General features: G+C 46.6%; 1 gene segment (V, D, J or C); it reads right to left on the bottom strand.

The window, feature by feature from the left end:
* Positions 1-25,643: 25,643 nt before the first annotated feature.
* Positions 25,644-48,761, bottom strand: LOC119959567. The segment is given in 5 exon segments: positions 25,644-26,096; positions 31,867-32,175; positions 32,807-33,115; positions 33,311-33,613; positions 48,671-48,761. Coding segments are annotated over 5 exon segments (1,332 nt in total).
* Positions 48,762-72,089: the final 23,328 nt, after the last annotated feature.

Genomic DNA, 72,089 nt, shown 5'->3' with positions numbered 1-72,089 from the left:
CCAGCTCCCTGCAACAGGCCTGAAGCCTGGCCCCACAAAACCCTCGCTGCCGCCGCCATGTCCGCGCGCGCCTGTTTCAAGGGCAATTAATGATGGGCAGTAAATGCCAGCGACACCACATCCCCATGAAATTATTTTATTAAACTTGAGGAAGGATGTGAAGGCATTGGAGTACAGAGTCCAGAGAAGCTTCCCAAGAATGATCCCAGGGAGAAATAACTGGAGCTATGAGGAGAGGTTGAGTCTGTTTTCCTTGGAGAAAAGAAGGCTGATTGGAGACTTGTAGAGGTAATCAAGATCCTGAGGGGTTTGGACAGGGTAAATAATGAAAAGCTATTTCCCCTCAGGAGTACATCAAGAACGAGAGAGCACAGATTCAAAATAATTAGCAAAAGGAGCAGAGGTGATGCGATGCCAAATGTTTCCACCCAGAGGGTGGATGGAGTCTGGAATGAACATATTAAGATGGAGATGGAGCTTCAATCAATGTATTTAAAAGGGAATTGGATTATTATCTGCAAAGAAAGAATGTGCAAGGTTAAGGGATAAGGCAGGGGAGTGGGATTAGGTAGAATGTTCTTTCAGTGAGCAGAGCAGGCTCGATGGGCTGATTGGCCTCCTCCTGAACTGTAATGATTCTGTGGTTCTGTCAGCACAGGCCCTCCATCATCAGCATTGGAACTGAAACTCCGATCATTACATCAACACAGAACCACACTGGAGTTTCAGAAAACTGGGAAATCGTCCGAGGGCAACTGACACCAACATCAGGTGAAACTCACCAACCGCCCAATGTCTCCAACAGATTGATAGGATTGATGAAAGCTCAGTGTTTAATCTGGGAGAAGGTGAACTAGAGAACAGAAATAATTCAGAGTACGATAAGATCAAAATAATGTCCCAGTCAACAGATCAATCAGTCTCCTCTTATCATTGAGGAAACCAAATATTCAAAACAGAGTGTCTGAATCAAAGCTGATTTAATCAATATTTATACAGAACATCAATACACACCCCAGTTTTCAGGCTTATTATCAGCAGCAACAAACTCCAGCTGTCAGAGTGAAGATGGTTCGGTCCGGATGTGATTAACAGCAGAATCCAAATCCAATCCCTTCAGTCACTTGTGAAATAGCTGGTGTCTCAGCCTGTGGGATGACTGAATGAATGCCTTCCCACACACTGAGCAGATGAATGGCCTCTCCCCAGTGTGAATCCGCTGGTGCTTAAGTAGGTTGGACTTCCAAGTAAAACTTTTCCCACAGAAAGAACAGATGAAAGATCTCTCCCTGGTGTGAGTGTGTTCATGTGTCAGATGATCCTTCCGGCTTTTAAAGCTCTTCTCACAGTCAGGATATTTAAACGGCCTCTGATCAGTATGAACAAGTTGGTGTGTCAGGAGCTCGGATGAACGGGCAAATCCTTTCCCACAAGCAGAGCAGGTGAACGGTTTCTCCCCGGTGTGAGTGAGTTTATGGCTCAACAGACCTGTTTTCCTTTTATAGTTTTTCTCACAGTCAGAACATTGGAAAGGTCTCTCCTCACTGTGGATACGATGGTGGGACAGGAGGCCATATGAGGTTGTGAAGCCTTTCCCACACACAGAGCAGGTGAACGGTCTCTCCCCAGTGTGAATTCGCTGGTGTCTCAGAAGGTCAGATGATTTAGTGAATCCTTTCTCACACACAGAACAGGTGAATGGTCTCTCCCCGGTGTGACTGCGTTGATGAATACGCAGCTCAGACGGACAATTGAATCCCTTCCCACAATCTCCACATTGCCACGGTTTCTCCCCCATGGGACAGCACTTGTGTTTTGACAAGTTTGATGATTGGCTGAAGCTTCGTCCACACACAGAACACGGAAACAATTTGCCAGACCCTAGCCCATTCACTTAACCTACCCAAATCCCTCTGCAGACTTCCAGTATCCTCTGTACTTTTCGCTTTACCACTCATCTTAGTGTCATCTGCAAACTTGGACACATTTCCCTTGGTCCCCAACTCCATCTCATCTATGTAGATTGTGAACAAGTGTGGGCCCAACACGGATCCCTGATGGACACCACTAGCTACTGACCGCTATACAGAGAAGCACCCATTAAACCTCACTCTTTGCTTTCTATTAATTAACCAATCCTCTATCCATGCTACTACTTCACCCTTAATGCCATGCATCTTTATCTTATGCAGCAAACTTTTGTGTTGCACCTTGCCAAAGGCTTTCTCGAAATCCAGATATACCACATCCATCGGCTCCCCATTATCTACTGCACTAGTAATGTCCTCAAAAAATTCCACTAAATTAGTTAGGCACGACATGCCCTTTATGAAACCATGCTGCGTCTGCCGAATGGGACAATTTCTATCCAGATGCCTGGCATCTGATGTAGCAGCCTTTTGTGTGGCATCCCATCCTGTCCGCCGCAGCCCTGGGGGGTGCACTGAGCCTGTCCGAGCAAAGTGAAACTGCGCATGCTCTATATATAACACTGCGCCTGCGTACTGGGCTCCTGGGGAGTGATCAGGGCAGTGATTCACAAACGCTGGGTATGTTGGGTAATAACAGCACCGTTGAAACTCCAAATACGCAGTAGAAAATATATTTTGTTACCTAGTTGAAATAAAACACAAATTCGTGCAAATGGGTGTTGTGTTATGTTCTATTTCCCAAAGTGATTTGCAAAAGCAAATTGCTGCGGATGCTGGAATCTGAAACTAAAAGAGAAAATGTTGGAAAATCTCAGCAGGTCTGGCAGCATCTGTAAGGAGAAAAAAAGAGCCCAGATGCTCCTTTGTCAAAGCTAAAAGCCGTTGAAAGTGGGAGATACTTATACTGTAGGGTGAGCGAATGAAAGATTAGTCATAGCCACAGAACCCAAGGGAAAAGAGAGCTAAAATGTGCAGGTTAGGTGGATTGGTTATGCTAAATTACCCCTTAGTGTCCAAAAGGTTAGTCAGGTATATTGTCACGTGTACCGAAGTACAGCGAAAAGTATTTTTCTGCGAGCAGCTCGACAGATCATTAAGTACATGAAAAGAAAAGGAAATAAAAGAAAATACATAACACGGTAACATAAGGTACACAATGTAACTACATAAACACCGGCATCAGATGAAGCATACAGGGGTATAGTGTTACTGAGGTCAGTCCATAAGAGGGTCGTTTAGGAGTCTGGTAACAGCGGGAAAGGGGGGATCAGGTAGTGGGACAGAGTGGGGGGAAATATATGTAAAGAAAGACAAAGAAATAAAAGGTAAAAGACAGTTCAAATGAAATGGAATAAAAATAAAGGGGTCAAGGTGGGCTCGAGCTAATCATCTGAAGTTGTTGAATTCAATGTTGAGACCGGAAGGCTGTAGCGTGCCCAACCGGAAGATGAGATGCTGTTCCGCCAGTTTGCTTTGAGCTTCACTGGAACATTGCAGCAGGCCAAGGACAGGCATGTGGGCATGGGAACACGGTCTTGTGTTAAAATGGCAATCAACGGAAAGGTCAGGGACCTGAATGCGCACAGACCGAAGATCTACATTTGATCTCTCTGACATAGAGGAGACCACATTGGGAGCAGTGAATGCAATAGACCAAATTGAAAGAGGTGCATGTGAAACGCCGCTTAAACCTGGAATTAATGTTTTGGGCCTGGGATGTTAAGCATGGAAGAGGTAAAAGGGCAGGTGTTGCATCTTCTGCGATTGCATGGGAAGGTGCCATAGGTGATGGGAGAGGTGTTGGGTATTGTGGAGGAGTGGACTAGATTATCTTGGAGGGAATGGTCTTTGTGGAATGCTGACAGAGGGAGTGAAGGGAATATGTGTTTGGTGGTGACATCATGTTGAATTTGGCGAAAATGGCAGAGGATTATGCTTTGCATACGGAGGCTGGTGGGGTGAAATGTGAGAATGAGGGGGATTCTATCCTTGTTCTTGGAGGGAGGGGACGGGGTGAGGGTAGTGGTGTGGGAGATGGACCGTGCACTGTTGAGGGCCCTGACTACAGCTGTAGGTGATGAATCATGGTTGAGGAAGAAGGAACACATTTGAAGCACCACTTTGGTAAGTGGCATCATCGGAACAAATGCGACAGAGGCGGAGGAGCTGAGAGAAAGGGAGGGAGTCCTTACAGGGTGTAGGGTACGAAGATAGCTGTGGGAGTCAGTGGGATTGTAATAGATATTAGTAGATAGTCTATTGCCAGAAATGGAGCTAGCAAGGTCAAGGAAGGGAAGGGAGGGGAGGAGTCTAAGATGGACCAGTTGAAAGTGATGAAGCGGTGGAAACTGGAAGCAAAGTTGATGAATTTTTCCAGTTCCGGACGACAGCATAAATCAGCACCAAAATAGTCATCAATGTACCGGTAAAGGGGTTATGGGAGGGGACCCGGGTAGGCCTGGAACAAGGAATGTTCCACATACCCCAATGCGCCAACTTGCCGCCCCGGAATTCAATTTAATAATAATCTTTATTATTGTCATAAGTAGGCTAACGCCAACAGTGCAATGAAGTGACTGTGAAAATCCCCTAGTCGCCACATTCTGGTGCCTGTTTAGGTACACAGATGGAGAGTTCAGAATGTCCAATTCACCTCACAAGCATGTCTTTCAGGAATTATGGGAGGAAACTGGAGCACCTGGAGGAAACCCAGACAGCTGCAGAGAGAATATGCAGACTCCGCACAGACCAGTGACCGAAGCTGGGAATCAAACCTGGGACCCTGGCGCTGTGAACAGTGATAATTGCGGTGCTGCAAACAGTGAGAGATAATGAATTTCAGTGAAAACAAGACAAGGGAATGAACTATAAATAGAATGATACTGAGAACATAGAGCAACAGAGAGGCATTGGAGTCCCTATCCACAGGTAGCTGGATAGATTGATCAGGCAGCCAAGAATCCTTTCTTAGACGAGGCCTGGAATATAAAAGCGAGGAGATTATGTGAGAAGCGTTCTGGTCACTGCATTAATGTACTGAGTCATGATTCATTAATTAGTATAAACCTGAATCAATGTGATTATTTATATAATTGCAGTTAGTGTTCTGTTGATCAAATCAAGAGGATAAAGTTGAAGCTGAATGACAAGTGATTGTAGCAGTGAAAAAGTCTGAATTCTTCAGTAAGTTAAAATCCAATCTGTTTAGGTAATAAGAATGGAGAAAATCATTTTAGTTAATTCCTAGATTATTAGATTATAAATAAATGTGACTTCAGGGAAATGGAACGAGCTGATTGGTGAGTGGCTGATGAATCTTTATTTATTTTAACCTCCAATTTATTGTTGCTTCAGTCAGTTAATAATGGAATAAATAAAGGCAATGACAGGCCATCCCAGTCCTGTGGCAATGACAGGCCATCCCAGTCCTGTGGCAATGACAGGCCATCCCAGTCCTGTGGCAATGACAGTGCATGCCAGTCCTGTGGCAATGACAGGCCATCCCAGTCCCTTGGCAATGACAGGCCATCCCAGTCCTGTGGCAATGACAGGCCATCCCAGTCCCTTGGCAATGACAGGCCATCCCAGTCCTGTGGCAATGACAGGCCACCTCAGTCCTGTGGCAATGACAGGGCATCCCAGTCCTGTGGCAATGGCAGGCCATCCCACTCCCTTGGCAATGACAGGGCATCTCAGTCCTGTGGCAATGACAGACCATCCCAGTCCTGTGGCAATGACAGACCATCCCAGTCCCGTGGCAATGACAGGCCATCCCAGTCCTGTGGCAATGACAGGCCATCCCAGTCCTGTGGCAGTGACAGGCCATCCCAGTCCTGTGGCAATGACAGACCATCCCAGTCCTGTGGCAGTGACAGGCCATCCCAGTCCTGTGGCAATGACAGACCATCCCAGTCCCTTGGCAATGACAGGCCATCCCAGTCCTGTGGCAATGACAGACCATCCCAGTCCCTTGGGAATGACAGACCATCCCAGTCCTGTGGCAGTGACAGGCCATTCCAGTCCTGTGGCAATGACAGGCCATCCCAGTCCTGTGGCAATGACAGACCATCCCAGTCCCTTGGGAATGACAGACCATCCCAGTCCTGTGGCAGTGACAGGCCATCCCAGTCCTGTGGCAATGACAGGCCATCCCAGTCCTGTCGCAATGACAGGCCATCCCAGTCCTGTGGCAATGACAGGCCATCCCAGTCCTGTGGCAATGACAGGCCATCCCAGTCCTGTGGCAATGACAGGCCATCCCAGTCCTGTGGCAATGACAGGGCATCCCAGTCCCTTGGCAATGACAGGGCATCCCAGTCCTGTGGCAATGACAGGCCATCCCAGTCCTGTGGCAATGACAGGGCCTCCCAGTCCTGTGGCAATGACAGGGCATGCCAGTCCTGTGGCAATGACAGGCCATCCCAGTCCCTTGGCAATGACAGGCCATCCCAGTCCTGTGGCAATGACAGGCCATCCCAGTCCTGTGGCAATGACAGGCCATCCCAGTCCTGTGGCAATGACAGGGCATGCCAGTCCTGTGGCAATGACAGGCCATCCCAGTCCCTTGGCAATGACAGGCCATCCCCGTCCTGTGGCAATGACAGGCCATCCCAGTCCCTTGGCAATGACAGGCCATCCCCGTCCTGTGGCAATGACAGGCCATCCCAGTCCCTTGGCAATGACAGACCATCCCAGTCCTGTGGCAATGACAGGGCATCCCAGTCCTGTGGCAATGGCAGGCCATCCCAATCCATTGGCAATGACAGGGCATCTCAGTCCTGTGGCAATGACAGACCATCCCAGTCCCGTGGCAATGACAGACCATCCCAGTCCCGTGGCAATGACAGGCCATCCCAGTCCTGTGGCAATGACAGACCATCCCAGTCCTGTGGCAATGACAGGCCATCCCAGTCCTGTGGCAATGACAGGCCATCCCAGCCCTGTGGCAATGACAGGCCATCCCAGTCCCTTGGCAATGACAGACCATCCCAGTCCTGTGGCAGTGACAGGCCATCCCAGTCCTGTGGCAATGACAGCCCATCCCAGTCCTGTGGCAATGACAGGCCATCCCAGTCCTGTGGCAATGACAGGCCATCCCAGTCCCTTGGCAATGACAGGGCATCCCAGTCCCGTGGCAATGACAGGCCATCCCAGTCCTGTGGCAATGACAGACCATCCCAGTCCCTTGGCAATGACAGACCATCCCAGTCCTGTGGCAATGACAGACCATCCCAGTCCTGTGGCAGTGACAGACCATCCCAGTCCTGTGGCAGTGACAGGCCATCCCAGTCCTGTGGCAATGACAGACCATCCCAGTCCCTTGGCAATGACAGACCATCCCAGTCCTGTGGCAATGACAGGGCATCCCAATCCTGTGGCAATGACAGGCCATCCCAGTCCTGTGGCAATGACAGGGCATCCCAGTCCTGTGGCAATGACAGGCCATCCCAGTCCTGTGGCAATGACAGGGCATCCCAGTCCCTTGGCAATGACAGGGCATCCCAGTCCTGTCGCAATGACAGGGAATCCCAGTCCTGTGGCAATGACAGGGCATCCCAGTCCTGTGGCAATGACAGACCATCCCAGTCCTGTGGCAGTGACAGGCCATCCCAGTCCTGTGGCAATGACAGGGCATCCCAATCCTGTGGCAATGACAGGCCATCCCAGTCCTGTGGCAATGACAGGCCATCCCAGTCCTGTGGCAATGACAGGCCATCTCAGTCCTGTGGCAATGACAGGCCATCCCAGTCCTGTGGCAATGACAGGCCATCCCAGTCCTGTGGCAATGACAGGCCATCCCAGTCCCGTGGCAATGACAGGCCATCCCAGTCCTGTGGCAATGACAGGCCATCCCAGTCCTGTGGCAATGACAGGCCATCCCAGTCCTGTGGCAATGACAGGCCATCCCAGTCCTGTGGCAATGACAGGGCCATCCCAGTCCTGTGGCAATGACAGGCCATCCCAGTCCCTGTGGCAATGACAGGCCATCCCAGTCCTGTGGCAATGACAGGCCATCCCAGTCCTGTGGCAATGACAGGGCATCCCAGTCCTGTGGCAATGACAGGCCATCCCAGTCCTGTGGCAATGACAGGCCATCCCAGTCCTGTGGCAATGACAGGGCCATCCCAGTCCTGTGGCAATGACAGGCCATCCCAGTCCTGTGGCAATGACAGGCCATCCCAGTCCTGTGGCAATGACAGGGCATCCCAGTCCTGTGGCAATGACAGGGCATCCCAATCCTGTGGCAATGACAGGCCATCCCAGTCCCTTGGCAATGACAGGCCATCCCAGTCCTGTGGCAATGACAGGGCATCCCAGTCCTGTGGCAATGACAGGCCATCCCAGTCCTGTGGCAATGACAGGCCATCCCAGTCCCTTGGCAATTACAGGCCATCCCAGTCCTGTGGCAATGACAGGCCATCCCAGTCCTGTGGCAATGACAGGCCATCCCAGTCCTGTGGCAATGACAGGCCATCCCAGTCCTGTGGCAATGACAGGCCATCCCAGTCCTGTGGCAATGACAGGCCATCCCAGTCCTGTGGCAATGACAGGCCATCCCAGTCCTGTGGCAATGACAGGGCATCCCAGTCCTGTGGCAATGACAGGCCATCCCAGTCCTGTGGCAATGACAGGCCATCCCAGTCCTGTGGCAATGACAGGGTATCCCAATCCTGTGGCAATGACAGGGCATCCCAGTCCTGTGGCAATGACAGGCCATCGCAGTCCCTTGGCAATGACAGGGCCTCCCAGTCCTGTGGCAGTGACAGGCCATCCCAGTCCTGTGGCAATGACAGGGAATCCCAGTCCTGTGGCAATGACAGGCCATCCCAGTCCTGTGGCAATGACAGGCCATCCCAGTCCTGTGGCAATGACAGGGCATCCCAGTCCTGTGGCAATGACAGGGAATCCCAGTCCTGTGGCAATGACAGGCCATCCCAGTCCTGTGGCAATGACAGGCCATCCCAGTCCTGTCGCAATGACAGGGAATCCCAGTCCTGTGGCAATGACAGGGCATCCCAGTCCTGTGGCAATGACAGGCCATCCCAGTCCTGTGGCAATGACAGGGCATCCCAGTCCTGTGGCAATGACAGGGCATCCCAGTCCTGTGGCAATGACAGGGCATCCCAGTCCTGTGGCAATGACAGGGCATCCCAGTCCTGTCGCAATGACAGGGAATCCCAGTCCTGTGGCAATGACAGGGCATCCCAGTCCTGTGGCAATGACAGGCCATCCCAGTCCTGTGGCAATGACAGGGCATCCCAGTCCTGTGGCAATGACAGGCCATCCCAGACCTGTGGCAATGACAGGGCATCCCAGTCCTGTGGCAATGACAGGCCATCCCAATCCTGTGGCAATGACAGGCCATCCCAGTCCTGTGGCAATGACAGGGCATCCCAGTCATGTGGTAATGACACGGCCTCCCAGTCCTGTGGCAATGACAGGGCATCCCAGTCCTGTGGCAATGACAGGCCATCCCAATCCTGTGGCAATGACAGGGAATCCCAGTCCTGTGGCAATGACAGGGCATCCCAGTCATGTGGTAATGACACGGCCTCCCAGTCCTGTGGCAATGACAGGGCATCCCAGTCCTGTGGCAATGACTGGGCATCCCAGTCCTGAGGAGAGCACATCCTGGTCACTGCATTCATCAATTATAAAGTGAGACGATTCATTAATTATCACAAAACTGAAATAATCTGATCATCGTTCAGAGAATTACAGTTTGCGGTCCGTTAATCAAATCCAGGGAATAAAGATGAAGTTGGCATTGTAAGAGTAAAGACGTCTGAATTTTTAGTCAATTAATCATTTGAGAGGTTTAGATATTAACAATTAACAAAAACGGGTGGCATGATGGCACACTGGTTAGCACTGCTGCCTGAAGGCGCTGAGGACCTGGTTTCGTTCCCGGCCCCGGATCACTGTCCGAGTGGAGTTTGCACATTCTCCCTGTGTCTGCGTGTGTCTTACCCTACAACCCAAAGATGAGCAGCGTCGGTGAATTGGTCATGCTAAATTGTCCCTTAATTTAAAAAAAAAAGAATTGGATACTTTAAATTTATTTTTAAAAAACAATTATCAAAACATTTCAGTTAATTCCGGATAAAAGGTGACTTCAGCTCAATGGAAGAAACTGATTGGTGAGAAGCTGATGAATCTTTATTTATTTTAATCTTAAATTTATTTTGCTTAAGTCAAATAATCAAATAATTAAAGACCTGGCCGGGGATTCCAGTCCTGCTCCACGTGGGAAAACCAGGATACTTCTCATGTCCAGAACAATCACAAGTGCAGGAAGTGACATCAGCTGGAGCAGCAGGAAGCAAAGGGCAGTGGTGGAGAGGTATGTTGGTGATTGGTGGAGTATTTCCAGTGGGATTCTAGATTTCCCAGGACATGATTCCATGCTTCTTATGTTCTATATCAATGCTTTAGACTTTAACATGGGGACAGGATTAACTTATTTGCGGTCTTCTTTTTGGCAGTGAGAAAGAAAGCTGCAGACTTTTATTATTCATTTATGGGATGTGGGCTTCACTGGTTAGGCCAGCATTTATTGCCCATCCCTAGATGCCCTTCAGAACATGGTGGGGAGTTTCCTTCTTGAACCACTGCAGTCCTTCAGGTGTAGGTACACCCACTGTGCTGTTAGGAAGAGAGTTCCAGGATTTTATCCCAGTGACAGCGAAGGAACGGTGATATATTTCCCAGTCGGGGTGGTGAGTGACTTGGAGGGGAGCCTCCAGCTGGTGGGGTTCCCAGTGATCTACTGCTCTTGGCCTTCGAGATGGCGGTGGTCATGGGTTTGGAAGGTACTGAATAAGGAACATTGTTGAGTTACTGCAGTGCATCTTGTAGACGGCACACACGGCTGTTCATCGGTGATAGATGGTCTGAATGTTTGTGGAAGGGGGAGCAATCAAGCGGGCTGCTTTGTCCTGGATGCTGTTGAGCTTCTTGAGTGTTGTTGGAGCTGCACTCATCCAGGCAACTGGAGAGTATTCCATTATACTCCTGACTTGTGCATTGCAGATGGTGGACAGGCTTTGAGAGGGGGGGGGAGGGGGTTCAGGAGATGAGTTACCCTTCGTAGGATTCCTAGTCTTTGACCTTTCCTGGTAACCACAGTATTAATATGGCTCATCCAGTTAATTTTTTGATCAATGGCACCCCCCAGGATGTTGATTGTGAGGAATTCAGCAATGGTAATATCATTCAATGTCAAGGGACGATTGTTAGATCCTCTCTTGGAAGATATGGTGATTGCCTGACACTTGTGTGGCACGAATGTAACTTGCCACTTCTCAGCCCAAGCCTGGATATCGTCCAGGTCTTGCTGCATTTGGACATGGACGGCTTCATTCAGGGTTGGCGAATGATTCTGAACACTGTGCAGTCATCCGCAAACATCCCCACTTCTGACCTTATGATGAAGGCAGGTCATTGATGAAGCAGCTGAAGATGGTTGGGCCGAAGACACTACCCTGAGGAACTCCTGCAGTGATGTCCCTGAGCTGAAATGGTTGGCCTCCAACCACCACAACCATCTTTCTTTGTGCCAGGTACGACTCCAACCAGCGGAGAGTTTTCACCGATTCCCATTGACTCCAGATTAGCTGGGGCTCCTGGATGCCATACTCGGTCAAGTGCTGCCTTGATGTCAAGGGCAGACACTCTCACCTCACCTCTGGCATTCAGCGCTTTTGTGCATGTTTGAACCAAGGCTGTAATGACTGCAGGAAGACATCAATAGACTGATCAGCGGGCCAGAAAAGTAGCAAACAGGTCAATCCAGAGAAGCGCGGGATAAGAAATACATTTGTGGTGGACAAACACGGCAAAGGGAAAGAATATGAATGGTATGATAGTGAGGTGAGAGGGAAAAAGGGGCGTTAGAGTGCATGTCCACAGATCCCTGAAGGTGACAGGAGAGATAGATACGGTGATTGTGAAGGCAGAGAGGATACTTTGTTATTCACGGGGACAGAATACTAGAGCAGGGAATATTCCCGGCAATTTCTATTGGAGGAAAGACCTGAAACCCCTCTCTCCACAGATGCTGCCAGAGCTGCTGAGTATTTCCAGCATTTTCTGTGTTTATTATAAGATCAGGGAGGTTATACTGGAGCTGTCCAAAACACTAGTTAAACCACAGCTACATTACTGAGTACAGCTCTGGTCACCACATTACAGGAAGGATGTGTTCATCCCAGAGAGAATGCAGAGGAGGTTGACCAGGATGTTGACACAAGTGGAGAATTTTAACAATGAGGAAAGATTGGAGAGGCCGAGGTTGTTTTCTGTGGAACAGAGAATGCTGAGGAGAGATTAACTGAGGTGTTTAACATTCTGAGGGCCCGGATAGAATGGATAAGAAGGATCTATTTCATTAACAGATCAATAACCAAGGGGTTTAGATTTAAAGTAATTAACAGAGGATTGCGAGTGGAAGGGGGAAATCATTTCAGTGGTGGGAGTCTAGAACTCGCTGTCTGATAGCGTCACAGAAACAGAAATCCTGATCACTTTAAAATTAATGTCTTGGATATCCAATTGAAGGACTGGGACATACAGGACAATCGACTGAGATCTGCAAAATGGGATTAAGATGAATAGCTCCACTTCAGCCAGCACACACACAATGGGCCAAATGGCCTCTATCTGTACCAGAGCTTTGAGGTTTTTACTCTGATAGTTGGAGATTGTTTCTGATGAAAATAACCTCGAAGGGACTGGAGTTTAACATCCTAGAATGATATTGGTGAAACAAATCAGCTGTTTTAAACACGTTGTAGATTTTTGTCTTTCCCGCCTGAGTGTTTAACATCACCTGGCTGGAGCTCAGAAAGGACAATCCCACCTTATAGAATCCGAGAATTGAGTCTGTACCAGCCCTGGGAAAGAGCAGTCTACTTAAGCCCATGCCTCCACCCTATCCCCGCAACCCCACCTAACCTTTTTGGACACGAAGGGCAATTTAGCACAGTCAATCCACCTAACCTGCACATCTTTGGACTGTGGGAGGAAAGCGGGTCACCCGAACGAAACCCACGCAGACACGGGGAGAACTTGCAGACTCTGCACAATGACCAAGACGGATATCGAACCCGGGTCCCAGGTGCTGTGAATCAACAGTGCTACCCACTGTGCTACTGTGCCGCCCTTGCATCCAAGCTCCCGGATTGTCTGTCTTCTCTCCGGGTAAGATTTTGTTTGTCTCTTGTATTTCACGACTGAAACAGGGCGGACACCTGATTGAAGGATTCAAACATGGGAGTTCTGGGAAAGATGGGCAAGGATTTGGGAGGTAGCAATATGTTCAAAGAGTTTGGAGAGGAGATGGAGGTTGAAGATGGTAATTTGTAAGGATGGCAGGGTCAAGGGTCTGTTTTATGGAGGAGGGGTAATGATGGCAGATTTGAAGGACAGAGGGACAGTACCTGAAGAGACAGAAATGTTGACAATATCCATAGACACAGGATAGTTGGCTGATCAGTAGCTCAGTGGGAATAGGGTCGATGGGCCAGGATCTGGGTCTCATGGACAAGATGAGCTCTGAGAGGGCATGAGGGGAGATGGGAGAGAAACTAGAGAAAGATGTGGGTTCAGGGCTTGGGAAAGGATGAAATTTGGAGACAGTTTGGTCCGGTGGGCTCGTGGAAGGGATGGAAGCAGCAGAGGCAGCTGATCGGATTTATTCAATCTCAGTCACAAAGAAGCTCCACAAGCTCCTCGCGCTTCTTGTTGGAGGTGAGGATGGAAGAGACAGGGGAGAGTGAGAGAACTTCAAAAGGAACTAACTTGTGTCAGAGATATCAAAAAGTTTCAACACACTGCGTATTTAACACAAATCTAATTTATTTGATTTTTAGCCAGAATATTAGCCCCTGTAAATGGGCTGGAGTTTGTTATCAGCAGAAAAAGACCCAAATGAATATGGCTCAGTCCTGAATGTGAGTAACAGCAAAATCCAATTACTGTGGTTACTTGTGGCCTCGTTGGTGTCTCAGCAGGTTTGATGACTGAGTGAATCCTTTCCCACACTTGGAGCAGGTGAATGGTCTCTCCCCAGTGTGAACTCGCTGGTGTCTCAGCAGGTGGGATGAAGTGGCAAAACCCTTCCCACAATTGGAGCAGGTGAATGGACTCTCCCCAGTGTGAACTCGCTGGTGACTCAGCAGGTTGGATGAGTGACTGAATCTCTTCCCACACTTGGAGCAGGTGAATGGTCTCTCCCCAGTATGAACTCGCTGGTGACTCAGCAGGTGGGATGAAGTGGCGAAACCCTTCCCACAATTGGAGCAGGTGAATGGACTCTCCCCAGTGTGAACTCGCTGGTGACTCAGCAGGTTGGATGAGTGACTGAATCTCTTCCCACACTCGGAGCAGGTGAACGATCTCTCCCGAGTGTGACTTCGCTGGTGTCTCAGCAGGGCCGATGACCGAATGAATCCCTTCCCACACTGAGAGCAGGCGAATGGCCTCTCCCCAGTATGAATTTGCTGATGTACAGCGAGATCAGCTGACCGTCTGAACCCGGTCCCACAGTCAGAGCACCTAAACGGTTTCTCGTCAGTGTGAACACGTTGATGGCACATTAGTTCCCCAGAACATTTATAGCACTTCCCGCAATCTGGACATTGAAACGGTCTCTCATCAGTGTGAACTCGCTGGTGACTCAGCAGGGTGGATGACTGAGTGAATCCCTTCCCACACTTGGAACAGGTGAATGGTCTCTCCCCAGTGTGACTGCGTTGATGAGTTTCCAGTTTGGATGGGTAAGTGAATCCTTTGCCACAGTCCCCACATTTCCATGGTTTCTCCTCTGTGTGACTGCATTTGTGGCTTGTGAGGCCTGATGATTGACTGAATCTTCGTCCACACACGCAACACGTGTACGGTTTCTCCCCACTGTGAACGATGCTTTTTCCTTCCATGATCAAAATCCGCTGATATTCAGGATATGATAAATTGAGGACTCTGTCAGATCCTGACATGATGCTTGGTTTGAGTTTCTGGACTTTGAAGTCTCCCATTCGAACACACTGTGAAACTGATTTAAAACAGAAAATAGGGAGTGAGAGAGAACCCAGAAAAACACAAAGGCGGGCAGCACGGTGGCACAGTGTGTTAGCCCTGCTGCCTCACGGCTCCGAGGTCCCAGGTTCGATCCTGGCCCCGGGTCACAGTCCATGTGGAGTTTGCACATTCTCCCCGTGTTTGCGGTTTCACCCCCACAACCCAAATATGTGCAGGATAGGTGGACTGGCCACGCTAAATTGCCCCTTAATTGGAAAAAATGAATTGGATAATCTAAATTTATTTTAGAAAAACACAAAAGCAGGTTGTGAAATTGAACTGAATGAATCTGGTCATTTGTGGGGCCGGTTCTGGGAAAAAGTGACCATGAAAATGGCAGAATTGTCACAAAAACACAACTGGCCTCTTTGGGAGGAGAGAGAAAGAGGTGAAGAGGGAATTTGTACATCTACAAGACATATTAAGAGAGTTGATGGCAAAGCAAATTCGATCTTGACCTTCATAAACAGTAATATTGATACAGAAACTATGCTTCTGGTGGAACGGTAGTTAGCACTGCTGCCTCACAGCGCCAGGGACCCGGGTTTAATTGTGACCTTGGTGACTGTCTGTGTGGAGTTTGCACTTTCCCCCCATGCCTGTGTGGGTTTCCACCCGGTGCTCAGGTTTCCTCTAACAGTCCAAAGAAGGGAAAGTTAGGTGGATTGGCCTTGATAAATTGCCCCTCAGTGTCCAGGGATGTGCAGGTTAGGTGGGGCTCTGGGGTTCCAGGGACAGGGTAGGGGTGTGGGCCTAGGCAGGGTGCCCTTTCAGAGAATCGGTGCAGACTTGATGGGACGAATGGCCCCCTTTTGCACTGTAGGAATTCTATAGTTCTAATTCTATTCTATGAATCTTTATAAAGCTCTGGTCACCACTCTTCAGGAAGAATGGGAAGGTTCTTGGAGAAGGTGCAGAGGAGATTTACCAGAATGGTTCCAGCAAAGGAGGTTGAGGGGAGATTTGGTTCAGGGACACACGATTATGCCAGATTTCCATCAGGTGGACAAAGAAACTCTGTTTCCATTCACTGATCATACAAGCAGTCAGGACACAGATTTAAAGTTTTGGGTAAAACCTGGATTGAATGATACAAGATCCTGAGGGGTCTTGACAGGGTGGATGTGGAGAGGATGTTTCTCTTGTGGGAGAATCTGGAACATGGGGGTCACTGTTGCAAAGTGAGTGGTCACCCATTTCAGATGGGGATAAGGATTTTTTTTTCTCTTGAGGGTTGCAAGACAGGGGGTGGCATAGTGCTTAGCACTGCTGCCTTACAGCACCAGGGACCCGGGTTCAATTCTCCCCCTGACTGTGTGGAGTTTGCACTTTCTCCGTGTGTTTGTGTGGGTTTCCTCCGGGTTCTCCGGTTTCCTCCCACAGTTCAAAGATGTGCAGGTTAGTTTGAATTGGTTAGGATTGTATTCGCTGGAGTTCAGAAGAATGAGGGGGATCTCATAGAAACCTATAAAAAGTGGGTGGCACGGTGGCTCAGTGGTTAGCACTGCTGCCTCATGGCGCCGAGGACCCGGGTTCAATCCGGGTCACGGTCTTTGTGGAGTTTGCACATTCTCCCTGTGTTTGCGTGGGTCTCACCCCCACAAATCCAAAGATGTGCAGGGTAGGTAGATTGGCCACGTTAAAACTGCACCTTAATTGCAAACAAAATTTGGTCACTCTAAATTTATGTTAAAAGAAAAACAGGGTGAGACAGAGTAGATTCAGGAAGGATGTTCCCGATAGTGGTGTCCAGAAATAGGGGTCACAGTCTGAGGATACCGGGTAGACCATTTAGGACAGAGATGAGGAGACATTTCTTCACCCAGAGAGCGGTGAGCCTATGGAATTTGTCGCCACAGGAACTAATTGAGGCCAAAACATTGCATGTTTTCAAGAAGTAGTTAGATACAGCACTGAGGGTGAAGGGGATCAAAGGATATGGGGGGAAAGCGGGATTCGGCTATTGAGCCTGATCAGCTCTGATCGTAATGAATGGTGGAGCAGGCTCAAAGGGCCAAATGGTCTCCTCCTGCTCCTATTTTCTACGTTGCTCCGTATCTGTGCATGTAAATGGTACAGGAGGTATGAGGAAGAATGTTTTTACACAGCCAGTGGCAATGACCTTAAACTTGCTGCCAAGGACAGTGTTTGGAAATAGACACAATAAATTATTTTTTTAAAAATTGGATAGAAACCTGAGAGAAATAAACCTGTGAAGATAGAGACAGAGCAGGAGAATGACTCTGACTGGATTGCTCCAGATAATAATAATCTTTATTAGTGTCATATGTAAGCTTACATTAACACTGCAATGACGTTACTGTGAAAATCCTCAAGTCGTAACACTCCGGCACCTGTTCAGGTACAGAGCGAGAATTCAGAATGTCCAATTTACCGGACAAGCACGTCTTTCGGGACTTGTGGAAGGAAACCGCAGCACCCGGAGGAAACCCACAACACACATGGGGAGAACGTGCACAGACCGCAGACAGTGACCCAAGCCAGGAATCAAACCTGGGTCCCTGGCGCTGTGAAGCAACAGTGCTAACCACCTGGCCGACCAGAGAGCTAGCATGGACTCAATGGACCGAATGCCCTTCTCTGCCCATAATGACTGACATTTTTGGTTTTTTTAATTTTTAAAAATAGATTTAGAGTACCGAATTCATTTTTTCCAATTAAGGGGCAATTTAGCGTGGTCAGTCCACCTAACCTGCACATCTTTGGGCTTTGGAGGCAAAACCCATGCAAACAATGTGCAAACTCCACATGGACAGTGACCCAGAGCCGGGATCGAACCTGGGACCTCGGCGCTGTTTGGCAGTAATGCTACTCACTGCGCCACCGTGCTGCCAGCTGACTCTGACATTTTTGTGTAATCTCGCCTTTTAATTTAACCCAACCCCGGGGGGGGGTTCAGATATCACTCGGGTAAATCTGTGCTACACTCCCTCCAAGGCCATTCTATCCTTCCTCAGGTTTGTTGCCCAGAACTGAACACAGTTCTCCAGGTTTGGTCTAACCAGGGTTTGTGAATCTCGGGGCTTTTCCAGTCACACTGAGACCTGAAATCTTCCCTCACAGACAGAACAGACAAACCTTTTACCTTCCACACCCAGATGCTGCTGAAATTCTGGTTCTGATGAATCGAGTGACTCTGTCAGATCGCGATGTGACATTTGGTTTGTGTTTCCCGTCTGTTAAACCTCCACTTCCAGTATCCTGTAAATTTACAGAAACCACACTGTCAGTTTCGGATAGAAATTCACAACATTCTCTCCTCGCCAACTTTGATTGAATGTATTTCTGCAGGCTTGATCACATGACTTGCCGCCATCCTCCAGCCGTTAATCGGTCAACACATCCATCCTTGTGACGCACTGCCTTCCTCGGCCAATTGGGAAGCAAAAGAACTCCTTCCCTTCCAGGACAGTGTTTGACTAGGGCAGCACGGTGGTGCAGTGGTTAGCACTGCTGTCTCACAGCGCCGAGGTCACAGGTTCGATCCCAGTTCTGGGTCACTGTCTGTGCGAAGTTTGCACATTCTCCCCGTGTTTGTGTGGGTTTCATGCCACAACCCAATGATTTAAAAAAAATAAATTTAGAGTAACCAATTAATTTTTTTTTCCCAATTAAGGGGCAATTTAGCCTTGCCAATCCACTTTCCTTGCACATCTTTGGGTTGTGGTGGCGAAACCCACGCAAACACGGGGAGAATGTGCAAACTCCACATGGACAGTGACCAGAGCCGGGATCGAACCTGGGACCTTCGTGCCGTGAGGCATTAGGGCTAACCCACTGCACCACCATGCTGCATCCCCACAACGCAAAGATGTGCAGGTTAGGCCCATTGGACACTCTGAATTGTCCCTGAATTGGAAAAAATGAATTGGGCACTCTAAAGTTATTTTATAAAAGGACAGCGATTGACTGTCAGTCAATCAACCTTTATCACAGTTTCAATATTTTTATATCCACAGAAGAGAAATGTTCAAAAATCTTTTTTACTGTCCTCATGATTTTCCAGAGACTCAACATTAGTATTTTTACTGTCCTAATCATGTTCCAGAGTCACTAAAATATTTTTTACTGTCGCAATGATTTTCCAAAAACCCATGTATTTCATATAATTTCATAGAATTTACATTGCAGAAGGAGGCCATTCGGCCCATCGTGTCTGCACCGGCTCTTGGAAAGAGCACCCTACCCAAGCCCACACCTCCACCCTATCCCCATAACCCAGTAACCCCACCCAAGACTATGGGCAAATTTGAACACTAAGGGCAATCTAGCATGGCCAATCCACCTAACCTGCACATCTTTGGACGTGGGAGGAAACCGGAGCACGCAGAGGAAACCTACGCACACACGGGGAGAACGTGCAGACTCCGCACAAACAAGTGACCCAAGCCGGGAATCGAACCTGGGACCCTGGAGCTGTGAAGCTAAATTGCCCTTAAGTATCCAAAATTGCCCTTAGAGTTGGGTGGGGTTACTGGAATAGGGTGAAGGTGTGGGCTTGGGTCGGGTGCTCTTTCCAAGAGCCGGTGCAGACTCGATGGGCCCAATGGCCTCCTTCTGCACTGTAAATTCTATGAATCAGTCCTCGATTTGAGGGTGACGTCTACTCAGGGTTGTGAATTTCTATTGAAAGGGAAAATGCTGGAAAATCTCAGCAAGTCCGGCAGCATCTGTAGGGAGAGAAAAGAGCTAACGTTTCGAGTCCAATGACTCTTTGTCAAAGCCCATTGATTGTGAATTTCTATCCTGGGTCTTCACATGGCTGAACAGAGCCGCAGAGCTTTGGACAGATGGGACAGAATGTCTAATAAGAGAGTGAAATCCAGAGAGCAGGATCGGCTTCCTTTTCTTTCCATCTCTGCCACCGCTTTGCATCATCAATAAGACATTGGGACTCAAAGACTAATCCAATTTGATGGACAAGTTGTCTCCATTCTGAACAATGGGGAACAAGCTCCTCCCACTCATTGAAACATCGCTCCGACAAAGACGGCAAACGCGCATGCGCCCTGATTTGCATCCAATAAAGATGGCGGCCGTTAACCCGAGCCGAACGTGAGGAGCTGCAGTTTCGCTCAGTACAAACGGGGTCGCGGAAACCTTTCCGATGTTTGCGATTTCAACAACTTTACACAACGTTTCCGCCCACCCCCGCGATCTCTCGCTCCCTCCATGTTGTTAAAGTCCTCTCACCGATTTCCGATCTAAAAAACACGTCCTTCTACATCGCCATTACACACACTGCGCCTGCTTCAATCACAGCGGGCCCGCCCCTCATTCACTCCGATTGGTTGGAGGTCTAGCTGCTTCCGGTCGGTCCCGCAGTCCCGCCCCTCCTCTTCTTATTGGTCCGGGGCTGCTGTCAATCACCCGGGCATTGTGAGGCAGATTTCAGGCTGACTCGCGGATTGACTCAATAATCATCGAGGTACAATCATAGAATTTACAGTGCAGAAGTCGGCCGTTCGGCCCATCTAGTCTGCACTGGCTCTTGGAAAGAGCATCTCCACCCTATCCCTGTAACCCAGCGACCCCATCCAACATAAGGGCAATTTAGCATGGCCAATCCACCTAACCTGCGCATCGTTGGACTGTGGGAGGAAACCGGAGCACTTCGAGGAAACCCACGCAGACACGGGGAGAACGGGCAGACTCCGCACAGGCAGTGACACTTTTGTTGGGGCTTCTAGCTGATTTTGGTCTTTTATTTTGACTGGACCACATGCTTGAGGAAAGCAAGAGACGAAAGAAGGTTTGATAGAAACTAGAATGATCTGTTGTGAATTTCTATCCTATTCTTACAGTGATCATTTTTGTAAACTTATTTTTCAGGCATTAGAACGGGAGGATTGGCAGCTGGGCAACTGGAACCAAATATAACATCAAGATCTGACAGTCACTCAATTCATTAGGATCTAAATATCACAAACTGTCAATGTGTTTGTCTGTTCGGACTGTGGGAAGCGATTTCAAACAAGTGTGACTGGAAAAGCCCCGAGACCCACACACACCTGAGTGGGAGTGTTCCAGTGAACTGACTGTGGAAAGAGCTTTAACCAGTTACACAGCCTGAAAAACAATCTTGTTTCCTCTTGTGGGAGAGTCTGAGACCAGAGGGCATAATCTCAGAGTAAGAGATCTCAAATTTAGGACAGAGATGAGGAGACATTTCTTCCATCAGAGGGGAGTGAATCTGTAGAATTCTTTAGCTGGCATCCTGTCTCTAGAGTTTACCATAAAAAGGCAAAGGTGAAGGTGTCTTAACCCGGATGGGCCGCTTGGTGGCGCAGTGGCTCTTTCACTGAGGGGCCTTGAGTTCCGACACATCCCAGACAGGACTGGTGAGAAATATCTGTCTGGGAAAGGGGAGACAACTGTATAATCGGGGAAATCGATCAGTGCCGATAGACCTTAGAGAAAGGAGTTCCGATTAGTCTTATTTTCTTCATTTTTCATTCAATATTTATTAAAATTTCAGAGAAAATATTACACAAAAGTTTATTTTGATGTTTACAAAAGGGAAAATAGTGATTGAGGGTCACACTGAGAACAGAACACATGCCATCTGAGCTGCCAAATGTATGTACAACTGTAACAGACACAAGAGAGAACAGGAGCTCAACATAAAGGGAAGAAAATTGTTGTGAATAAGGTACGAGATAAGTTACTTATTTAGACATGATATTGAGAGAAATTATTAGCTACAGTTACATTACAGCCAAAATTATCTTGTACATTTTAAACTGAAAAGCAGAAATACTGTCCATGATTGTCTCAGTTACAGATGCAGAATAATAAACGGAGAGGATGTTACTGTTAGAGTCACCAAGAGGAGATATTGTATTTCTGTCACACACAGATAATAATAAACAGCTGAGGAAAATCTACAGCGTCCGAACGTCAACCGATCACTTGATCTGTAAAAGAGAGAGAAAATGATGAAGCAGATGTTTATGATCTGGAACATTGATGTTAGAGTTTTTAATCAAATCAAACATTTAGGGTTTTTAAACGGCTTCTGTCAGTTTGAAGTGTGAGTGGATTGAATCTTCTCACCTTCACCAGAGTGACTGCAGCGCTGTAGGAAATGCTCAGGAAGAACAGGGTGATGAATGTGGAAGCGGTTGTCCAGATGTTCCCGTTATCATCCTCATTGTCTTCAGTCCAGGTGTGGTCTGTGGTATCTACGAGGATCGAGCCCAATAAATATAATCAGATTGTTTGTTAATACACGTTTTATTTTTAATATTCTCGTTTCATTTTCTCCCGCTGCTAATTCATTCTTTAATATATTTGTCATTGCATATCTACTGTTGAGTTCATGACACTCGGAAATCGATCTCTGTAACTTTTTCCTTTCAATTAAGCGGCAATTTAACATGGCCAATCCACCTACCCTGCACATCTTTGGGTTGTCGGCGTGAGACCCACGGGTCACGAGGAAAGTCCACAGGGACACAGACCCAGGAGCGGGATCGTGAGGCAGCAGTGCTAACCATTGCGTCACCGTGCCGCCCTTGCCTGACGTCTGTGTTTGTTCTTTAGCTTTTGTGTCTGTGTAGATGCGAAATTCGTGTTTCTTTACTCTTCATTTGTGTGTCCCGATGTCTTTATAAGTGTCATTGTGTATGTTCATGTGTCAATGAGTATTGATCTGTGTATTTGTGTATCGGCGCCTGTGTGTAAATTTATCTTAAGTCAATGTGTAAATATGAGTGTTTATTGTGTGTGTGTTGTGTGTTGAAGTCTATGTTTATATATTAATGCCTGTTATAATATAAGTTTATACTTCCCTGCCCAGTAATAAAAGTGTTAATGTGTCTTTATACGTTCAACATGCATGTCAGTGTCTTAATGTTTGTGTCTAGATAAGTGCGTTTGTGTGTGTGTGTGTTTGTTGATGCGTGTATTTCATCATAGAATCATCATCGGATAATCCCTACTGTGCCTAACGAGGCCATTCGGCCCATTGAGTCTGCACCGACCCTCGGAAAGAGCACCCTATCTGGACGCATGCCCCTGCCCTAACCCCAGAACCTGGTAACCCCACCTAACATTGTGGGCACTGAGGGGTAATATAGCCTGGCCAATCCACCGAACCTGCACAGCTTTAGATTGTGGGAGGAAACTGGAGCACCCGGAGGAAACAGGAACAGACACTGGAGAACGTGGAAACACTACACAGACAATCACCCAAGGCTGGAATTGAACCCGGGTTTATGGCGCTGTGAGGCAGCAGTGCTATTTATGCGTTGATGGTTGTTTATAACTATCTATTGATGTGTATTGATAATTCTATGTGTATTCATATGTGTTCGTGTTAGCGTGTGTACGAGTCTGCTAATATGTGTCTACGTGAGCCCATTCGTGTGTTAATGTGGATTACTGTCTCTGTTTGAATGGAAATATTTCTCTCATCGTGAAATTCTGCTAATGTATATGTTATTGGTTACATTTGTGTTTCATATTCTTCTGTCATCCTGCTTGTCTGGTTTTATATATTTCTGTATCTGTGTGGACATGTGGTTGTATGTGTCTGTTTGCATACATTTGTGTAGCCACTTGTGTGTGTGGATTTGTGTGTCTATGTGTGGATGTGCACGTGTGTCTGTCTCTGTATAAATGTGGGCTTGTTTGTGTTTATGTGCATGTTTGTGAATTTTTGCGCACGTTTGCGTGTGTTTTTGTGTCAAAATATGTGTGGTTCGTTGTGCCTGTGTGTATGTTTATGCATGTTTTTCTATGTGTGTGCCCATGTGTGTGTTTGTGTCTACGTGTGAGCGTGTGTGTGTTTCTGGGTCTGTGTGCATGTATGTGTAGTGTCTGTGTCTGTTTATCTGTCTGTGTATTTGTATCAGCTGCCTGTAGCTTTGCCAGTTGTAGGTATTATTGGTACCAATGTAGAATATGTTGAACTTTCTGCTTATAAATGTGTTTTGTGTGAGTTGCAAGCTGACATCAGGTGACCGAATGCAAAAATACAAGGAGGTGCCTCAGGAGAGAACAGTGAAAACCCAGGGAGAACTCAATCACCAGTCTGGATTTGGATTATGCGGAATCGGTCTCAGCATACAGATAAGAGGAACAAGGGTGCTAAAAAATTCTGTTGCATAAATTTTTAGAACATCTTTATCATGATGGTCTTTTAGCCATGTAGCTAGTAAGCTACATGCCGCCTTGTAATGTCAGTAACTGAATTCTTAGTCGAGAGAACCGTTTACTTTCAAACTCCCTGCTTGGGGACTGGGAAGATATTGAGTTAATAATCTCCCTCTCTCTGGTCAGCTCAGCAAATTGCCTTTGGATTCTCCCTGTTGGAGGTGGAGATACAGAGAGTTCACTCATCACCTTCCTCCTCTTTTGGTCGGGAAAGTGGAGGTAAAATGGGTCAGTATTGCCCCTTAGCTCTCTTTGTTGGGGAAGTGTGGGTACAGTGGATTAACTAATCCCTCTCCCTCTCACTGTTGGAGCGGGTGTACAGTGGATTAACTCAGGCCCCCACCGTCTCTTTGTTGGGGAAGTGAGGGTACAGTGTGTTAACTAATGCCCCTCTTCCTCTCTTTGCTGGGGAAATTAAGGTACAGTTTGTTCATTAATGCCCCTACCCCTCTCTTTGCCTGGGTAGTGGGGATACACTGTGTTAACTAATGCCCCTACCCCTCTCTTTGCCTGGGTATTGGGGGTACACTGTGTTAAGTAATGCCCCTACCCCTCTCTTTGCCTGGGAAATGGGAGTACAGTGCATTAAGTAATGCCCCTCTTCCTCTCTTTGTTGGGGAAGTGGGCTACAGTGGATTAACTAATGCCCCTCCCCCTCTCTCTGTTGAGGAAGTGGGGGTACAGTGAATTAACTAAAGCCCCTCTGCCTCTCTTTGTTGGGGAAGTGGGTTACAGTGGATTAACTAATGCCCCTCCCCCTCTCTCTGTTGGGGAAGTGGGGGTACAGTGAATTAACTAAAGCCCCTCCCCCTCTCTCTATTGGGGAAGTGGGTATACAGTGGATAAACTAAAGCCCCTCCCCGTCTCTCTGTTGGGGAAGTGGGGGTACAGTGGATTAACTAAAGCCCCTCCCCGTCTCTCTGTTGGGGAAGTGGGGGTACAGTGTATTAACTAAAGCCCCTCCCCCTCTCTCTGTTGGGGAAGTGCGGGTACAGTGGATTAACTAATGCTCCTCCCACTGTTGGTGAAGTGGGGGTACAGTGTATTAACAATTTCACTTTCCCCTCTCTTTGACTGGGGATTGTTGGTCCATGTTTCTGTGTGATCCTCAATTCAGTTCCCACTGGGTGTGATGCAGCAACTTAAAGCTGACATTAATTTTAAAGGGATGGACAATGAGAGAAGCAAGAACACCGAGATCTAAATGTGATGGGTTTGTCTGAAATGGGAAATTGTCCGATTTCTCCTCAGCGGGAGGAAAGTCAATGAAGATATTTTGTTGAATCCTGGAATGAATGAGATTTACTCTGTCTCTAACCCAGGGTGTATCTGAGCTGGGAGCACTGGTTGTATCAGACTTGGGGCTGAGACCTGTAGAAACCCGGGTCTCATTGAACAGATCTAATATCAGCAAAGTGGAAGCTCCATTAATTAAGCGGCAGTGCATTTAAATCACAATTGGAGGAAAAAACTTTATTATTTTATTTTAGTTCGAAATCTAACCAACAGATTATCATTGACATGAATTAACGGTGTCCATCAGAGCGAGGGAAATGTTCACAAAACTGGGTTTACCGCTGGATTTATCAACCGTTCTGTTGATGATCTTCAAGGGGATGGCTTCATGTCCCACCACACAGGAGTAAGAAGCACCGCTGGCCCACTCCTCCGCTGCAATGGATAACAGGCTGTACATGAAGAAGGAGCTATTGCCGTTCTCCGCCATCACCTCGGTGTTCTTGTAGTTCCCGGGATTCACCGGCTTGTCATTGACGGTCCACTTGACGAAGATCTCTCGGGGGGAGAAACCTCTCACTAAGCAGCTGAGGGAGACGAATCTCTGAGCGGAGACGTCTTCAGCCGAGGGCAGGAGGACAGAGACGGACGGTTCCCGCGGATTGGGATCTGCAGAAAATGTACAATAAATGTCAATAAAATGGGGAATTCCGGAGACAATGGAACCGCGGGGTAGATGTGAGAGAAATGTGTTTTGTGTTGGATTTTAAAGGTTTCCATTTTCCACATTGGGATCTGTCCGGGTTCCCAGCTCGGAGCAGAGGTGGACACAATCCTTTTCCCTGAGAATTTACGGATATTGGATTCGAAAGTTTCAGAAAGTGTACAGCAGGGAAACAGGCCATTCGGCCCAACTGTTCTGTGCTGGTGTCTAAACTCCAAACCAGGCTCCTCCCACCTTACCCCAAGAGGATTAGAAAACTGCCAATGTAACACCCTTATTCAAAAGGGAGGGTGTCAAAAACAGGTAACTATAGGCCAGGGACCTTAACATCTGTCAGTGGGAAACGGTTTGAGTCCATTATAACGGATCCAATAGCTGAGCATTTAGAAATACACAATATAATCAAACAGAGTCAGCCCGGCTTCGTGAAGGTGAAATCATGCCTGACAAATTTATTGCCCTTATTTGAGGTGATAAGGAGAAAGCTAGAGAAAGGGGGGCATTAGATGTAATATACATAAATTTCAAAACTGTGTTTAATAAATGAATGCACTCTTCCCACGGCTGCAGATGACAAAAAATATAAAGGCAAGTGGTGAGGTTACAGAAAATCTAGAGAGCGACAGAGACAGCTTAAGTTACTGAGTAAAAACTTGGCAGATGGAACATAATGTTGAGAAATGTGAGGTGAGACACTTTGGTAGGAGGAGGAACATAACGGAATATTATTTAGCTGGAGAAAGACTGTAGGAAGCTGAAGTAACGGGGGAATTGGGGATCCTCGCGCAGAAACCACAAAACGCAAGTTCTGCAGGTAATATGGAGACAATTTGAATGTTGACATTTATTTCAAAGGGAATAGAATATAAACATGTGGAAGTCGAGCTAAAACTATACAAGGCATTAGTTAGACTACACCTGATATACTTTGAATAGTTTTGGTGCCCTTATCTAAGGAAGACAGATTGGTTTTGAAGGCAGTCCAGAGAAGGATGACGATGTTGATCCCGAGTATGGAGGGATTTTCTTATGGGGAGAAGTTAAGTAGGCTGGGCCTGGACTGATTGGAGTTTAGAAGAACGAAGGCGGCCTAATTGAGACATGAAAGATTCTCAGGGAGCTTCGGAGTGTAGTCGCTGAGAGGTTGTTTTCCCTTGTGGGAGCATCTCGGACCAGAGTGCAGGATCACATAGTCAATGTTCGCCCATTTAAGACAGAGATGAGAAGGAATTTCCTCTCTCAGAGCGTCGGGGAGCTGTAGAATTATTTAACCCAGGGGGCTGTAGATTCTGGGTTGTTCAGTATGTTCAAGGTTGAGAGAGACATATTTTAAACCAATGAGAGATATGGGATTGGATTTTGTTTATTGTCACGTGTACCGAGGTACAGTGAAAAGTATTTTCTGCAAGCAGCTCAACAGATCATTCAGTACATGAAAAGAAAGGGAAATAAAATAAAATACATAACAGGGCAACATAAGGTACACAATGTAACTACTTAACACCGGCATCGGGTGAAGCATACAGAGGTGTAGTGTTAATGAGGTCAGTCCGTAAGAGGGTCGTTTAGGTGTCTGGTAACAGCGGGAGAAGGCGGGAAAGAGGAGTTGAAGATCATCACATCAGATCAGTTATGATCTCATTGAAGGCTGGATCAGTGTTGTTGGGCTGAATGGCCTACGTCTGCTCCTACGTCTTAGAACATAGAACATAGAACGATACAGCGCAGTACAGGCCCTTCGGCCCTCGATGTTGCACCAACATGGAAAAAAACTAAAGGCCATCTAACCTACACTATGCCCTTATCATCCATATGCTTATCCAATAAACTTTTAAATGCCCTCAATGTTGGCGAGTTCACTACTGTTGCAGGTAGGGCATTCCACGGCCTCACCACTCTTTGCGTAAAAAACCCACCTCTGACCTCTGTCCTATATCTATTACCCCTCAATTTAAGGCTATGTCCCCTCGTGCTAGCCACCTCCATCCGCGGGAGAAGGCTCTCACTGTCCACCCTATCTAACCCTCTTATCATTTTGTATGCCTCTATTAAGTCACCTCTTAACCTTCTTCTCTCTAACGAAAACAACCTCAAGTCCATCAGCCTTTCCTCATAAGATTTTCCCTCCATACCAGGCAACATCCTGGTAAATCTCCTCTGCACCCGTTCCAAGGCTTCCACGTCCTTCCTATAATGAGGCGACCAGAACTGTACGCAATACTCCAAATGCGGCCGTACTAGAGTTTTGTACAACTGCAACATGACCTCATGGCTCCGGAACTCAATCCCTCTACCAATAAAGGCCAACACACCATAGGCCTTCTTCACAACCCTATCAACCTGGGTGGCAACTTTCAGGGATCTATGTACATGGACACCGAGATCCCTCTGCTCATCCACACTACCAAGAATTTTACCATTAGCCAAATATTCCGCATTCCTGTTATTCTTTCCAAAGTGAATCACCTCACACTTCTCCACATTAAACTCCATTTGCCACCTCTCAGCCCAGCTCTGCAGCTTATCTATGTCACTCTGTAACCTGCAACATCCTTCCGCACTGTCTACAACTCCACCGACTTTAGTGTCGTCTGCAAATTTACTCACCCATCCTTCTGCGCCCTCCTCTAGGTCATTTATAAAAATGACAAACAGCAACGGCCCCAGAACAGATCCTTGTGGTACGCCACTCGTAACTGAACTCCATTCTGAACATTTCCCATCAACTACCACTCTCTGTCTTCTTTCAACTAGCCAATTTCTGATCCACATCTCTAAATCACCCTCAATCCCCAGCCTCCGTATTTTCTGCAATAGCCGACCGTGGGGAACCTTATCAAATGCTTTACTGAAATCCATATACACCACATCAACTGCTCTACCCTCGTCTACCTGTTCAGTCACCTTCTCAAAGAACTCGATAAGGTTTGTGAGGCATGACCTACCCTTCACAAAACCATGCTGACTATCCCTAATCATATTATTCCTATCTAGATGATTATAAATCGTATCTTTTATAATCCTCTCCAAGACCTTACCCACCACAGACGTTAGGCTCACCGGCCTATAGTTACCGGGGTTATCTCTACTCCCCTTCTTGAACAAAGGGACCACATTTGCTATCCTCCAGTCCTCTGGCACTATTCCTGTAGCCAATGATGACCTAAAAATCAAAGCCAAAGGCTCAGCAATCTCTTCCCTGGCTTCCCAGAGAATCCTAGGATAAATCCCATCCAGCCCCGGGGACTTATCTATTTTCACCTTGTCCAGAATTGCCAACACTTCTTCCCTACGCACCTCAATGCCATCTATTCTAATAGCCTGGGTCTCAGCATTCTCCTCCACAATATTATCTTTTTCTTGAGTGAATACTGACGAAAAGTATTCATTTAGTATCTCGCTTATCTCCTCAGCCTCCATACGCAACTTCCCACCACTGTCCTTGACTGGCCCTACTCTTACCCTAGTCATTCTTTTATTCCTGACATACCTATAGAAAGCTTTTGGGTTTTCCTTGATCCTACCTGCCAAAGACTTCTCATGTCCCCTCCTTGCTCGTCTCAGCTCTCTCTTTAGATCCTTCCTCGCTTCCTTGTAACTATCAAGCGCCCCAACTGAAACTTCATGCCTCATCTTCACATAGGCCTCCTTCTTCCTCTTAACAAGAGATTCCACTTCTTTGGTAAACCATGGTTCCCTCGCTCGGCCCCTTCCTCCCTGCCTGACTGGTACGTACTTATCAAGAACATGCAATAGCTGTTCCTTGAACAAGCTCCACATATCCAGTGTGCCCAACCCTTGCAGCCTACTTCTCCAACCAACACATCCTAAGTCATGTCTAATGGCATCATAATTGCCCTTCCCCCAGCTATAACTCTTGCCCTGCGGGGTATACTTATCCCTTTCCATCACTAACGTAAAGGTCACCGAATTGTGGTCACTGTTTCCAAAGTGCTCACCTACCTCCAGATCTAACACTTGGCCTGGTTCATTACCCAAAACCAAATCCAATGTGGCCTCGCCTCTTGTTGGCCTGTCAACATATTGTGTCAGGAAACCCTCCTGCACACATTGTACAAAGAATGACCCATCTAATGTACTCGAACTATATCTTTTCCAGTCAATATTTGGAAAGTTAAAGTCTCCCATAACAACTACCCTGTTACTTTCGCTCTTTTCCAGAATCATCTTCGCCATCCTTTCCTCTACATCCCTAGAACTATTAGGTGGCCTATAGAAAACTCCCAACAGGGTGACCTCTCCTTTCCTGTTTCTAACCTCAGCCCATACTACCTCAGAAGAAGAGTCCCCATCTAGCATCCTTTCCGCCACCGTAATACTGTCCTTGACTAGCAGCGCCACACCTCCCCCTCTTTTGCCCCCTTCTCTGAGCTTACTAAAACACCTAAACCCCGGAACCTGCAACAACCATTCCTGTCCCTGCTCTATCCATGTCTCTGAAATGGCCACAACATCGAAGTCCCAGGTACCAACCCATGCTGCCAGTTCCCCTACCTTATTTCGTATACTCCTGGCATTGAAGTAGACACACTTCAAACCACCTACCTGAACACTGGCACCCTCTTGCGAAGTCAAATCTGTGCTCCTGACCTCTATACTCTCAATCTCCCGTACCCCAAAACTACAATCCAGGTTCCCATGCCCCTGCTGAATTAGTTTAAACCCCCCCAAAGAGCACTAACAAATCTCCCCCCCAGGATATTGGTGCCCCTCAGGTTCAGATGTAGACCATCCTGTCTATAGAGGTCCCACCTTCCCCAGAAAGAGCCCCAGTTATCCAGAAATCTGAATCCCTCCCGCCTGCACCATCCCTGTAGCCACGTGTTTAATTGCTCTCTCTCCCTATTCCTCATCTCACTATCACGTGGCACGGGCAACAACCCAGAGATAACAACTCTGTTTGTTCTCGCTCTGAGCTTCCATCCTAGCTCCCTAAAGGCCTGCCTGACATCCTTGTCCCCTTTCCTACCTATGTCGTTAGTGCCAATGTGGACTACGACTTGGGGCTGCTCCCCCTCCCCCTTAAGGACCCGGAAAACACGATCCGAGACATCACTTACCCTTGCACCTGGGAGGCAACATACCAAACGTGAGTCTCTCTCGCTCCCACAAAATCTCCTATCTGTGCCCCTGACTATTGAGTCCCCAATTACTAGTGTTCTACTCCTTTCCCCCCTTCCCTTCTGAGCAACAGGGACAGACTCCGTGCCAGAGGCCCGTACCCCATGGCTTACCCCTGGTAAGTCGTCCCCCCCACAAGTATCCAAAACGGTATACTTGTTACTCAGGGGAACGACCGCAGGGGGTCCCTGCACTGACTGCTTCTTCCCAGTCCCTCTTACAGTTACCCATCTATCTCCAGTCTTTGGTGTAACTACTTCCCTGAAGCTCCTATCTATGACCCCCTCTGCCTCCCGAATGATCCGAAGTTCATCCAGCTCAAGCTCCAGGTCCCTAACACGGTCTTGTGGCCATTGGTCTAGCTCCGTCTAAACCCCATATCACTGCTTTTAATTCATTGTTCCTTCATCTACGTAGCAATTTCCCCCTTAAGATCAACAGGCCCAAAATTTTTAGTCGTGGAATTACCAATCAGAATGGACCATAAATACACTGAATGCTAAATACTGACCGCTGCACTGACACCAGAAATAGACACAATGATTCACTTATTGCTTCAGTTTCACCGCTCACCTATTTTTTTGTGGATTGAAATTCTTAAAGGAGTTGGCAGGTCCTGATGGCTCGCCACACAGTCAAACACAGCCCCACTCAGCCAGGCTTGTGTCGAGATGTTTAATTTGCTGACCACGCTCTCAGTATCTGCCCCAGGCTGGTCGGCAATCTCTGATTTCAGCGGCTTCTTCGCTTCACTCCAGGACACGTTGACTCCATAAGGACCATTCGAAATGACGCAGGTTAAGGTGACAGTCGCCTCCAGTAAGACCTGTTCTATTGGTGGTGGCAGTATTGTTACTGAGGCGGTAATACAATCAGAAGGATCTGTGAATGAAAACATGAAAATCAACACAAGTTTCATCTTCAGAATCAGGACAGAAGGATTCAGCCTTCACTCACTCAATGGGAATAAATCAACTTCGAAACTTCTAATGATCGCCATTAATCTTCTGTACACAATGGAAAACCAGTTTGGTCATCTTAAACGATTCTCATTGTGAAATACAGTCAGCACCAATGGCATTCTAATGAACGAGTATTGCAGCATTCCCAATACAAATATTCCAATCCTGATCTCGGAAACCTAATACGGAAGGCTGATTTATAAATAGGTTGAATGAACTTTCCAACAATTTTCCTTGGAGCTGTTATCAATAAAGGGGTTCAGACACCTACTGCCTCTCAAATATAATCAGCTGTCTCAGGATAAGGCTGATATCAAATCCACCTCACTCACTAAATGACTTCAAATTAGAGGGAAACATTTATTTCTCTGCTGATCAAATCCTGAATGGTGAGCAATCCAAATGCAGCTCTTACATCAGAATGAAACACAAACTACATGGCAGTAAATTAGAAGTTATTCTGTGCTTTGTCCTGATTTTAATAAATTCCTGATTTGGATTAACATCAGAGTTCAGGATGATTTATTGTTTCCTCTGTTTGTGTCTCTTACCAGACGCGGTGATGTTGTGACTTTGGGTGACCTCTTGATGAGTGACCTGGCAGGTATAGACCGCTTTGCTGAACCATTCCCCAGCGGAGACTGTCAGCCGACTGCTCGCCGAGAAGTTCCCGTTCACTTCACAGGCGGGAGAGGTGACAATTCCTGAAGCCATGGGTTGTCCATTCTTCAGCCACTTTACCGTGATTGAATTTGTCTGGAAATCGTTAATTGAACAGACGATGGTTGCAAATTTCTGTCTTGTGATTTCTTCACTGGAACTCACGGTGAGGATAACATGTGGAGGGACACCAGGCGGGCCTTCAAGAAACACAATTTAGACATTTCTTGCAGAAGATGGTGTGACAAATAAAATGATTTATTATATTTTAACTGTTTCTCTGCGGCCAATATTTTCCTCAGGAATCAGAACGGCACACTTTATCATAAATATGTTATAGCCAAAGGTGTAAATAAAGTAATCACAGCGGTTCTGCTTCGCGCAGTTTCCATAACACTTACATGCCATTCCAATGCTCTTGTCTGAGCCGCTGTGTCGAACCTCACAGCTGATTTTGCTGCATACCCCCTCTGACTCGGTGATGGTTAACTGGCTGCTCAGGGTGTAGGTTCCCTTCTTGTTTCTCACTGACGGGTATTTCTTAACTCCAGTGCTGATCAGCTGCCCATCTTTCTTCCAGGTAAGGCTGGTGATTTCTGGGGAGTAGTCCATCGCCAAACAGCCGTAGGTGACGGAGCCGTCGGTGTTGTGTTGCTGACAGGAGACCAGGCTGTAGAGAGTGGGCGGAGACGGTGTCGCTGGGAGAGAATGGCCAATTGAACAAGTTAGACTCTGGGATTTGTCATTAAGATTAGAATCTTAGAACTTAGAATTTGGATAAAGTTACAAATTTATCATAAACCGTTCGCATTAAAACTGCATCCATACTTGAGCTTCTGTTACTTCTAACTTTTGAGAATCACCATTTGTTTATTCCCTCTTTAGAAACTCACATCTCTTTCTGCATTTCTAACACCTTGCAGAAATTAGCATTATGGTGTCATCTGAAAATGTACCATTCATTCCTTTCAATGAGCAGAGCGGAGGGTTTCCCCATTATTTATGACACCAATGTTTTTTCCACCAACAGCACTTTGTGATAAAGAAGTTGTCTCTCCATTTCTGTCATTGCTGTTTTGGAAATTGCCTGTGTTCAAACTGACTGTTGTCCCCCCTCTCTCCACCTCACTACCCCCACTCCCCAAAACAAGGAGTCGTGACTTTGCTTCAGAAAAATCATCCAGGTATTTAAATAATGACTATAAAATTCTACGTTTGAGCACATGTGCAAGTAACTCCAAAATTCTCCAATTACAGGACCCTGGACATTAAAAGCGGGATGCGGCCATTCGGTCCCTCAGGTCTCCTGCACTATTCAATATGATTATGGCGGAGCGGATTGTGGGATGGACTCCACATTCCATGTATCCGCGTTAACCAGCTTCCTGTCCTTTTCCCAGCTCTCTGCGCTTTTCCCAGCTCTCTGATCTTTCCTCCACTTCTGTAATTTGCCCAGCTGCATCTTTTCAGGTTGTTTGCTCTTTGCCTCAGCTTCTGAAACTTTCCACTTGCTCTTTGTGCTTTTCCCCAGAACATGGCACTTTGCCCCCTGATTATTGGCTTTGGCCCAGCAATTACCACTTTTCCCCATGTTCCTGCAGATTCTCTCCCCTGTCTGCGCTCAGCTCTCTGGTCATCTCACCTGCTCACTACTCAGCTCTCGTATTTCCCAGGCTCCCTATACTTTACACAGCTTTATACAATTTCCCAGGCTCCGTGTACCCCCCCCCCCCCCCCCACCCCCCCCACCCCGGCCAGCTCGCTACCCATTCCGAGGCTCCCTGTGCTTTTACCCAGCTCTCTGCCTTTTCCCAGGCTCCCTGTGCTTTTCCCCAGCTCTCTGCCTTTTCTCAGGCTCCCTGTGCTTTTCCCCAGCTCTCTGCCTTTTCCCAGGCTCCCTGTACTTTAACCCAGCTTTATACCATTTCCCAGGCTCCATGTGTCCCCCCCCCCCACCCCAGCTCGCTGCCGTATCCGAGGCTCCCTGTGCTTTTCCCCAGCTCTCTGCCTTTTCCCAGTCTCCCTGCGCTTTTCCCCAGCTCCATCTTTTCAAAGGCTCCCTGCGCTTTCCCCCCAGCTCTCTACCTTTTCCCAGGCTCCCTGTGCTTTTCCCCATCTCTCTACCTCTTCCCAGTCTCCCTGCGCTTTTCCCCAGCTCCTTCTTTTCCCAGGCTCCCTGCACTTTTCCCCAGCTCTATCTTTTCCCAGTCTCCCTGCGCTTTTCCCCAGCTCCTTCTTTTCCCAGGCTCCCTGCACTTTTCCCCAGCTCTATACCTTTTCCCAGTCTCTCTGCGCTTTTCCCCAGCTCTATCTTTTCCCAGGCTCCCTGTGCTTTCCCCCATCTCCATATCGTCTCCCAGGCTTCCTGTGCTTTTTCCCAGCTCTCTACCTTTTCCCAGGCATCCTGTGCTTTTCCCCAGCTCTCTATCTTTTCCCAGTCTCCCTGTGCTTTTCCCCAGCTCTCAGCCTTTTCCCAGTCTCCCTGCGCTTTTCCCCAGCTCTCAGCCCTTCCCAGTCTCCCTCCGCTTTTCCCCAGCTCTCAGCCTTTTCCCAGGCTCCCTGTGCTTTCCCCAAGCTCTCAGCCTTTTCCCAGGCTCCCTGTGCTTATCCCCAGCTCTCAGCCTTTTCCCAGGCTCCCTGTGCTTTCCCCAGCTCTCTACCTTTTCCCAGGCTCCCTGTGCTTTCCCCCAACTCTCTGCCCTTTCCCAGACTCCCTCTGCTTTTCCCCAACTCTCTGCCTTTTCCCAGCCTCCCCGTGCTTTTCCCCAGCTCCATCCTTTCCAAGGCTCCCTGCGCTTTCCCACCAGCTCTCTACCTTTTCCCAGGCTCGCTGCACTTTTCCCCAGCTCTCTGCATTTTCCCAGTCTCCCTGCGCTTTTCCCCAGCTCCTTCTTTTCCCAGGCTCCCTGCACTTTTCCCCAGCTCTCTACCTTTTCCCAGTCTCCCTGCGCTGTTCCCCAGCTCTATCTTTTCCCAGTCTCCCTGCGCTTTTCCCCAGCTCCTTCTTTTCCCAGGCTCCCTGCACTTTTCCCCAGCTCTATACTTTTTCCCAGTCTCCCTGCGCTTTTCCCCAGCTCTATCTTTTCCCAGGCTCCCTGTGCTTTCCCCCATCTCCATATCGTCTCCCAGGCTTCCTGTCATTTTTCCCAGCTCTCTACCTTTTCCCAGGCTTCCTGTGATTTTCCCCAGCTCTCTACCTTTTCCCAGGCATCCTGTGCTTTTTCCCAGATCTCTACCTTTTTCCAGGCATCCTGTGCTTTTTCCCAGCTCCCTACCTTTTCCCAGGCATCCTGCGCTTTTTCCCAGCTGTCTACCTTTTCCCAGTCTCCCTGCGCTTTTCCCCAGCTCTTAGCCTTTTCCCAGTCTCCCTGTGCTTTTCCCCAGCTCTCAGCCTTTCCCAGTCTCCCTACGCTTTTCCCCAGCTCTCAGCCTTTTCCCAGGCTCCCTGCGCTTTTCCCCAGCTCTCAGCCTTTTCCCAGGCTCCCTGAGCTTTCGCCCCACTTCCTGCATTTTCCGGACTCCTTTTGCTTTCCTCCAGCTCTCAAACGTTTCCCAGGCTCCCTATCCTATTCCCCCAACTCTCTGCCCTTTCCCAGACTCCCTGCGCTTTCCCCCAACTCTCTGCCTTTTCCCAAACTCCCCGCACTTTTCCCCAGCTTTCTACCTTTTCACAGGCTCCCTGCGCTTTCCCACAGCTCTATACATTTTCCCAGGCTCCTGTGCTCTTCCCCAGCTCTCTGCCTGTTCCCAGGCTCCCTGTGCTTTCCCCCGCTCTCTGCCCTTTCCCAGACTCCCTGCGCTTTTCCCCTGCTCTCTGCCTTTTCCCAGACTCCCCGCACTTTTCCCCAGCTCTCTACCTTTTCCAGGCTTCCTGTGCTTTCCCCCAGCTCTCTACCTTTTCCCAGGCTCACTGTGCTTTTCCCCAGCTCTCTACCTTTTCCCAGGTTCCCCGCACGTTTTCCCAGCTTTCTACCTTTTCCCAGGCTTACGCGCTTTCCCCCAAACCTCTACCTTTTCCCAGGCTCCCTGTACTTTCTCCAGATCGCTGCCTTTTCCCAGTCTCCCTGTGCTTTTCCCCAACTCTCTACCTTTTCCCAACTTCCCTATGCTTTCCCCCGGCTCTCTGCCTTTTCCCAGGCTCCCTGTGCTTTCCCCCTGCTCTCTGCCTTTTCCCAGGCTCCCTGTCCTTTCCCCGGCTCTCTATATTTTCCCAGGCTTCCTATGCTTTCCCCCAGCTCTCTATATTTTCCCAGCCTTCCTGTGCTTTTCCCCAGCTCTCTGCCTTTTCCCAGGCTCCCTGTGCTTTCCCCAACTCTCTATATTTTCTCAGGCTCCCCGCAGTTTTCCACAGCTCTCTGCCTTTTCCGAGGCTTCCCGCACATTTCCCCATCTCTCTACCTTTTCCAGGGCTCTCTGCTCTATTCCATGACTCTTTGACATGTTCCTCTCCCTCGATATTTTCCCACGTCCTCTTTACAATTCTCCCCGCCCCCGACCCTGACGCTTCCCTCCAGCTCTCTTCTCTTTCTCCTGGGTCCTACTGCCGCCTTGCCAGGCCACCACATTCGTGCACACTGGCTCTCACTCCTCGCTCCAATTCTCTCTTCCTCTCTTATTGCAGACTAACTCCTCCCATTTAGTGAGCAAGGGGACAAGTGAATGAGGGTGAGCGAGCGTGGGTGTGAATTAGGGCGGGAGTGAGAAGGGGGTGGCTGGGTGTGTCAGTGTGTGTGCATGAACAATGGTGGGCGCGTATGAGTGTGGAGCATGAGGATGGGCGTGCGATTGTAAATGATTGAGGATGGATTGGTGAGTGAGGGAGGATGCATGGGCGACGGTGGTGGTTGAAAATAAATGAGCACAGTAAGAAGTCTTACAACACCAGGTTAAAGTCCAACAGATTTGTTTCAAACACAAGCTTTCGGAGCACTGCTCCTTCCTCAGGTGAATGAAAAGATATGTTCCAGAAACATACATATAGAGTTTTGTCTGTATATATATTTCTGGAACCTACCTCTTCACTCACCTGAGGAAGGAGCAGTGCTGCGAAAGCTAGAGTTTCAAACAAACCTGTTGGACTTTAACCTGGAGTTGTCAGATTTCTTACTGTGCTCACCCAATCCAACGGCAGCATCTCCACAGCATGTAAATAAATGAGTGGGCGATTTGGTGTTGAGTGAGATTTTGGGTGATCTGAGGTTTCTGAATGTGGCTGCGTGAGTAATTGTGGGTGAGGGAGGGAGGATGCATGAATGATGGAGAGTGAGTGACAGTGGGTGAGCGAGGATGTGTGAATGAGGCCTACTGAGTGAGTGAAGGTGGGTGAATGAAGGTGAGGCTCAGTGAGGGCGTGTAAATGAAGTTGAGTGAATGAGGGTGGATGAGTGAGGGTGAATGAGTGTGGGTGAGTGAATCACATTGGGTGAGCGAATGAGTGTGGGTGAATGAGGGTGCGTGAGTTATGAAAAGTGAGCGAAGCTGGGCGTGTGAGACTGGTTGAGTTAGGGGAGTGAATTAATTTGTGTGGAGTGAGTGAATAAGTGAGTGTGAGTGAGTGACGGTGGCTGAGTGAAGGGACTGAGTGATTTCCATGAGCAAGGGTGGTTGAGTGAGTGTGAGTGATTGAAAGTGGGTGAGTGGGTTTGAGTGGGGTGGTTGGCTGTGGGTGAGTGAGTGTGAGTCAGTGTGAGTGAGGGTTGGTGAGTGAGGGTGAGTGGGAGTGAGTGAATGTAGTTGCGGGAATGAGTGTGAGAGATGGGGTGAGGGTTGGCGAGTGAGGGTGAGTGAGTGTGACTGAGTGTGAGTAGTGTGGGTGAGTGAGTGTGTGCGAGTGTGAGTGTGAGTCGGTGAGTGAGGATGAGTGAGTGAGTGGGGTGGTTGAGTGTGGGTGAATGAGTGTGAGTGAGTGAGGGTGAGGGTGGGTGAGTGAGATAGTGTGAATGAGGATGGGTGAGGGTTGGTGAGTGAGGGTGAGTTGGAGTGATTGAGTGAGGGTGGGTGAGGGTTGGTGAGTGAGGGTGAGCGAGTGAGAGTGGGGTGGTTGAGTGTGGGTGAATGAGTGTGAGAGAGTGAGTGTGGGTGAGAGTGGGCGAGTGAGTGACAGTGAATGAGGGTGGGTGATTGTTGGTGAGCGAGGGTGAGTGGGGGTGAGTGAATAAGTGTGAGTGGGCTGGTTGAGTGTGTGTAAGTGTGAGTGAGTGTGAGTGATAGTTGGTGAGTGTGAGGGTGGGTGAGTGAGTGTGAGTGAGTGATGGTGGGTGAGGGTTGGTTAGTGAGGGTGGGTGAGTGAGGCTGGGTGAGGGTTGGTTAGTGAGGGTGGGTGAGTGAGGCAGGGTGAGGGTTGGTTAGTGAGGGTTGGTTAGTGAGGGTGGGTGAGTGTTGGTTAGTGAGGGTGGGTGGGTGAGTGAGGCTGGGTGAGGGTTAGTTAGTGAGGGTGGGTGAGTGACGGTGGGTGAGGATTGGTTAGTGAGGGTGGGTGAGTGAGGCTGGGTGAGGGTTGGTTAGTGAGGGTGGGTGAGTGAGGCTGGGTGAGGGTTGGTTAGTGAGCGTGGGTGAGTGAGGCTGGGTGAGGGTTGGTTAGTGAGGGTGGGTGAGTGAGGCTGGGTGAGGGTTGGTTAGTGAGGGTGGGTGAGTGAGGCTGGGTGAGGGTTGGTTAGTGAGGGTGGGTGAGGGTTGATTAGTGAGGGTGGGTGGGTGAGGCTGTTTGAGGGTTGGTTAGTGAGGGTGGGTGAGTGAGGCTGGGTGAGGGTTGGTTAGTGAGGGTGGGTGAGTGAGGCTAGGTGAGGGTTGGTTAGTGAGGCTGGGTGAGGGTTGGTTAGTGAGGGTGGGTGAGTGACGCTGGGTGAGGGTTGGTGAGTGAGGGTGGGTGAGTGAGGCTGGGTGAGGGTTGGTTAGTGAGGCTGGGTGAGGGTTGGTTAGTGAGGGTGGGTGAGTGAGGCTGGGTGAGGGTGGGTGAGTGAGGCTGGGTGAGAGTTGGTTAGTGAGGGTGGGTGAGTGAGGCTGGGTGAGGGTTGGTTAGTGAGGGTGGGTGAGTGAGGCTGGGTGAGGGTTGTTTAGTGAGGGTGGGTGAGTGAAGCTGGGTGAGGGTTGGTGAGTGGGGGTGGGTGAGTGAAGCTGGGTGAGGGTTGGTGAGTGAGGGTGAGGAAGTGAATGTGATGACAAGGTGGGTGAGGGAGGATGAGTTAGTTCGGACGGATTACTGTGAGTGAGTGAGGGTAAGGGAATGAGGGTTGGTGATTGAGGATGTGCATAGGTGAGTGTGGGTGTGTGAATGAATGTGGGTTAGTGGGTATGGATGCATGAGGGTGGATGATTGAGGGAGGGATTGTGACTTAGTGTCGGTAAATGAGTATGGGTTAATCAGTCAGTGTGTATGAGTGACTGTGAGTGAGTGTGAACAGGGGTGAGCGAGTGTGAGTGAGAGTGAGTGAGTGTGAGTGACAGTGAGTGAGTGTGAGTGAGTATGAGTGATGGTGAGTGAATGTGAGTGGGTGTGGGTGAGTGTGAGTGACGGTGAGTGAGTGTGAGTGAGTGTGCGTGAGTGTGAGTGACGGTGAGTGAGTGTGAGTGAGTGAGAGTGACGGCGAGTGAGCGTGAGTGAGTGTGAGTGACAGTGAGTGAGTGTGAGTGAGTGTGGGTGAGTGTGAGTGACAGTGAGTGAGTGTGAGTGAGTGTGGGTGAGTGTGGGTGAGTGTGAGTGACGGTGGGTGAGTGTGAGTGACGGTGAGTGAGTGTGAGTGAGTGTGCGTGAGTGTGAGTGAGTGTGAGTGAGTGAGAGTGACGGCGAGTGAGCGTGAGTGAGTGTGAGTGACAGTGAGTGAGTGTGAGTGAGTGTGGGTGAGTGTGAGTGACAGTGAGTGAGTGTGAGTGAGTGTGGGTGAGTGTGAGTGACGGTGGGTGAGTGTGAGTGACGGTGAGTGAGTGTGAGTGAGTGTGAGTGAGTGTGAGTGACGTTGAGTGAGGGTGAATGAGTGATCATTCAGGTACTCCGGGCCAAGCCGGGCGATGTTTCTCTGGATGGCATTCCGCTCAGGCTCAGCTTTCTCTTGTCTGTTGTCCACAGCCGAGCTGGGGGCTCCTCCATTCGGCTGCACCACCCCCACCTCCTCCTCTTCCTCTCCATCGATCCTGTCCTGATTCTACACATTGATCAGCTTTCAGTAACACCGGCTGTGTACAGTCAGATAGCAGTGTAGATCACTGGGCAGCTGCTTTAATACTTTCAGTAACACCGGCTGTGTACAGTCAGACAGCAGTGTAGATCACTGGGCAGCTGCTTTACTACTTTCAGTAACACCGGCTGTGTACAGTCAGACAGCAGTGTAGATCACTGGGCAGCTGCTTTAATACTGTCAGTAACACCGGCTGTGTACAGTCAGACAGCAGTGTAGATCACTGGGCAGCTGCTTTAATGTCGGTGTGATTTCATTCTGTACAAAACAATTCGGAACTGGATTTTAATGTTGAAAATGGCAATTTCAGGCCGTAAAATTGTCATATTGTGTCAGAGAGTGTGTTTTCTTCATTCTTGTGATGCAGACGTCTCTGGCTGGGCCAACATTTATTTCCCACCTCTCATTGCCCTAGAGAAGATGGTGGTGAGCTTCATTCTTCAACCACTGCAGTCCATGTGGTGTTTGGGAGGCAGCTCCAGAATTTTGAATCATGGATAGTGAAGGAACAACGTGACATCTTGAGGTCACGATGGTGAGAGGCTGGATGGAGAAATTCCAGTTGGTGATGTTCCCATGTGTCTGCTGTCCTTGTCCACATGGTAGCTGTTGTGAGATTTGAAGGTGCTGTCCAAGCAGCCATGACCAGCTCCTTCAGAGCATGTTGTAGGTGTTACACACTGCTGCCAGTATCCCTCAGTGGTGGAGGGAGGGAGTGGTTGTCGATGGTGTGCCAATTAAGCGGGCTACTTTTGTGTCATTGGAGCTGCATTCATCCAGACAAGTGGAGAGCATTCCATCACACTCCTGAACCGTGCCTTACAGATGGTGATATGGAGATGCCGGCGTTGGACTATGTTGAGCACAGTAAGAATTCTTACTCAGGTGACTCACCTGATGAAGGAGCTGCGCTCCGAAAGCTAGGGATTCCAAACAAACCTGTTGGACTTTAACCTGGTGTTGCAGATGGTGGACAGGATTTGGGGCATCAGGAGGTGTTTTTGTTGCAGAATTCCGAGTCTCTGACCTGTTGTCACAGCCACACAGTGTATATGGCGAGTCCAGTTCAGTTTCTGGTCAATGGTCAGCAGGACATTCAGCGATGGTAATTCCATTGAATGGCATTGGGGTGATCGTTCGATCTTCGCTTGTTTGAGATGTCCATTGCGTGCACTTGTCTGGTGCGAATGTTACTTTCCCCTTGTCAGCCCAAGCCTGGATATAGTCCAGATCTTGCTGCATTTAGCAATGGACTGCTTCAGTAACTGCGGAGTCGTGAATGGTGCTGAACATCGTTCAATGATCAGCCAAAATCCCCATTTCTGACTTTTGGAAGGTCATTGATGAAGCAGCTAAATATGGTGGGGCCGACACTGAGGAACCCCTGCAGTGATGTCCTGGAACTGAGATGATTGATCTCCAACAATCGAAACCATCTTTCTTTCCACTCGGTATGACTCAAACCAGCGGGGAATTTTCCCCCGATTCCCATAAACTTCAGTTTTGCTCGGGGTCCTTGATGCAACACTGGTTCAAATGTTGCCTTGATGTCACGAACAGTCACACTCAGCTGTCTGTGCGTTCTTGTGTGTGTGTATCCCTGTGTGCGTGTTCCTAGGTGTTCATGTGTGTGTGTGTGAGCGTGTGTCTGTCCCTGTGTGTGTGTGTGTGTCCCTCTGTATCCCCTTGTGCGTGTTACTGTGTGTCTGTGAGTGTGTGTATCTGTTCCTGTTTGTGTGCTGCTGTGTGTGTGATGAGTGTGTGTGTGCTCCTGAGTATGTGTGTGTGAACATATGTGTGTGTTCCTGTGTGCCCCTATGTGTGTGTTCCTGTGTGTGTGAGAGAGACAGAGTACGTGTATGTATGTGAGATAGGTGTTAGAGGGAGAATAAAATAATTTGCAAGGGAGAGTTTCTGTGTGAGTGTGTGTGAGGGGATGTGTGTGAGAGAGATTTTGTGTGTGAGTGAGAGAGGCAATGTGTGTGAGAGTGTGTAATGGGAAGATTGTGTGCGTGAGTTCGAGATTGTGTGTGTATGTGAGTGTGTGTGAGATTAGAGAGCACGTGGGTGTGTACCTCAGACAGTGAGAGAGAGACCACGTGTGTCAGAGAGAGACAGAATGTGTGGGCACGTTTGTGTGTTTCTGAGAACATGTGATAGAGTATGCCAAAGAACATAGAACATAGAACATAGAACGATACAGCGCAGTACAGGCCCTTCGGCCCACGATGTTGCACCGACATGGGAAGTCAAAAACTAAAGGCCATCTAACCTACACTATGCCATTATCATCCATATGCTTATCCAATAAACTTTTAAATGCCCTCAAAATGTCTGTGTTTGAGTGAAAGAAAGTGTGTTCACGAGGTATGTATGTACCAGTGTGTGTCAGAGAGAGAAATAAGTGCTTGTGTGAGTATGTATGTGTTTGTGTATGAGAGTGTGCATGTGCGAAAGAGAGAGATTGTTTGAGAGAGGCACGTGACACAATGTGCATGAGAGCGAGCAGGTGAGAGAATGTATGTGTGTGACAGGGTGCGTGTTTGTGTCTGTGGAAGTGTGTGTGAGAGAAAGGGAGAGAGATACAGTAGTATGTTTGAGATTATGTGTGTGAAATAAGGAATGATTCTGTTTGAAGAGCGATTATGGATGTGAGACTGTGTGTGGGAGAGAGAGATCTGTGTGTCTGAGATAGTGTGTCTGCCATAGAGAGGGAGTGTGTGAGAGAAAGAATGTGCGGATGAGAGAGTGTGTGTGTCAGAGAGAGAGAGAATGTGTGAGAGTGTGAGATACTGCATGCCTGAAAGAGAGAAATAGTTTGTTTGTCAACAGAGAGAGAGAATGAGACAGTGTCCATGAGAGAGAGAGAGAGAGGGCATGTGCCAGGGTGCACGTTTGAGAGAGCGTGTAAGCGAGAGAGTGAGAGAGTAATAATGTGTTGGTGAGTTTGTGTGCGTCTGAGATATTGTATATGTATATAAGAGGGAATATGTGTGAGAGAGAGCCTGAAAGAAAAAAATGCTACGTTTGAAGAGCGATTATGCTTGTTTGTGAGGGAGAGAGACGGTCTGTGTGTTTGAGAGTGGGTGTGAGAGTGAGGCAAAGTGTGTCAGAGATTTGGTGAAAGAGAATACGTGTGAGATAGATCGTGTGTGAGTGAGAGCGCGTGAGTGAGAGATCATCACAGTGTGTCTGAGAGTGAGATTGTGAGTGTGTGATTGTGTGTGAGGCACAGTGTGTATATTTTTTATATAGAATTTACAATGCAGAAGGAGGCCATTCGGCCCATCGAGTCTGCACCGGCTCTTGGAAAGAGCATCCTACCCAACGTCAACACCTCCACCCTATCCCCATAACCCAGTAACCCCACCCAACACTAAGGGCAATTTTGGACACTCAGGGCAATTTTGCATGGCCAATCCACCTAACCTGCACATCTTTGGACTGTGGGAGGAAACCGGAGTACCCGGAGGAAACCCACGCACACACGGGGAGGATGTGCAGACTCCACACAGACAGTGACCCAAGCCGGAATCGAACCTGGGACCCTGGAGCTGTGAAGCGATTGTGCTATCCACAATGCTACCGTGCTGCCGTATTGTGATTATGCGCGTGAGAGAATTCGTTTGTGTGAGGATGTAAGATAAATAGCGAGTGAGAGAGTGAGAGTGTGTATGTGTTTGTATCGATGTATGGGTGCACCAACACCTGCAAGTTCCCTTCCAAGACACTCACCGTCCTGATTTGGAAATATACTGCCAATCCTTCACTGTCGCCGAGTCAAAATTCTGGACCTCTCTCCCTAGCAATATTGCAGATATACCTCCGCCACATGGACTGCAGCTATTCAAGGATGCTTCACATCAAAACTTTCCCAAGGACCCTTAATGAAATGAAATGAAAATCGCTTATTGTCACGAGTAGGCTTCAATGAAGTTACTGTGAAAAGCCCATAGTCGCCACATTCCGGCGCCTGTCCGGGGAGGCTGGTACGGGAATCGAATCGTGCTGCTGGCCTGCTTAGTCTGCTGTAAAAAGCCAGCGATTTAGCCGAGTGAGCTAAACCAGCCCCAGGGATATATTAAAATCTAGCCTTGCCAGCGCCTCCAGAATCCTAGGATAGGATTAAAAATCAAATGCAAAGGGATTTCTCCGCTGCACTGATGCATTAAATAAATCAAGGACTGCCATAGCACGGAATGTAACCCAATAAATCGCTCTCTGCATTGCCGAATCGAAAATTCCCAAGACCGATATATCACTGCTTAAAAATCAACCAAATCTCCTTCTCCAGCCTGTCTGGCGTTGCTGAATTCTTTCTGACTGTCACAATCTGGGCTTGGAATCCCCTTTCTGAGTCACCTAGTCAAACATCAAGTATAATTTCCACATTCCACACATATACAAGTTTTATTGAAGAGATTGATCAAATTGTACTCCCTGAAATATTGGAAAATGAAGCAGAAGATTTACAACCAGTCAGGAAGATTCCTGGTCCCAGCACAGTGACCGCACGCACAGAAACTGAACAGACGCAAATGACAACAATCGAGTTCCAGCAGATAGATCTGTTCAATCTGTCAGTTTCATGAAACTGTTTGATTCTAATTTATCAATGGTCAACTTCCGACAACAATAATTTAGTAACTTATTTGAAATTAAACTGACATTAATTTCAAAACTGCATTCGGTTTTTAACTATTTCTCTCTGTCTATCTCAAAACTCGACAATTGGGCAAAAAGTAGTTTTGCTGAAAATTAGCAGATTAAATATTACAGATTCAGGCTAGATTAATGACGGAACAGAGACTCAGTGACAAGGTAATAATTAAACAAACCAGGAAATATTCACATTACCCACTGATATGATCTAAAAACACAATTAAATGTAATCAGAAAAATAATCAGGGCAAAAGAATGTAATCAGTAAAATAATTGAGCTGCACACAGCAGTATAATGAAATGTATGGTTTCCTCAATTAATTTCAGGTATTATTAAAATTCTCTAAAACATTTGAGATATTGCACGCCAGGATACAACTCAATTGTAGGAGATCATTTATGTTGAATTAATTCTCACTGATATTGTACTGTAAGTTATTGTTAATTGTCAGCTAATTCTTTATTCGATTATCTGTACTATAATAATAAATATAATAAAAATAGCTTTCAATAATCCCCAAATTGTTTTTACCCAGAGCGTTATGAAATAATTGGGGTTTAATTAAAACAACCTGACAATCAAACAATGTTGAACAGTAAACTCCAAATTACTCGATGGAAACATCTTAACATTTAATTGACTATATTCACATTTCTTTAAACTCCAATTGCTCTATTCGACCTACAAATGTGTAAAATATGCGCCTTTCTGAAAATATTGATAAATCATAAACTCCATCTATTCTCAGAAAGTAATGAATATTTCGAGACCAGCTCAGTAATGTTTATTCAAATCATTTGCAAAACTCACCCATTATGACCAAGTGGAGTCGACAATTTGTTGTTGAATTTAGCATTTAATAAAATGTATGCCTAAAGCTAAGATATAATCATTCTTCCTTTCCAATCATCTGTTCTTCCTATAATTCTATCGTGTGTAGAGCACAGCTATGGGAGACAGGATGTCATTATCAAATGCAAAGCTACTTTTAACCTTTTGTAAATAAATAAACCGGTTTGACATTCAAGCTTTTACTTTTCAATCTCTTGCCATAGGCAATCTGAACTTTCCTACAATACAAATAAAATCATGGGAACAATTCCTTGATTGGCAGCGACTTCCACATCTCAGAAACCTATTTAACATTAGATTAATGATAATTACCTCGCTACCCAACTACGCATTACAGTGAAGGTATAATATGGTTGCAGCGCCACAGAAATAATAGAATAACTGGAATTACAAAGTATTTCCAGCCTAGAAACCTGTCCGGTCAAGTTAACCTCGTGCGGAACACAGCAGGATTGTGAAAAGTGATTAATGATGAATTATATTAATATATAATAACCTTTGGTTAATATGGAGTTGTATCACCGCATTGGAATTGTTTGAATTATATAAATGTTACTATGTTCTGCATGGGCGTTTCAGTCACTATTTCGTTTAATCTGGAAGCATCAGTTAAAATTACAAAATGCATCAATATATCTTTATTCGATTATTTTCTTAAGCCTGGCTGTTTTCACCCGACAATCGCCCTTCAAGCATTTTCAAACGCGGAGACTGTTTGCATTCAACCAGAAAACGTGTAACCGCTCAGTGTCACCGAGTTTAAACAATGCAGAAACAATGCAGAAACGCTGAACCGTTTGACAGATCTGAATCATTTAAAGTCACCCAGATACACAATCTCCTCAGCAGAACAAAACACTAAATCACATCAATGAAACCCGTTTATGGAGAAGCAGCTCAATTCTACGTCGAACAGCATCAAACTTAACTTTGCAAGAAAATATCAATATCCAGCAAACCAGCTAGTCACCAAATGTATGAATTATTAAACTAAACAGAAATGTGGAATAACAGCAATAGCATTGCGAGGTGCTCGAACATTAACACCAAATAAATATTGAAACTTAACCATTTTTTTCATACTGAGTCATTTTTCAAACACATTTAATGCTTTTAATGTTTGCAGTTGATGGTAAAAGCTGCAACCATCAGATGCCACGGAGATTTAAATTTGCACAAACGGCAAACTGATTGCAGCAACAACTTGTGCTCGGAAAGGATTTGTGGTAAAACGTGGCTTAGTTTAATCTGCAATTTTCACTTTTTTTCAAGATGCAGAAACAGCCTCCCTGTTCTCTGTCGACAATCCTGCGACAAGCAGTTTCCAACACGCAGCCTCTGCATTCAATCACAAACCGTGTAACCGCTCAGTGTCACCGAGTTGAAACAATACAGACACACCAAACCGTTTCACAAACTTTCCTACACAAAGTCACCCAAAAACATTCCTCAGCAGGAAAACACCAAATCACATCACTGAAGGAGTGAAACATCATAGAGAAGCAGCTCAATTCTACAAAACACTTCCAAAAGAATCGAATGTAACATTGCAAGAAAATCTCAATTTTGAATGCACCAAACCCTCATGTCATCAAATGAATGAACAGTAAACTAAACAGAAAACTTGAATGATATCATCAGCACTTTCAGTAAGCAGAACATGTTCAATAAGATAATACAGAAACTTTAACACATTTTATCAATGTTGGGGTCGATCTCATACACTTGTGCGGTGGACGGTACAAACTGCAGACATTAGATAGAACCGAGATTAAACATCGTACAAACAGACGTTTTGTATTTAAAGTAACCCAGCCACACAGTATCCTCAGCAAATAAACACCAAATCACAGCAAACAGGGTCTGAATCCCTCAGCAGCATCTTTCTGTCAAGAAACCGCGGGATTCTATATCCCCCTTTCAGCAGAATCAAATGAAACATTGCAACAACATCTCAATACATGATCCACCAAAACACATTTCAGTGAACGAATGGATTTTGAAAATGCAGAAAAATATAAAACAAATACTCAAGTAAAACAGTTGGTAAATGACGGAATGGTTCTTACCTGCAGTCACCGTCACCATGGTCCCCTGTCCCCAGTAGTCGAAGTAGTCACAGTGTCACATTCCCTGGGCAGCTCTATACAATAACCGCACCTGCATAAAATAGACAGAAATCCACCATTATTTTAAATATTCACAAATCAACAGTAAAGAAAATTCACGATTAATTTTCGGGAAATTATATTAATATTTGTGGATACCGTTCTCTCTTCATAAATGACCGAATGTTTTACATTTCACAGACATGGAAATGTTATTGAAAACACCAATTGTGACTAAATAACGACCACCAATTTTCCACATTAATTCTTATTATTTTCTCATTGCTGGAATCAAATAATGCTTCACTGTGAATAAAGTTGGATTGTAAAAGCGAGCACTGAGCCAGCCTCAGTTAATTAGTGCTGAGGGGCTTTTTGTATTGACAGTAACTGCTGTGCCCCAGTTATCACAGTGAGACACAGCGTGTCAAATACTGCGGCAGACGGTTAACTATAAAATACAGAGATATAATTTCACTGCTCTCCCAAAAAACTAACTCTGTCTCTTCCAAGGGCGAATGGGTGAGTTATTTCAGCTTGTCCTGGTCATTACATTTATAAAGAAGATCGGAACACTTTTAAAACCTCTGTGCACATTTCGCGAGTCGGTCAACAGTGATAAAGTGGAAGATTTTTATACCTTTTTGCAAACTAATATTACTTCCAAACGTTGTTTTATTTAAAACTCGTTTACTTTAACGTTCGTGTTGTGGCCCTGATCACCAATTTGAACAAACTCTTTCTCTGAGGTTTTTGTATGAGGATGTCGCTGTGCACAGCACTGTGACCCACTGTAGTCACAGTGACAGACAGCCGCACAAATACTGCACTCACTCTCTGTTCAGTCCTGCCGCTCAATATTCACTTCAAATACACGTTTACTTCTGATCTAATTTACAATTTATACAGCAGTTTATCAAATCCAATGTACATAGATTTTCCCAAGTATCAGAAATAATAAAACGATGATTATATACAAGTCTGTAATAGCTGAAACTGTTAACAATAAATATAAACTGACACAAGCTCATCCTATTATATCGATTGGTGTGTTCAGTTTTACTGTTTAATTTTCTCTGTGTGAGTTATGTAAGAAGCAGCTTGTGCAATGACTCTGATCACTGACATTAATATTACATTTGAATCAAGTGCTGACCTTCAGGTTAAGGTGCAAGTTGCTGAATTCCCTCTCGAGCTGTTCTTGTGCGGGTCCAGCCCTGGTTCCTCTCGCTGTGGTATCCAGCACAGTAATAGATGGCGGTGTCTTCGGTCTTCAGACTCCTCATGGCCAAAGAGAAGATGTTGTTCGAAGTGTCTTTGGACGCAGTGAATCGATCTTTAATGGCTGGGGCGTAGTTGTTGCTGGATGAACTATAGTACCAAACCAGCCACTCCAGGAACCTGCCGGACCCAGTGCATGGAAGCGGTGCCGAGATCGAAGCCGCTGGTTTTACAGGTCAGTGTCAGGGAGCCTCCGGGACGCCCGGTCTCTGCCTCTGGCTGAGTCAACACAACATCCGACTGGACACCTGTAAAAATATATCAAAAAGCCCGAGGATTAATGCTGGTGAAATGATTGGTGACACTGGAACATTCCAGAGAGAGACTAACACTGAGACAGTAACAGTGAGAGACTTGGACAATAAAAACTACTCACGGGATAAGAAAGTCAGCAACAAACTGAGAGAAATGGCCCACCTCATCCTTCTGGCCATTTGGGGGAAATGGTTGTGTCAGGAACTCAGTGAACAAACCAGCTCCCGGACTGTTGGATTCGGGTCCCAGTGAGCGGCATTTAAATACCCGGCAGAAGGGGGCGGCTTTCCAGGCGCCGCCTGTTGATTCCCTGGTGGAGGCGGCGACTGGATCCACGTCCCGCCTTCCACACCCACAACAGAATGGACCCAGAGATTTACTATAGGATATTATTTTTAAAAAATACATTAGATCGGTATTAATTGTTTGGCTGAATTGATTCATTGTAATGTCTATCCTCATCCGAAAGGAACGTTATATTTGAACATCTCTAAGTAAAATCTAATTCCATTATATATTAAGTCTCTTTATTTCTACACTCCAATATAAAGGGATGAACACAAGCAGATCAAATTACATTATCAGGGAATAAATCGTCTGGCAGTCAGATTTGCAACACTCCGGGACTCTATCCCATTACAACAATAAAGTATAATTTATCAGACATAATGTAACTAAATGAGGGAATGAATGACGTGATTACATTTGCAGTGCGGATGGCCATCACTGTACAATGTGGGTCTGCAGACAAGAAGAAACTCCTCACATTATACAATGTCTCTCTTTACATTTCTCGATTTGCCCCTGAGCCTCAGACAGTCCTGTGAACATTAGCGGTAAAAGAAGCCGCTTGCCTGATAATGCAACAGTGAGTTGACAGAGAAACATAAAATTCACACCAGCTTTTGACAGAGAAGTTAATGAATCAGAACGGACACGGCGATCAGCAAAGTTATCCTTCAGCGTCCAAATCATTGCCGCTAATTTTACTGACCACCGGCTGTCTAACATTCACTGGTGTTGGGAACACAGGATATCAGGACTTTGTGGCATATTACACAATATCACAGGAATAAATGTGTTATCTTCCACTGAAGCTGGTCATGAGCGGGTCATTTCTCCACTCATTGGCAGCAATGAGACAGACTGTTAAATAATTGAAATCCAGACAAACTAAACTGTACAGAACACGGTGTTAATCGAGTATAAGAGACGACTCCGTTTAAAGCAGATCAACAACTCGGAGAATATTCCAGGATTCCCCGCGAGTTCAATGCAGTTTATTTACTTTTAATTCGTTTTATTTTATTTTTTGCAATTTCACTCATCTTATTGACCTTGTGGATTGTGTCCATCAACACCACTCACTCTCACTTCTTAACAAACGGACTTTAATAACTAGAGTGACCTTTACTCAGAACTAATATAAATTAAACAGCATCGGGTCAGGTTACTATTTTCCGATTGTGTTTAATCTCATAGTGAACAAAACATTCAGTGAATATATTTCTTTGCATGGATCACCATTTAAAACGTTTACTTCATGTGCGACTAAACATTTATTGTTTGAATGGAGAAATCCCATTTAATCCATTCATATTCAGGTTAATCTGCCCCACACAATATTTGGCAGCAACCCAGCCGCCTGCAGTCATGGAGGCTCGAATGTTCAATGTTGTTTACAGGAAGCATCTGGATTTGTTTTTCAGAGATCTGTTTGCTCAGTACTGACCGCTTGGCTGCAAGCCAACTTCAAACTCTTAACATTGTCAATGAGGACTATTTATAAACAAATCTACCCAGCAACAGTACTGGAGATCTTTTTATGTTTAAAATCGTGAACTTATTTGAACTGTTCCCATCTCTAAGGAAAGGAGAGTTATCCAGCTTTTCTAGCCCCTCTTATCAACACTAGCCGGCTGGAGGAATCTCTCCCACACCTCATAACATTATGATGATGGATAGAAATACAATCAGACTGTCAGACAGGGGATACATTTTGTAATAGATAAACATGTACATTTATGTGTTTTTCCCTTTATTCTTCCGTGGAATGTGGGACTCACTGGCAAGACCACCATGTGTTCCCTGTCCCTAATTGCTGTTGAACTGAGTGGGCCAGCTCAGAAGGAACTGAAGATTCAGACATGTTGCTCTCTGACTGGAGCCACATGTTGGTGAGACCAGGGAAGGTTGCCAGATTTCCTTCATTGGTAAAGCAGAGGGGATTTCATGGCCACCATTAGTATGTATTCCATATTTATTAATTGAATTCAAATTCCATCACCGGCCATGGTGGGATTTGTACCCGAGTCCCTACAGAATTAGCCTGGGCCTTTGGATTACTGGTACAATAACATTAATATTGCACCACCATCTGCCAAAAGATAAAGGGATGACTGTTTTTGTGGAGGGATGGATGTTGGTTGGATGCCTGAACAATTTGATTGCGGAACCAGTGACTGGGGTTGATGGATGGATAGATAGTCTGAAAGATGTTGTTCCACATTCTCAATTTTGCACTTGATAAATTAAAGCAGGTCCATTATAATTTGTGTCAGTGTAATACATTCGGTGGCTCAAGCTTTTCTGAGTGAATTGCATCCCCAGACTATCGGGAACTGATGAGATGGATGTCACTAAGAGGAAACTGGAGATATTCCTGCGGTTCTGGCGATTCTTCTCCGCTGATGGCGTATCTTCATCTTAACGGAAAGCGGGAACATGATTACATTGAGGAGGGACGGCTGTAATTTTTGCAACATGTGGTCATTTCGTGTACAATAGGTCACTCAAGATGTCCTCGCCCAAATCAATAAGACACCAGACTTGGAACCGAAATCCTGTGAAACCCGGTGGACAGCTGCAGACGTTGAATTACTTTTCCATAACAAATCCATATTTAGAGATTCATTAACGTCACATTAGGTACAGGTATTTTCGTTTCTACCATCACTTTAAAAATCATCTCACACTCCAGTCTGCAGATTCTGTGTGACGATGAGGCGATTACTGACCAATACAGCGCAGAGGCTGCTGGGAAGCTGCACATTATCCTCGGTGTGGTTTGATTCCATTTCACATTGAATTCCGATGAAGATGTGACTTCCTGGTGACAGAATGGTCAATGCTATCTCAATTACGTTTAATCTCAATACATGATGTTAAACATACCAATAAAGAAATGAGGACCAGAAGTCGGAAATTCAGCCCTTCGAGCCTGCTCCGCCATTCAATCATCATGGCTGATCTCTTCCTAGTCTCAAATCCACCTCCCTTAAATGAATTGCATTTACATTTTGTGAAAGAAAGTGCGGATCATAATTGGTGAACATAACTTTTTATGTTGTGAGTTGATGATAATTGATTAATATAATTATTTAACTTTGTGAAATGTGACAATTGGTAATATTAGCCACGGAATTGCGAAACAATGACCATCTCCAGCAAAATAGAATCTAACCATCGCTCCTTGACATTCACTGATATTGTGATTGCGGAATCCCCAATTATCAATATCATGGGGTTACCATTGACCAGAAACTGTACTGGACTGACCATATAAATGCTGAGGATACAAGATCCGGTCAGCGTCTCGGAAGCCTGCGGCGAGCAACTCACCTCCTGACTCCCAAAGCCTGTTCACCATCTGCAAGGTACGAGTCAGGACTGTAATTGAATACTCTGACACCTTCCAGGCCAAAGCAGCTCCGCTTGATTGCCGCCCTATGCGCAAACACTCATTCCATCCACCACCGAAGCACAATGACAATAATGTACCATCCACATGATGAGCTGCAGGAACGCAGCAAGTCTCCCTTGAAACACTTTCTAAACCCAGGACCATTACCTTCCAGAAGGAAAAGGCAGCAGGCACATGGGAAGATGACCACTTGGAAATTCCCCTCCAAATCTTAAAGTCCCTGCTCTGCTGACGATGTCGAATGTTTATTGAGATTGATGAAAGTAAGGTGAAGAGATCTACCTCCAAATCACTCACTATCCTGACTAGGAAATATATCACCGAATATGCGCTGGTTCAAAAACCTACAGCTTCCTCCCTAACAGCATCGTCGGTGTACCTACACCAGAGTGACTGCAGAGGTTGAAACAGGCAGTTCACCGCCTCTTTGTGAAAGGCAATTAGCGATGGACAATAAGTCATGGCCTAACCCTCGGCGGCCACACCGTATAACTTAATTTAAAACTGTACTTTGTGGAATGGTGGCAATTTGTGAATCTAATAAATGAATGAAAATTGGTGAATATAATTGCTATGTTTCTGATCAGTTATGACCTATGCCTTCTCTGCTGGAAGACATAATCCATCCCACAGGAGATTCATGATGCAAAATCATAACCAATATCTGAAAACAAAGTGGACAGAGGAGACTGCAGCAACTATTGGCATATCTCACTCATAGCAGCACTGGGAAGGCCTTTCCAATGGTCACAATTTAAACACTTCACCTGCTTGCAGGCCGAATGTTGCTGGAAGAAAGGGGCTGTGTTTGCGTCGCAAGATTTACTCTGGACATAATCTGCTCCCTATACCACATGCCTACCTCTTCACCTTACGTTCGTCAATCTCAAAAAAAATTCGACACTGTCAGCGGAGTGGGGACTATATGATTTGGGGAAAAGTGTCTGTCTGCCTAAGCTCCCCTCTCGCATTCACTCCTTCCACGGCAAAATGCACTGCACTGTACCGATTGATGATTCCACTTCAGAATGATTCTAAGTGAATAATTGAATGAAAGAGGATCCTGTCCGCCACCCAACTCTATTCGGCAGCTTCCTCTCCATGCTGCTGATCTTCGCCTTCCCTGAAGATATGGATGACTCCACTTGCACAGTCGGTAAGGCTGCAACCTCGGCAACCTTTCAGTTATCAAAACGGAGACATAATCACAATACATCCTCATCAGAGAATTCCTCTCCGCTGAAAGTTGGATCATCCAAACAAAACATCATCTTCAGAGACTCATGGACTCTGTCTTCAGTGCCTGGTAACTTCTTCTTCCTTACCATACGCATGAGGAAAACCGTGGCAGTGGGACAAGGTGTTGCACTCTCGCCATGGTCACACTAAATAAGACCCGGTGAGCAGATTCTGCTCTCGAGATTCCATGGTGAGAGACTGCCTTGATGTAGAATGTGATGCTGTCATGGAGAAAGCAGATGTGACCTTTGTCTTACTCGTTGAATGCTCATGGAATAACATCAAACTGATCCTTTGAAACACGCAGATGGTTTATAAGGCCTGAACGCCCAGAACCTTCTTGTATGGCTGTGAAACAGGGAACACCTGCACCTGTGAAGAAAAATAACTCAGCCAATGTCATCTTTGTTGTCCGCAATGCATTATGGATATTTACTGGCCGGCCACAATCAGAAATGCGGCAGTTTTCTCAAAGACAGAGTTTGCAATTCTCTTCAAGACAATTAAAAGGAGATGGTTTGCACATTTCCAGTCTGGTCCCTAAATGGGACATAGTCACACGACCAAGGAATTTCCACTTTGCGAAGTAGCCGGAGCCACGCACCCAGCGGAAGGCCGATATCCCGCTTCAAGGATTTTTCCAAGTGTGACATAATGTCCCGAAACCTAAACATTGGTCATCACAATCGGGTGTCACCGGCTGCAAACTGAAAAAAATGGCGACACCTTCGGTGGGCTGCTGTGAACCACCAGGACCAGTGGATTTAGCAGCTTTGAAATGGACGCAAACCGAGAAAATGGCAACCCAGAACGACAACTGGGAGCTTCATGTGCTACATTTGTGGAAATATTTGCGGTGTATCTATTGGAAATAGAAGGATGCCGTGGCCTTTGTGAAATTTAGTTGTACGCAACGTGTCTTTCACACAAACACAGCCACACACACACTCACAGTCTCTCACACACGCATTCTCTCTGTCTTACACGCACACCCACATTTCCCCTTTAAAATTAAAATCCCATGTTAACTTCCTGGGAGGCTCTGGAGACAATGGCCCCAACCATCTTCCTGGTGGTATAATGAATGAATAAAATCTGCCCAACCCTATGCTTGTTAGATGAATCTTACATTTCCCATGGACTCCATACAGCGCCCAGGTAAACATTCCTCTATTTAACAAAGATGAACAAAAACGCGTGACCAGGAATTGAGCCGCTTTGCTCTGGTGCTGAACTCAATGTGAGAGAATCAGCCACCGACACCTGCAATTAGTTACACCTTAAATTTTGGCACCTCCCGTAGAAGGCGATGTGATATTACATTTGTGCAAATGGATTATGGATACATCGACATCATGGATTATACCTGACAGCAACATTTTCACAGTAACTGCAATTGCAAAGTTTGGCCAGCAGATGGAATTTAAATCGAGATGCCTTGCATCACATGAAGCAGACATTGCCTCAATAATTACTGCCGCCTCTGCTAATTTTACATTGGACTCCATCTGTATTTTTGTTAGGCTAGACACTGTCTTTGTTTTTATACACGACACTCTGTTTCAATTAATACTGCACCAGTACTTGTCAATGTTTATATCACACAGTCAATGTGATCCTATTTTCAATATGCAGGATCTGTCTCTGCAGTTTTGCCTCATCCAGTCCTGAATAGTAATGAATAAAGAAACAAAAGGCCAGAATAGGAGCCTCAATAAAAGTCCCTTCTTCAATGATGCGGGAGCCCGGCACGTCAGTGCAAAAAACAAGACTGAAAGTTTCTGCCAGAGGTGACGAGAGGATGACCCATCTCGGCCCCCTCCGGTGGTCTGCATCATCATGGATGTCAGTCTTCAGCAAATTTGATTCACTCCACACGATATCAAGAAACGGCTGACGGCGCTGCTAATGCATTATCCCTGGCAACATTCTAGCAGCAATACTGAAGATGTGTGGCCTGGAACTGGCTGCGCCCCAGACAAGTTGCTCCAGTGCAGCTATAGCACTGACACGTACCCAACAATGTGTAACATTGCCAAACATGACCCGCCCACATAAGGCAGGAAAAATCCAACCCGGCCAATTATTGGCCCATCAATCTGCATTCGATCATCAGCAACTTCATGAAAAATGTCAAGGATCATCCTGTCACGTATAGTGTCCCAGCACAGTGCCCCCGGCCCTAGCTTCACCCTTCATCATAAGGTCAGAAATGGGGATGTTCATTGATGATTACCCAATGTTCTGCACCATATTCGATTCCTCAAATACTGAAGCAGTATTGCTTCTAATGCGTAAGAGGTAGACTACATTGGTTGAGTCGCATGAGTATGTGCCGCGTACCTGGTGGGTGGTGTTACCACATGTAATGGTGGTATCCAAGTCGATGATCTGGCATGTCTTGCAGAGATTGCCCTGGCAGGGTTGTGTGGTGTCGTAGTTGCTGTTCTGAAGGCTGGGTAATTTGCTGCAAATCATTGGTTTGTTTGAGGTTGCGGTTGTTTGAAGGCCAGTAGTGGGGGTGTGGGGATGACCTTGGCAAGGTGTTCATCTTCATTGATGATGTGTTGAAGGCTGTGAAGAAGATGTCGTAGTTTCTCCGCCCCAGGAAAATACTGGACGACGAAGGGTACTCTGTCAGTGGTGTCCCGTGTTTGTCTTCTGAGGAGGTCGGTGCGGTTTTTTGCTGTGGCGTGTTGGAACTGTCGATCGATGAGTCGAGCGCCATATCCCGTTCGTACGAGAGCATCTTTGAGCATCTGTAGGTGTCTGTTACGCTCCTCCTCGTCTGAGCAGATCCTGTGTATACGGAGGGCTTGTCCATAGGGAATGGCTTCTTTAATATGTTTCGGGTGAAAGCTGGAGAAGTGGAGCATCGTGAGGTTGTCTGTGGGCTTGCGGTAAAGCAAAGTGCTAAGATGACCGTCCTTGATGGAGATGAGTGTGTCCAAGAATGCAACAGAATTTGGAGAATAGTCCATGGTGAGTCTGATGGTGGGATGGGATTTATTGATCTCATTGTGTAGTCGTTTCAGTGATTCTTCGCTGTGGGTCCAAAGGAAAAAAATGTAATCAATGTATCTTTTGGATAACATCGGTTGCAGGTCCTGTGTGGTGAGGAAGTCTTGTTCAAACTTGTGCATGAAGATGTTGGCATATTGAGGTGCAAATTTGGTCCCCATGGCTGTTCCATGCATCTGGGTGAAGAATTTGTTGTCGAAGGTGAAGACGTTGAGATCTAGAATGAAGCGGATGAGTTGCAGAATTGGGTCTGGAGATTGGCAGTTGTCAGTGTTGAGGACTGAGGCTGTTGCAGCAATGCCGTCGTCATGGGGGATGCTGGTGTCGAGTGCCGAGACATCCATTGTGACAAGTAATGTTCCTGGTTCAACTGGTCCATGGGTGCTGAGTTTCTGTAGGAAGTCCAACGTGTCACGACAGAAGCTGGGTGTACCTTATACGATGGGTTTCAAGATGCCCTCGATGTGGCCAGAGAGGTTCTCACACAGGGTCCCATTGCCTGAAACGATAGGATGGTGTGTTGGCCTTGTGTATTTTCGGGAGGCAGTAGAGATCTCCAATGCGGGGATTACGTGGGATGAGAGAACGTAGGGTGCTCTGAAGGTCTGGATCCAAGGTCCTGATCAGTCTGTTGAGTTGGCGGATGTGTTCCTTGGTTGGATCTGCGGGTAACTGTCTGTAATGTTCCTGGTTGTTGAGTTGTCAGTATACTTCTTTGCAGTAGTCCGTTCTATTCAGTATGACGGTGGCCCGTCCTTAGTCTGCTGGTTTGATGACGATGTTGCAGTTGGTTTTGAGAGCGCGGATGGCGTTGGGTTGTACTTTGGTGACGTCCGGGGCTGCCTTGTGAATGCGACTGATGAATCTGGCATTGACACGACTTCTGACGGCTTCAGCATACATGTTTAGTCTAGGGCAGCGGCCTTCCGGAGGGGTCCAATTCGACTCTTTCCTTTTCGTTTGATGCACCGTAGATCTCGCTGTCTGCTGTTCCGGTTCATTGGTCGTCTCCTTGGGTTCGCTGTCGGCCTCTTGGGGTCTGTGGAAGAATTCCCGGAGCCTCATTCGCCTGATGAATTCCTCCGTGTCTGCCGCGATACTGATGCGGTCCATTTTGGTGGTGGTGCTGAAATTGAGCCCTCTGCTGAGGACTTTGATTTCATCTGGTTGAAGGGTGTAGTCTGACAAGTTGACAATAGATTTCCCTGTATTGTTTTCAACTGTGGTACTGGGGGAGGCTTGGTTGCTGCTGGTGGTGATGCCGAGTTTCTCAAGCTTCCTGTTCTTGGTGTGCATATAGGTGGCACAGTATCGTTGTCTCACTTGTTTGGCGGTGTTACGCAGCTGGTCTGCTGTGTCCTGAGCGCAATTTGAGAATATGGCCTCTATCTTGGTTTCCAGGTTGCGTCGACTGCTGTAGAGCTGGTGTACGAGGTGTTTGAGGCGTGTGACAGAGGTGCGGCGGCAGAGTCTTTCAGCGTAGTCTGTGTTGTAGGTCGACTTGAGTGGGTTTGTGAACTGTAGCCCTTTCGGGATCTTGTCTGCTTTTTTGCATCTTTGTAGAAACTTAATGCCAGTGTCTATATGCGCAATCTTCCTGGCAGCATCCCCCATGACGACGGCATTGCTGCAACAGGCTCAGTCCTCAACACCGACAACTTCCACAACAGGGATCTTGGATTCATGTCGCATTACATCCACCCCCCACCATCAGGCCTGGACTTGCAAAACCCTACCAACTGTTCGGGCTTGAGACAATTTACACCTCTTTAACCTCTGATTATCCCTCTCCCTGGATCTGCAATGATTTGATTACCTGCAAATGTCTGCATTCCAAGCATTGTCCAGCATCTCTGACTTTGTCTATATAAATGTTTCTAGAACATACCTCGCCATTCACCTGAGGAAGGAGCTGCGCTCCGAAAGCTCGTGTTTGAATCAAACCTGTTGGACTTTAACCTGGTGTTGTAAGACTTCTTACTGTGGAGGGTGGTTCACATCAGACGATAAGGGAGGGGGACAATAAATAAGAGCTGACACTTTGCACTCAAATCAGTGAGGACTCTGATCTCTGGCAAGGAAGGAAACCCTGGCAGGTGGGCGGGGAGGATTCACAAACACCCGCTGGAGGCCCCAAACCCCCAATAAGACCCATTGATTTTATTGTCAGTCTGCAGACAAGAGCTGGAGAACTGAACCCAAGCAGAGGAGAGGGAGGGAGAAAACTGGGAGTGGAGGAAAGAAATGGTACAGATAGTGAGATGGGTTTGCATTTCAGCCCAGGGAGGAGGGAGAGTGTGTGGGACGGGGATTTACAGCTTTGGGGGAACAAGAGAGGAAAAAATGTTCCAGAGAAACTAGAATTGCCTGTTCAGAATTTCTATCCTAGACTGACAGTGTTGGCTTTTGTAAACTCCTTTTACAGGGGTTAGAATTGGAGAATTTGCACACAACAAACTGAACCCAACAGAAAGGTTTGTCTCTTTGCCAATTCTATCCTGCATTGACAGTGATGACTTTTGTAACATGAGAGATTACAGCTCTCAGGAAAGATTAAATGGAGCGGGGGACGATGTGAGAGAGTGACCATGGTTTAGCACACTGGGCTAAATCGCTGGCTTTCAAAGATGACCAACGTAGGCCAGCAGAACGGTTCAATTCCTGTACCAGCCTTCCCGAACAGGCGCCAGAATGTGGCAACTACGAGCTCTTCACAGTAACTTCATTTGAAGCCTACGTGTGACAACAAGAGATTTTCATTTCATTTCAATAAACAAGTCATAAATACAAGATAGTTATGAATAAATCCAAGGGAACAATACAGACAAAATTATTTATGACTGGTTCAGAATGTGCAACTCATTACCATGGAAAGGAGTTGAAAATGAAATGAAAGTCGCTTATTGTCACCAGTTGGTCTCAGTGAAGTTACTGTGAAAAGCCCCCAGTCGCCACATTCCGGCGCCTGTCTGGGGAGGCTGGTACGGGAATTGAACTGTGTTGCTGGCTTGCCTTGGTCTGCTTTCAAAGCCAGCGAGGAAAGTGCTGAGATGTTTTCAAAAGGAAACGGGGCAAGGACGTGAGAGAAATTGGAATTCAAATCAGCTGAAAGGCTGAGATTTGATCGGTGTGACAGTCGGAGATGTGTGCCGAGTATTGACAGCAGCAGAATCTGTGACAGAATGGCCTGTTTGTGTCTTATATATTCACAGTATTTCAATGTAATCTCCTTTTTACATAAGAACATAAGAACATAAGAACTAGGAGCAGGAGTAGGCCATCTGGCCCCTCCAGCCTGCTCCGCCATTCAATTAGATCGTGGCTGATCTTTTGTGGACTCAGCTCCACTTTCCGGCCCGAACACCATAACCGTTAATCCCTTTATTCTTCAAAAAACTATCAATCTTTACCTTAAAAACATGTAATGAAGGAGCCTCAACTGCTTCACTGGGCAAGGAATTCCATAGATTCACAACCCTTTGGGTGAAGAAGTTCCTCCTAAACTCAGTCCTAAATCTACTTCCCCTTATTTTGAGGCTATGTCCCCTAGTTCTGCTGTCACCCGCCAGTGGAAACAACCTGCCCGCATCTATCCTAGCTATTCCCTTCATAATTTTAAATGTTTCTATAAGATCCCCCCTCATCCTTCTAAATTCCAACGAGTACAGTCCCAGTCTACTCAACCTCTCCTCATAATCCAACCCCTTCAGCTCTGGGATTAACCTAGTGAATCTCCTCTGCACACCCTCCAGCGCCAGTACGTCCTTTCTCAAGTAAGGAGACCAAAACTGAACACAATACTCCAGGTGTGGCCGCACTAACACCTTATACAATTGCAACATAACCTCCCTAGTCTTAAACACCATCCCTCTAGCAATGAAGGACAAAATTCCATTTGCCTTCTTAATCACCTGTTGCACTTGTAAACCAACCTTCTGTGACTCATGCACTAGCACACCCAAGTCTCTCTGAACAGCGGCATGCTTTAATATTTTATCGTTTAAATAATAATCCTGTTTGCTGTTATTCCTACCAAAATGGATAACCTCACATTTGTCAACATTGTATTCCATCTGCCAGACCCTAGCCCATTCACTTAACCTATCCAAATCCCTCTGCAGACTTCCAGTATCCTCTGCACTTTTCGCTTTACCACTCATCTTAGTGTCATCTGCAAACTTGGACACATTGCCCTTGGTCCCCAACTCCAAATCATCTATGTAAATTGTGAACAATTGTGGGCCCAACACGGATCCCTGAGGGACACAACTAGATACTGATTGCCAACCAGAGAAACACCCATTAATCCCCACCCTTTGCTTTCTATTAATTAACCAATCCTCTATCCATGCTACTACTTTACCCTTAATGCCATGCATCTTTATCTTATGCAGCAACCTTTTGTGTGGCACCTTGTCAAAGGCTTTCTGGAAATCCAGATATACCACATCCATCGGCTCCCCGTTATCTACTGCACTGGTAATGTCCTCAAATAATTCCACTTAATTAGTTAGGCATGACCTGCCCTTTATGAACCCATGCTGCGTCTGCCCAATGGGACAATTTCTATCCAGATTCCTCGCAATTTCTTCCTTGATGATAGATTCCAGCATCTTCCCTACTACCGAAGTTAAACTCACTGGCCTATAATTTCCTGCTTTCTGCCTACCTCCTTTTTTAAACAGTGGCGTTACGTTTGCTAATTTCCAATCCACCGGGACCACCCCAGAGTCTAGTGAATTTAGGTACATTATCACTAGTGCATCTGCAATTTCCCTAGCCATCTCTTTTAGCACTCTGGGATGCATTCCATCAGGGTCAGGAGACTTGTCTACCTTTAGCCCCATTAGCTTGCCCATCACTCCCTCCTTTGTGATAACAATCCTCTCAAGGTCCTCACCTTTCATAGCCTCATTTCTAACAGTCGCTGGCATGTTATTTGTGTCTTCCACTGTGAAGACCGACCCAAAAAACTTGTTCAGTTCCTCAGCCATTTCCTCATTTCCCATTATTAAAACTCCCTTCTCATCCTCTAAAGGACCAATATTTACCTTAGCCACTTTTTTTTGTCTTATATATTTGTAAAAACGTTTACTGTCTGTTTTTATATTCTGAGCAAGTTTACTCTCATACTCTTCTTTATAGCATTTTTAGTAGCTTTCTGTTGCCCCCTAAAGATTTCCCAGTCCTCTAATCTCCCAGCAATCTTTGCCACTTTATATGCTTTTTCCTTCAATTTGATACTCTCCCTTATTTCCTTAGATATCCACGGTCGATTTTCCCTCTTTCTTCCGTCCTTCCTTTTTGTTGGTATAAACCTTTGCTGAGCACTGTGAAAAATTGCTTGGAAGGTTCTCCACTGTTCCTCAACTGTTCCACCATAAAGTCTTAGCTCCCAGTCTACCTTAGCTAGTTCTTCTCTCAGCCCCTTGTAATCTCCTTTGTTTAAACACAAAACACTAGTATTTGATTTTACTTTCTCACCCTCCAGCTGTATTTTAAATTCCACCATATTGTGATCACTCCATCCGAAAGAGCTTTAAACGCAGAAAGGATTTACTGACACATCAACGTATTCACACTGGGGAGAGGCCATTCACCTGCTCCGTGTGTGGGAAGGGATTCACTCTGTCATCCCACCGCCTGATACACCAACTTGTTCATACTGATCAGAGACCGTTTAAATGTGCTGACTGTGGAAAAAGCTTTTAAAGCAGAAATAGTTTACTGTTACATCAATGCACTCACACTGGGGAGAGGCCATTCACCTGTTTGGAATGTGGGAAGGGATTTAATGCTTCGTCAAACCTCCGGGATTACCGTCAGGTTCACTCCGACCAGAGACCGTTTAAATGTGCTGACTGTGAAAAGAGCTTTAAACGCAGAAAGGATTTGTGGGCGCATCAACGCCAACACACTGGAGAGAAGCCATTCACCTGCTCCGTGTGTGGGAAGGGATTCACTCAGTCATCATTCCTCCTGAGACACCAGCTTGTTCATTCTGATCAGCGACCTTTTAAATGTGCTGATTGTGAGAAGAGTTTTAAAAGTAAACAGGATTTACTGAGACACCAACGCACTCACACTGGGGAGAGACCATTCACCTGCCCCGTGTGTGGGATGGGATTCACTCAGTCATCAGACCTCCTGAGACACCAACTTGTTCATACTGATCAGAGACCTTTTAAATGTGCTGACTGTGAAAAAAGCTTTAAACGCAGAAATGATTTACTGACACATCAACGTACTTACACTGGGGAGAGGCCGTTCACCTGCTCCGTGTGTGGGAAGGGATTCACTCGGTCATCCCACCTCCTGGAACACCAGCGAGTTCACACTGGGCAGAGACCTTACTCTTGCCCCGTGTGTGACAAGAAAATTATTCAGTCATCCCACCTGATTACACACCAACTTATTCACATTGATCAGAAACCTTTTAAATGTTCTGACTGTGAAAAAAGATTTAAAAGTGAACAGCATCTGCTGAAACACCAGCGAGTTCACACTGAAACAGAATCATGGAATTTACAGTGCAGAAGGAGGGCATTCAGCCCATCGAGTGCACCGGCCCTTGGAAAGAGCACCTTACTTAAGCCCATAACTCCAACCTAACCCATAACCACACCTCACCTTTTTGGACATGAAGGGCAATTTAGCATGGCCAATCCATCTAATCTACACATTTTTCGACTTGTGGGAGGAAACTGCAGCACCCGGAGGAAACCCACGCAGACATGGGGAGAACATGCAAACTCCACACAGACTGTAAGCCAAGCTGGGAATTCTGGGACCCTGGAGCTTTGAAGCAACAGTGCTAACCACTGTGCTACCGTGTAGCCTACATGTGGGAGCGGTACTGGGGAGAGGATGTTTAACTGCTCCGTGCTTGGGAGGAGATTCACTCAGTCAAACAACCTGAACAGGCATCAGCAGGTTCACAGGCAACAGCAGGGTTTGGATTCAGCTATTGTTGCTGCTGTTAGTCACATCCGGGACTGGATGATGCCTGGACGTCTGTTTCCAGTGGGGCCGCACTGTTTTCCGGGATATATCAATGATTTAGACTGAAATGTACACACCAGGATTATACAAAAGTTGCTGATGTGTTTTAGACAATGAGGGAGAAAGCCATGGACTGGGTCAGGTGGACAGAAAAGTGGTAAATGGAAATTTAGGTAATGAGAGGTTAGGAACACACTTCAGTTAACTCACGATAAAAATAGAGTCACTTCAGGATAATGGAAAAAACTGATTGGTGGGGAAGCTACAAATAATCCTTTTTTAAAAAGAAATAAATTCAGAGTACCCAATTATTTTTTTTCCAATTCAGGGGCAATTTAGCCTGGCCAATCCACCGAACCTGCACATCTTTGGGTTGTGGGGGTGAAACCCATGCAGACACGTGGAGAATGTGCAAACTCTACACGGACAGTGAACCAAGTCCTCAGCGCCGTAGTCCCACTTCCCACTGCTAACCACTGTTCCACGTGCTGCCCTAGCTACAAATAATTCTAATAACTTTATTGAACAGTTCTCAAATGGAAAGGCACTTGACCACATTAAAACGAAGAATCTGCAATAGACGTTTGATCTAGCAAGTCATATTGAGGGCAAGATTATAAACAAAGGGCATTCATTTAAAGTGATTAGAAAAAGAAGCAATGCTGAGCAAGGCTAGGAGAGTGGGCAAAGAAGTGGCAGATGGAATACAATATGGAAAAGTGTGAGGTTATGCACTTTGGAAGGAGAAATGGAAGCATAGACTATTCTCTAAATGGGAAAATACTGAGGAAATCACAAGCACAAAGGGACTTGGGAGATCTTGTTCAAGATTCTGTTCAGGTTAACATGCAGGTGCACTTCAGCCTCACAGCGCCAAGGTCCCAGGTTCGATCCTGGCTCAGGGTCACTGTCCGTGTGGAGTTTGTACATTCTCCCCGTGTTTGCGTCGGTTTCGCCCCCACAACCCAACGGTGTGCAGGGTAGGTGGATTGGCCACGCTAAAATTCCCCTTAATTGAAAAAATGAATTGGGTACTCTAAATTTTTTTTTAAAGGTTAACGTGCAGGTTCAGTCGGCAGTTAGGAAGGCAAATGGTATTCAGGTTGAGTAGGTGAGAATACAAGACCAGGGATGTACTTCTGATGCTATATAAGGCTCTGATCAGACCCCATTTGGAGTATTAAGAGCAGTTTTGGGCCCCGTATCTAAGGAAGGCTGTGTTGGCCTTGGAAAGGGTCCAGAGGAGGTTCACAGGAATGATTCCTGGAATGATGAGCTTGTCAAATGAAGAATGTTTGATGACTCTGGGTCAGTACTCATTGGAGTTTAGAAGGATATGGGGGTATCTTATTAAAACTTACAGGATACTGCGAGGCCTGGGTAGAGTGGACATGGAGAAGATGTTTCCACTTGTCGGAAATTATTCCTTAAAACTCTCCAAAAATGCTTTTGGCAGGAAAATCGGCAGGCATTGGAAACTAAACAGAAATCACACCAACATGTTCATTTTAACCAACCCTCCAGTGACCCCCCCCCCCCCCCCCGCCCCAATCCTGAGCAACCTGCACCTCCAGATATCTAAAGTGAATCCCTGCCGTACGGAATGGCAGCCCCCCCCCCCCCCCCCACCCCTGCCGAAACATCAGAAAATACTCACTCTTGTCTAGATTTAATTTGGTCCCTGAGAAAGACCCAAACACCCGAAACAGCTCCAATATTCCCCCTCCTGACACACTCGGTTCCGACACATATAATAACAAGTCATCGGCAGACAAGGGCACCCTGTGCTCTATTCACCCCCCCCCCCCCCCCCCCACGGCACTATCCCATTCCATACCCCAAATGTCTTAATGCAATGGCCAATGGCTTAATCGCGAGTGCAACAGCGTGGGGGGGGGGGGGGGGGGGGAGGAGGGTGTGTGGTGGGGGGGGGGGGGGGGCGGGCGGGCATAGGACATCTCAGCCTAGTCCCATGGTGGAGAGAAAAGTATCTTGAGTTGATGTTTTTGTGCGGACCAATCCCAAACCGCTCCAGAACTGCTATCGAGTGCCCCTATTCTAATTGGTCAAATGCTTGCTTGGCGTCCACTGCCACAACCACCTCTGTTTCCTTCCCCTCTGCCGGCGCCATAACCACGTTCAATACCCTCTTAACGTTTGAAAAGAGCTCCCTCCCTCACACAAACCCCATCTGATCTTCACCTGTCACCTTCAAGAGGCATTTCTCCAGCCTACCTACCAGTACCTTCGCTAATACCTTTGCGTTCACCTTTAAAAGTGATATGGGCCTATACGACCCACACTCCATCGGATCCTTAGCTTTTTGAGCAACAGGGAAACCGATCCCTGCCCCAAGGTTTGTGGTAACACCCCCTTCCCTATCGCCTCCCCAACATCTCTACCATCAGGGGTGCCAGCTTATCCTGCAGACTCACCAGCGAGTTCACACTGGGGAGAAGCTGTTCACCTGCTCTCAGTGTGGGAAGGGATTACATAGAAATTAGGAGCAGGATGAGACCATTTGGCCCTTAGCGCTTGCTCTGCCATTCATTATGATCATGGCTTATCATCCAACTTAATAGCTTAATCCCGATTTCCTCTCTACATCCTTTGATTCCCTTCACTCTAAGTGCGAAATCTAACTGCTTCTTGAAAACACACAATGTATTGGTGTCAGCTATTTCCTGTGGTAACAAATTCCACAAGCTCACCACTCTCTGGATGAAGAAATTACTCATCTCTAAATGGTCCACCCCGTATCCTCAGACTGCGACCTCTCGTTCTGTACACTCCCACCATTGGGAAAATCTTTCCTGCATCTATCCTATCAAGTCCTGTTGGAATATTATAGGTTTCTATGGGATCCCCCCATCCCATTCTGAACTCCAGCGAATACAATCCTAACTGATTCAATCTCTCAGACATCAGACCCACCATCCCAGGAATGAGTCTGGTAAATCTTCGCTGCACTCCCTCTGGAGCAAGAACATCCTTCCTCAGATAAGGAGACCAAAACTGCTCACAATATTCCAGGTACGGCCTTGCTTACGCCCTGTTTATTTGCAGCAAGATATTCCTGCTCCTGTACTCTAATCCGCTCGCAATGAAGGCTAGCATAGCATTTGCCTTCTTTACTGCCTGCTGTAGGTGTATGCTTTCCTTCAGTGACTGGTGCACAAGGATACCCAGGTCTTGTTGCACATTCCCCTCTCCTAATTTATGGCCATTCAGTTAATAGCCTGCCTTCTCGTTTTGCTACCAAATTGGATAACCACGCATTTCTCCAAATTATACTGTATCTGCCATTCATTTGCCCACTCACTCAACTTGTCCAAATCACTCTGAAAGATCTCTAAAACCTCCTCACAACTCACCTTCCCACCTTAGCACTGCAGTCTGACGGAGCTGAGGACCAGTGTTCAATCCTGGCCCCAGGTCACTGTCATGATCTCATTGAATGGTGGAGCAGGCTCGAGGGGCCAGATGGCCTACTCCTGCTCATAGTTCTTATGTTCTGATGTTGACAATGCTCCAAGTGTAGTGGAACCATCATTTTAAACAAATGTAACATTTCCGCCGTGCTTTTCAATTCTATCCCTCTTGAATGGAACCCTATATATGGGCTTCACACTTTAGGAAAGATGGGAAGTTCTTAGAGAGGGTGTAGAGGACATTTACAAGAATAGCACCAGAGATGAGGGACTCCAGTTAGTTGGAGTGACTGGAGCAGCTGAATTTATCTCCTGAGATCACAGCATCTGGAGGGTGGGGAATGGAGCCATTCAGCCCTTTGGGACCGTGTCGGCTCCCTGTGGAGGAAGCCAGTCTGTCCATTGCCCCATTCTTTCCCCGAATCCCTGTGGGTTTATTTCTCTCAGTGCTTGTCTAATTTCCTATTGAAATCCTTCCGTCATCTCTGCATCTCCTACCCTCATAGGCAGTAGGTTCCAGGTCGTTACCACCCCCTTTACATGTACACAAGGCTGCTAGAGCACAGAGGAGTCTATTTGGCCCATTTTTCCCGTGCCAGCTCTTTGCCAGCGACCCATTTAATCCCATAGTTCGACTGTTTTGTTTTCTTTTTCAGAATGTACCAAATTCCCTTTTGGAAGTTACAATCCAAAGAGATTCCAGCACAATTTATGGACAGTGTATTCCAAATCTCAACAACTCGCTGTGTTTTACAACAAATAATTGTGCATATGGTGTGTCTGGAGTTTCACAGAGTATTCAAAATGACGTGGTTATTACACAAAATTAAGACTCAGCCTTTATCAATAAATTGGTGAGGACACCAAGTGTAATATATCCTCGTTTGCCAACAATTAGTACAAATGTACATTTCTATAAAACCTCTCACTCCCACTGGGCCTCCTAAAGTGTTTTAAAGCCGATGGAGTAATTTTGAAACATTTTCACTGTTGTAATGTAGGAAGCTGTAAGTACACATGTGTAATCACATTTAGTTTTAAAATTGTTATTTTCATTATTAAAAAAAATTTCAAGTACACAATTCAGTTTTTCCAATTAAGGAATAATTTAGCGTGGCCAATCCACCTACCCTGCACATCTTTGGGTTGTGGGGGTGAGACCAAAACAACCACGGGAAGAATGTGCAAACTCCACACGGCAGTGACCCAGGGTCCGGATCGAACCTAGGACCTCGTCGCCATGAGGCAACAGTGTTAACCATTGTGCCACCTTGCTGCCCGTAAATTGTTGTTTTCATAGTGTATTCACTGGCCTTAGTAATAAGGTCAAGGAAGCCCTTTTATACCTCTAGCATGTGCCTTTCTGCAGCCATTTCACCTTCTGTACCTTTTCTATATTAACTATGTATTGATTTCATTGCAAAAAATAATAATTAAATTGAACTTTATTCAGTAGCAAACATTGATTATGAATAATGAATTGGTGTGTTAGGTAATTATATTGCAAAGACTAGATCTTTATTTCTAAAGATAACACGATCAACCAAAATGTTTTCAGAAACTGCAGAGCTATCAATTTGTTTGAAAAAATAAATTATTTGATAATTTTGAGAAGTTACGCGATGTGGTGATAAGCCTGTATATAATATTGCATGTACTCAGCAGTGTGACCTCCCACCAGTAGTTGGCATCAGGCATCAGTCAGGTGACATCCAGCTACCAGTAGAAGGTTGTCAGGCATACACGAGGCCAGTCGCACATAAGGGTAGTTCCAAGAGAGTCCAATGTAACTCTGTGATAACATAGTCTGTATAGCATTCTGATCGTTACCTTACCACATGTACATCAATAAATCATCGTTTTGGCTAATTCACCAGCTGTTCTGTAGAATCATTGCAAGACAAGATCACAGAACACAACACAAGACACCATATTCTGCCAAGAATATGTGGACTAAGCATTGGTGTAATGATATTGTTAATGGGCGAGTAATCCAGAGACCCAGGTTAATGCTCTGGGGATCTGGGATCCAATCTGCCTTTGACACATGGTGAAACTGAAATTGAATAACAGTATCGAATTAAAATTCTGATGATAACATTCTTGATTGTTGTAAAAACTCATCTGGTTCACAAATGTCCTTCATGAAATCTGCTCTCCTTACGTAGCCTGGCCTATACATGACAGGTAATGTGTGTTCATATAGACAGATACAAACGATACTGCAACTGAATTCGAGGAAATAGCAGAGATTTAACTGGGCCACCTTTTTGAAAAATTTGGCCTTAATGATAGAGAAACAGGAAAAGCCACTCAAGGAGATGTGGGAATCCAGGCTCAGTGCGGATTTGCTGTCACCCCTCCTTTCTTATACATGAATGGTATTTAGGCTGCAGAATGTTTTAAACCAAAACACAGAGGGGTCAAATATAAGCAACACATAATTCTCAATTCACTTCCATTTAACCATATTTGACTTTGTTCAAAGGCTGACTGTGGTCAAACTCAGTAAAGATTCATGAGATTTCTGTTACCCAGTGAAACGCTTTCTTTTCTTGGTCAGTCATGTTTGCAATTCAATGCTAGTCAATGTGTACACCCCGAATTGGGACGATGCTGGTTTCATGCGGTGCATGTTGGGCCGGATTCCAGATTTGGAGGCGGGGGGCCTAATAATGGGGGGGGGGGGGGGGGGATTTTATCATGGTGCTGGCTCCGGCACTAGGTCAATCCAGATCCAGGATGGGTAGGAGGCCAGCGGCAGCTAAGGTGTTAAGGGAGTTTATGGACCAGATGGGAGGGGTGGATCCATGGAGGTTTGCGAGGCCGAGGGCCAGGAAATTTTCATACTTCTCTCGTGCACAAGGCCTATTCCCAGATTGATTTTTTCGTTATGAGTAGTGCGCTGATTGCGAGAGTGGAGGATGCTGAGTACTCAGCGATAGCCATCTCTGACCATGCCCCACATTGGGTGGACCTCGTGGAGGTGGGCGAGCGGGTTCGAGGATGTATCGAGAGGTACCTGGAGGCCAATGACAACGGGGAGGTCCGAGTGGGGATGGTCTGGGAGGCGCTGAAGGCAGTGGTTAGGGGTGAGTTGATCTCCATTCGAGAGTAGCGGGAATTATAGATAGAGTCAGTGGATGGGAGGCTGGTTTGCGTGATGGACTGGGCTACATTCACGACCTTTTGTAGTTTCCTGCGGTCTTGGGCAGAGCAGGCTCCATACCAAGCTGTGATATAACCAGAAAGAATGCTTTCTATGGTGCATCTGTAGAAGTTGGTTAGGGGCGTAGCTGACATGACAAATTTCTTCAGTCTTTTTAGAAAGTAGAGTCGTTGGTGGGCTTTCCTAACTATAGCGTCGGCATGGGGGAGACCAGGACAGGCTGTTGGTGATCTGTACATCTAAAACCTTGAAGCTCTCGACCCTTTCTACTTCGTTCCC

This window comes from Scyliorhinus canicula, unplaced genomic scaffold, assembly GCF_902713615.1.
Source record: "Scyliorhinus canicula unplaced genomic scaffold, sScyCan1.1, whole genome shotgun sequence".
NCBI lineage: Eukaryota > Metazoa > Chordata > Chondrichthyes > Carcharhiniformes > Scyliorhinidae > Scyliorhinus > Scyliorhinus canicula.
Note: the sequence above shows the minus strand (reverse complement) of the source record. Positions and strands in the feature narration are given on the sequence as shown.